Source organism: Jatropha curcas, chromosome 10 (assembly GCF_041381405.1).
Source record: "Jatropha curcas cultivar XTBG-Jc1 chromosome 10, XTBG_Jcur_1.0, whole genome shotgun sequence".
Lineage (NCBI taxonomy): Eukaryota > Viridiplantae > Streptophyta > Magnoliopsida > Malpighiales > Euphorbiaceae > Jatropha > Jatropha curcas.
Window position 1 is genome coordinate 13,365,777 of NC_143160.1, and position 72,089 is coordinate 13,437,865.

A 72,089-nucleotide genomic window follows, 5' to 3' on the forward strand; every position below is an offset into this window, starting at 1 on the left:
AAAGATAAAACTTAAAATTTTGAAATGAGTATTTATTTAAAAAATAGATTTTATGAATATATTTCATCAACTAATAAAATGTAATATTCTAATTGGCTATGACTAAAGTTATTTTTGCATATTCTAAATTTTATTAAGAACATCTCGTTATGTCCCTCTATTCCCAACTTTGTATTTAGTATAGATAAATAGATATAGATATAGATTATTCTTCAATACTGGGATTTTCGGTTTCATTATTTTTTTTATTTAAGCAACAATTGTCAGTAATTAAAAGATCAATTGAATTCAATATATAAAGTAAACTAACTATGAAAAAGCCTCTTATTCAATTATAAAAAAAAAAAAGAAAGAAAAGAAAAAGTGATAATACATGTGGCATTTTTTTTGAAAGTAAGGGAACAAAAATGACATACCCAGTTCATGTCCCTATCTATGAATCAAACCAATCAAATTAATGAATTTAGTATTTTTATTGAAATGATGTATTTTTGACTACATACTTGGAAAAAAAGAATAAAATCGGAATACTTTTTAGAAAAATTTGAATTTTATTTATTTGATCTATAGATGGGGATATGAACGGGTTCTAGACATATTTTTTTCAAATATTAAAAGTTTGCTATCTTTGAAAGTTCAACACAACAAAAATTTACTAAACAATGCTCTACCTACGAGAGTAGGCATGGCCACCAGTTCATTTTGAACCGGAACCAAACCGTTTTGTAGATGAACCAAAATCAAATCGGAACCGTTCGGTTCAAAATTTTGAACGAAATCGACGGTTCAAGGGTCGGTTAAGATTCATGTAAATGTTAAAATTTGAAAATGAATCAGCCTGAATCGGTGATTAACTAGCGGTTTCGATCAGGTTCAAACCGAAAATTTTGTATTTTTATTTTCAAAATGATAACCACTTACTCTAATTTATACATCTCTAAAAGTCTCAATAATATTTTACTTAAGATTTTTTTTTTAAATACACTTTACTTTAAAATTTAAAAATTTTAAAAGTAAAATAGTAAAAAAAGAGAGAAATATGTAGTCTAAACTTATATTATTTATAACTTTTTTTTTTACCCTTTTAAATTGTTTACTAAGTTTAAAATTACATTCTTTTAAAGAAATTTTCTTATAACTTATTTAATTAATAACATTTAAACAAAATAAAGTGATAATTTATTTGATTATTTTGTAAATTTAATTAATTTTATTCTTATATGAGTATGAGCATTCTAAAATTTGTTTAAAATAAAATTTACCAATATTTTTTAAACTCATATTAATATTTTCAAAAGAAAGATGTACATTAGAACCGATTTAAAAAAAAAAAAAACATATATCCTCAAAAACTGTGGTCAGAACTGTCGGTTCATCGGAATCGCACCTGAACCAAAACTGAATCGAAACTGACTGTTTAAGGGTTGATTCAAATTCAACATTTTAAAAATTTTGAACTAACCGAAGCCGGCATTTCAATAAATGCACCGGGCATGCCTATAGGAGAGCTTAACAAGTTCTTTCAAAGAAAGGAAAATAGCAAAAAAAATAAAATTTTGCTCTCGTTGGTAGTTGAACTCAAGACCTCCCAGTTACTAAACGGGTGCTCTAACCAACTGAGCTACGAGAGCGAACTGTTTTTTGTTGTATTAAGTTTAACAATTAAACAATAAAGTGGACAAGAAAACCAAAGCAACAAGATACCACTAAAAATTACTTTCGCGTTAATCGTCGAAACCTTCCGTTTTCTAACTATTTGCTTTAACCAACTGAACTACAAGAACCGATTCATTTATAAATTTGTTTCTATGTTTCTTTAAAATTAGAAATAGTCGGGATTTCATACCTGCATTTGTAAGTTGTAACTCGGTAACTCCATAGCCGAAATGAAATCCCTCAAACAAGTAAATCACCATCTTCAGTTCCTCTCAAACCCATCAAAACCCTTTGCAATCTACCCTTTCGCTCGACAATTCTGTGCATCATCTTCCTCAAGTGAAATAGAAAAATCAAAAAATTCAGAACTATCATTAACCCAACAAGAACTAACCAAAATTAACCTCTTAATACCTCGTCTATGTCTCTCAGACCATCTAACCACGGCAATCCACTTAACCACAACGTCCCTTCTCACAAACCCACCTCAAAAGTCCATTTCTTTTTCCATTCTCATTCACTTTCTCACTTCCCAACCTGACATGGCCAAATCCATGTCATTTCTCACCATTCTTAGGCACACCCCACAAGTCCATTGTCATCTTACACCTATCACTACAATGCTTATCACCTCTTATGTTAAAAAGAGGAGACCCAAAGAGGCTTTGAAAGTGTATCAATGGATGCAAAGGCCTGGGTCACCATGTAAAGTGGAAAGGATTGTGTATGAGGTTTTGGTTAACCGATTCTGTGGGTTTGGGTTGGTTCTTGAGGGTCTAAGGATTTTGAAGGATATGGTGGCTGTGGGTTTTGTGCCTAAGAATGGGCTGAGGAGAACGGTTTATAGGAGTTTGTTGAGGGAAGCTAGAGTAGGGAAGGCAGTGGAGTTGAACGAGGCTTTGTATGGTTGTTTTGAAGATGATAATGGTGAGGGTGTTAAGAAAGTGAGAGAATTGTTGGATTCTATTATTGGGAATTGGACAGAGTAAGAACAGGTAACTTAATTGATTTGTATCAACTTTCTGTTTATGCGAATATTATTTTTGTTTATCATTTGATTTGTTGAATATTTGATTTCTAGAATATATTATATGGTATTTACTAATTCTATATGCTCAAAACCGTCCCTTAATATTCAACGAGTAATGTTTTCTCTGTGATGATGAAGCTTTCATTTGGACTGAAACCTTGGCATGAACTAAAAAATAATAATATGGTATCCATTTCTCTGTTTCAGTAATTTAATTAATTATTTTTGTCCCCTTTGAGTTAGAAAGGAAGATTTTTAATAATGTGAAATCCTGGCCTAGTGGCCTGCTAATGTTTAAATGAGAAATACTGAAGTGTTTCTGGTTTTTTTTGTTAAATTAGACATCTTGATTTCAGAAACTCAACTATCAGTAAATTCGTTTTTTTCTCCCCCGGTCCTGTGATGCATGCCATTTCCTACCATAGAAAATTGGATAACGTTGTCTTCATTTATATTGAAAAGATTCTTATAGTTCTTTTGTTTTTGCTTCTTGGATATCTTAAGAGAACAGGTTATGGTTCGTTTTCCTTGAATTGAGCTGTTAATTGCATGGGAGGTCTGAATGTTGCCTATAGAAAAGACAACACAAGGAGCTATGCTCTGACAGTGTCATAAGTTCTTTGGTAAAACATCAAATAGCCGTTTAGGTTAATCCATTTGATGGTCAATAATAGGCTCATGAATAGGATAGCGTAACAATCCAGAAACTTGAGTATCATGTGGTAGAATAACAATTATAACCTGTGAGCTTGAACTGTCATCAGATTTGTATAATGTACTGAAAGTCTTGCTCATGCACCTGCAAATCTGGGCTATTCGTTTTTGTTTCTTCTTTGAAAAGATGATCCTTCTTAAGTTCATGTGCAAATGGCTAAAGCTACCTATCGTTACATTATAAATATTGACTATTTCTCTTTTTCTCCCCTCAACCTCCCCCCTCCACCCAATGGCTCCCTTTTCAACTCCATGTTTTGTTATTGAACTGTGAATTGTTGATTTTTCGTACCAATATCATGTTTCGTATCCACTAAAAGGTTGACTTTTTGTTTCTGTTGCAACTTTTGTATCAAATTCAAATGGGAAAAATGTTCATTTGCTACCTGTGGACATGAGATGGGTACAAATATGGCAGAGTTTCTTTATGTTTTATTAACTAAAGTATCGATTCATTTTCCTGGATAATGAAGAATTAAAAATGTCTATAGGCATTCTATTATATACAAAGTACATAGCCAAAATCTCATTTTGGCCAAACTGGCTTCAGCTTTTGGGAATCTGCTTAAACTCATTTTGGGCATCACTTGTGTGAGCCAAATTGACTCATTTGAATGTTCCAAACTACTTTCCTGCTCTTTTGAGTTGTATATTCTGTCAATTCTTGATAATAAGATTCGTCTCTCATTTGTTCTACATACTTCTGGGGCAATTTTCTCTCTTCCTGCAATTTGTATAATATTTTCATTCCTAGCTGCAAGTCATCATGCTTTGTTTCACCCCATTTTTTTTGGTCTTGACATTTTGTGCACTAATTTTGAAGCGAATATCGGTATCTATTTTAGAATTAGTTTTCTGCATTTTACAAACTCATAGTTTTTATTCACATTTTCTTCCTGCAGGTGATACAGTGAATTCTAGGACCTGCTACCCCTCCCTATTCTTCTTGCTTTTGGATTCTTCTCTTTGAACATCTTATATAGTGTCATCCAAGAATATTCACGTTTTAATTCCTGTGCTTTTGTAGAATATTTATCAAGTATCCAGTGTCCTTTTTTCTGACTTGTGCCTTCTTTGTCTTGGAGCTGTCAATAGGAAGCAATTTGCATGTTTCACAACTTGTATTGTGCTATAAAATTATAAGCATATGCCCTGTTGTATTTGATGGCTTTAATTTTCTGATTTGGTTGAGTTTGAAGTCCTATTTTTGCATATGTGGATGATCAATAGACAGATCCACTTAAGAGTAATATCCATATTAAATACATATAGGATATATCTTATCCTCAAACTCCAACTTGACCAATGTATATGAGGTATAGAAAGCAAAAAGAACTTAAACTGGGAAAATTGTTGATTATACACTGTTACATTTTTGCTGGTATTCTATCATTCTTGAATTATTTTTTGGCTGATTTTATTGGTTCCACATCATCGACGGTAAGATGGGCTTGACATTGTGGCTTTGTTTTCCCTTTTCATTTCCTGCTGTTGGGCTGTGATTTACATTTGGAATTTCCATCTTATTTCAAGGTGGTTCTGTTTGGGTGATGTATTAATGAAATCTACAGATAACTCTTTCCATTAATCTCTATGCTGAGAAGTGTTGAAGATGAATTATATGAAGATTGCTATTGGGTGAACTTATGGGCATAATTAAGCTCCAAAATGCCAAACATAGTCTGGGTTTGCAGCCTTTTTTTTTTTGGAAGACTGCATAATATCATTTATTTGTCACCTTGGGAGGGGAGTGCTGTAAATGAGTGGACCCAAGTGAACTTTGTTAAGCTCAAACTTGACTAAATAAAGGTATACTCCATCTCGATTTAAGCTTAGAAAACCAAACTCAAGCTCGGCTTGTTATTTATGGTAAAAAAAGAAATTTCCTTTTTAGAGGCTCAAACTCAAGTGGGACCTCCGGCTGCTTATTAAACAAAATTGATAAGCAGTCTTGAACTTGGCTTGTTAAGCTTATTCAACGAGTTGCTTTTTGAATCGAGCCTTAAACAGATCAAAGGTAGCATGCTCATTTATAGCAAAGGAAACAATAGGAAACAATTGGAAGAAGTATTTTCTTTCATTTTTTGCCATTTTCCTTGGTATTTATCTTCTTTCATTTCATTTCCTTCCCCCCTTTGGCATTTCGTTAATTTTTCCTGTAAATCATTCATGAATTATGTCTTAATAGAAATGGTAATGCAAATCCCTTGGGGGAAAAAAGAATAACTACATGTACTATAGCCATTAAGGTGTGAACTGCACTTGCCCTTAATGGTAATGCTGATGCATATTTAATTTGCGCAAAATCTGAAGTAGAATTCCATTTCCAATGCTACAAGAAAAGGAAAGAAGTGATTGATTTAGTTAAACTTATTTATGCACAGCATCAGAGTTAAATATAGGATTTAGATTTAATAAATATGCTGTTGGATTTAAAAGTATAAAGTTTATGGGGAGTCTAATTACTTTTATATAATGTTTAACAAATTTAATTTTAGTTACAATTGAATTTCACAATAGACTGAAAAATCACTGAAAAGATCAAAATACCCATAATTTTATATTGTAATTTAATTTATTCAATGAAAATATATGAAAAAAAGTTAATTTCTAATGACTTAATTGACTTCTATTTTGTTATATTACATTAGGGGCGAGTATTTGGTTTGATCAATTCGGTTAATTCGATTTCGATTAATTCGGTCAATTTGGTTCGGTGAATAAATGTTCGGTTAAAAGCTCAGTTAAAGAAAATTAAAATTTTGATGATCGGTTAAAAATTAATTTAACTGAATTAATTAAATTAATCGACTCTCAAAATTATTTCATTTTGATTAAGTAGATTATAAAATTAAAAATTAAAAATATTTCAGTTTTTATTTTGATTAAGTAGTAATTAAAAATTTCAGTTAATTTTCATTTTGATTAAGTCGATTAATCATAAATTTCAGTTGAATTCAGTCGGTTAATTAAAATTTTATTTTCTTTAACTTTGGTTCGATTAAGAATTAAAATTAATTCGGTCAAAAAGGTTCGGTTCATTTTGGTTAAAAAATTTTTTCGGTTAAGTAAAAAAATTTGATTAATTTATTTTGGTTAAAAATTTTACTCAAATTGACCGAGTTGACTGAATAATCATCCCTAAATTATATTTTTTTCGACTTACCTTCTTTTAATTTTTTAGTTTAAATAAATTTATAAATCTAAATGATCTTTAACGGTTTAATATAATGAATAATTTTTAGTTTAGATATTTCATTTGTAATAATGATGTGGTGGTGGTGGTGGTGGTAGTAGAGTGTTGTTTGAGGTGGTGGTGGTGGTGGTGGTGGTAGTGGTGATGGTGGTGTGACCAGTGGTGGTGACGGTGGTGGTGGTGGTGACGGTGGTGAAGGTGTGGTGACGGCGGTGCTGTAATTAGTGGTGGTAGTGTTTTAATTACATTACATTACATATTTAGAAACAAACATAAAAATGGAATGATGATTACATTTCATAAATTTTATCAATTATATTACCAAACATAGTAATGGAATCTTAATTACATTCCATTCCATTACAGCCACCACCTCAAATACCACTCCACCATCACCATATCATTATTAATACAAAAGAAATATATAAACCTAAAACTATTCATTATATTAAGCTATTAAAGACTATTTAGATTTATAAATTTATTTGAATAAAAAAATTAAAAGAAGGTAAACTAAAAAAAGTGTAATGTAATAAAAGTTAAAATCATTAGAAATTAATTTTTTCCATATATTTTCGTTGAATAAATTAAATTACAATATAATATTACGAGTATTTTAATCTTTTTAGTGATTTTTTTATTTTATTCTTCTCATTCCTACAATAAAATAAAAAAATAAAAAATAATTTTTATCATGTGATGGTAGTGGTGATGGTGGAGATGGTGGTAGAGGTGGTGGAGCAGTGGTCAAGCGGTGGTGGTAGTGGTGACGCTATGGTGGTGATAGAGTGGTTTAGGTGGTGGAGCGGTGGTGGAAGGGTGATGATGATTGTGGTGGTTGAGGTGGTAGTGTTAAATAGCCTGTAATGGTAAAGTTTTTATTTGGGTAGTTTGATGTAATTGATATTACATATGCTTGATGTAATAAACAATATATGTATTTAGATGTAATGAATATTACATCCATTTTGAGTAATGAAGATTACACATGTAATCTCAATTACATTACATTGTGCAAACAAAGTCTAACCAAATAATCTAATCATGTAATCTAATCCCCATTCCATTAGATGGTTAATCACATCATAGCAAACATGGCCTAAGATCATAAGAGCTAGTGTGCAACCTTATTACAATCTCTAGAAACATTAACACAATGAAATTGACTAAAATTATTAGCTAAGGAGACTAAATTCAAAAGCTTTGTCTCATAATCTATTTTCGAAAGATTTCAAGAAGTAAAGTGCTGGATTAAAATCAAAGAATTTGATTCTAGAACAACAAAATGGAATCCCAAGAGCTTTTGTAACCCCAAAAATGGCAATGTTAAGTTCTGCCTCTTAAGAAGAGAACAACAAACTGCAGAAACTAAATCCCAATCCCATCAGTTGCCTTCCTCATTTCCAATAACAAATCTAACACCAAAACCTTAGCCCTTCTTAATAGTTGTGTCCGTGTTAATCTTATACCAACATGATGATGGAGGGCTCCAAAACTAAGGTTCTCAGTCTCTCCGTTCCCTCTGCTTCCCATGATTGACATGTTAATATTTAAATAAATTGCCTAAAATCAAATTTATGATTTGCTCCGCTGATAAACTAATTTGCTGAAATTCAAGCAAATTTCTCACTCTCCATAATGCCCAAGATACCATTGAAAAAATTCTCTAATTGCTCTTTAAATAAGTCAGAGCAGATTATAGCAAAACCAATTCTTAAAGTTATCCACTCTTATTGCATCTACCTAAATTCTTAACGGAAAATGGATGCATACTGTTAATATACAATAATATATATCAGGAAATAAAATAAAAGGTTGTATTTTCCTAAATAAACTCTAACTAACAGATAAACTAGGATTTTCACTATCCTTATCCAACCATAATTATCTCTCCACCAATATAAACATTCTCAATTAATCCTACGAGGAGCTAATTCACAATTTATTCACTACTTAATTTCTGAGAGTTCAACAATTGGTGCGGTGAGCATGGAACGCACCTTCTAACCCTAAAAAATAAAAAAATCCTTTAACTTTTTTCCTTTTCGATATGATGGCTAACGATTCCACTAAGTATCTCAATCCAAAAGGCCAGGGCAACACCCACGGTGGAGTAACAGAGCAACCTATGCTAACCCCTCCATCAGCTACTGAACCCCAAGTATTGCCGCCTTGGCCCAAGCATATTCACAATTCACCACCGTCCTCAAATGCATCCTAGAGACCCCCCACCCTAATGGCGACTGGATACCGCCAAGCAAACCAATGAGTTCTCATCACCAAGAACATAGCATACCTCAAACATCACCTAAATCATGAAACCATCCATTATCTGAACAATACCATAAAGCGGAGTTGGAGACAAACCCCAATGTAACAGCTCCTTATAACCAAGACCCGTGCCATAACCAACCAGTTCTAAGTAGTGCTAATCTTCGTAATGTTGTCAAAGAGCTGGTTAGGAAATGTCGAGGGACAGGAGAAGCAGGGGATTATGGTCTCTGATAGGATTTATTGTTGTTAACTAATATTTTGGGTGTAGCCTTTTCCCCAAAATTCAAGATTCCTACCTTCCAACTGTATGACGGATCTATAGATCCCCAAAGTCATCCGACGACCTTCCAAACTATAATGTACCTTCAAACCAACTCGAAAGATCTTATGTGTAAGGTCTTCCAATTACCTTGAAAGGAGCAACTCAAGAATGAAACCAAACACTTGAAAACAAGATCAATCTAATCATTCTCGCAGTTGGTCACAACGCTTCGGGCTTGGATCATAACATGTGTGCCATCCAGAAAGATATCGTCTAACTTGGTAGACCTAAAAAGGAAGGAGCGAGAGACCCTAAGGCAATATGTCTCCAAGTTTCAACGGATGGCGATGCAAGTGGAAAACTTGAATGATGAAGTGGCTGTTAGTGCTATGGCAAAGAATTATAGATACAACAAATTGTTTGAAAGCCTAAGTATAGATCCTCCTCTGATTTTCGCCGAACTCATGGCGTGAGCCCATAAGTACACTAAACTGGACGAAGCCTATGAGGCTCAGCAATATAATCGCCCAAAGAGGAACGACCTAGGCATCAGAGACATGCCTCGCCAATAAGAAAAAGATCGCCCCTACGACTTTCGCGAACCAATTATGCTGTTAGAACACCCTATTCTAGAGATGAGAAATCTTAGTCAGTCCGAGAGTTCACTCCTTTGAATAGTTCTCGTTCGGAGGTATTGTCCTAGGCAAGGGGACGAACCGAACAGATGTAGCTTTATTATCCCAAGATGAAGGAAGATACCTTAGGTTACTGAGATAAGAGCAAGTATTGTGAGTTCTTGGGATGTTGGCCATGAAACTGAGACCTATTGGCAGTTAAAGAAGGAGATTGAGCACCTAGTGCAAATGGATGAGCTAAAAGAATCCGTGGAGAGCGCACAGAAAGAAAATGAGGAGAGGGATAAGCAGGGGAAGGAGTGTCACACCCTAGGTACAATCCACACCATCTTTGGGGGCTCGTCAGGAGGAGACATCAATTCAACTCGGAAAAGGAGAGCCAGGGAAATTTATTCCATCTTACCCCAGCAAAGACCAAACATAAGACCACCTCTCTCATTCTCCGAGGCCGACGGTGAACATGTACATACCCTCACAATGATGCTTTGATAATCGAGGGAATCTTGGAGAATTTCCTAGTAAAGAGAGTTTTGGTGGATAAAGGAATTGGGGTCAATCTATTGACTATGGACGCTTTAAAACTCTAAAATTAGATCAAGTGAAATTGAAGCCTGTTCGAACCCCATTGGTAGGCTTAGCAAGGAAGCTCATGCAGGTGTCTGGGTCCATAGACATAACATTGGAACTCGAAACTAAAGGAGCATTGAGATGACTCAATTCAGAATTCATGGTAGCAGAAATTCACTTCCCATACAATGTCATACTTGGCATACTAGCCTTGTATGAATTAGAAGCGGCTACATGTATTCGATACCTCACTATGAAATTTTATTTTGATAAGGGTGAAGTTATTGCTATGAGAGGAGATCAAAAAAATAGCTCGGGAAACATATATGGTAGCATTAAAAGGGTTGCGTTTCACCCTACCAATTATGTGGATGCTGGAAGAAGGACCATCCGCAGGAGCAACCGAATATCAACCATTTGACATACCCAAACATACTTCAGATTTTACCCTAAAACATGTGGGTGAACTGATCACATGGGAAGTAGAACCAGGGAAGTGTCTAACATTGGGAGCTAAACTATCAGAGGAGGTCCGGAATAATATTAAGACAGTTGTGAAAAATAATGTTAATAGCTTTGATAGACAGCTGAAGACATAGTTGGGATTAATCCTGATGTCATATCTCATAAACTCAGCATCGACCCAAATTATAAACTGATACAACAAAAGAAGTGGAATCATGGGCCCGAAAGGCAATGAGCTATAGTAGCTGAGGTAGATAAGCTATTGCAGGCAGGGTTCATACGGGAGATTAATTATCCTTAGTGGTTGGCGAATGTAGTCTTAGTGCCCAAGTTTAATGGGAAGTGTAGATTGTGTGTCGACTTTACCAATTTGAATAAGGAATGTCCTAAGGATCCATACCCCTTAACTAACATAGATTAGTTAGTGGACTCAATAGCCAATTATGAAGTATATAGCTTTGTAGATGCAGTAGCAGGATACCATCAGATAAGGATGAACGAGCTGGATGAGGAGAAAACGAGCTTCATCATAGATATGGAGATTTATTGTTATCAAGTCATGCCATTTAAGCTAAAAAATGCAGGTGCCACATACTAGAGATTGGTGAACAGTATGTTCCGACACCAAATAGGTCAAACTATTGAAGCATATGTGGATGACATGATCATCAAGAGCACCGAGGCTGTCAACCATCCGAGAGACTTACAGGAAGCTTTTGAAATTCTAAACAAGTCCAATATGAAGTTCAATCCAGACAAATGCACGTTTGGGATTAAAGCAGGTAAATTCTTAGGTTTCATCATATCACAAAGGGGGATTGAGGCGAACCCTGAGAATATCAAGGCGATCTTGGAGATGTAAACACCTACAAACATTCAAGAAGTTCAATAGTTGAACGGCCGAATCACAGCCGTGGGACGCTTTATCTCTTGCTCAGCCAATAGATGCATGCCTTTTTATCGAATCTTGAAACAATTGAGGGGTTTTTAATGGGATGAAAAGTGTTAGCTCGCGTTTAAAAAGAGTAAATAGTTCCTATCCTGAGCCCCTCTCCTAAGTAGACCGAAAAAAGATGAGCCTCTCTACCTATACCTAGCTGCCAGTGAAAACTCTGTTGCATCTACCTATACCAGGCTACATCATTATTTCCAATCTTAAACTATATTTGTTCGAACTAATCAACCTATTAAAAAGGTCCTTCACCGAGCTAAGACTTTTAGGAGATTGGTCGAGTGGTCAATCAGATTGGGAGAATTCGATATCAGGTACATACCCCTTACCGCGATGAAGGCATAAGTACTCGCAGATTTTGTGGCTGAGTTTTCTGGTGAACACGAAAAGGGTGAACTGGAAGCTAGACTACCGAGCCTTGACAATAACACTTGGCAGTTGCACACTGATGGGGCCTTAGGAAGCTCGGGGACGGCAGCAGGGATAGTTCTACAAGGTCAGGGAAGATAAAGTACAATACGCAGTGCGCCTGACCTTTGCAACAACTAACAATGGCATTGAATATGAGGGCTTAATCATAGGCCTCAAGCTGGCCCTCAAGGTACAAACTCCAAAGCTCTATATTTTCCTAGACTCACAACTTGTGGTCAACCAAATTACAGGAACATTCACCACCAAAGAGGCGAACCTAGTCATGTACCATTCTCTGGCTTTATATCTCTTGCACAAGCTAGAAGAAGAAGGTGGTGTTTGGAAGATGACCCAAATAGATCGGACGAACAATAAGGAAGTAGATTCCATAGCAAAAGCTGCAGTGCGAGAAGAAGATTTATCAAGGGAAGTGATGACCAAACGCCAAAGTCGTCTGAGCTGTGAACTGAATGAAGTCCTTATATCCCAGCATGACTGCAACTGGATGAGCCCGATCATTGATTTCATACAAAATGATGTTCGGCCTAGCAATTGATAAGAAATGGTCAAACTTTGCAGAAAAGCGGTGTACTATGCATTAGACAATGGTGAACTATTCAGAAGATCAAAATCGCATCCTTGGGAAAAGTGTTTAACTAAAGAGGAAGGTAATTACATAATATGGGAGACTAGTAAAGGTGTTTGTAGGGCCCATGAAGGTGTTTGTGGGGCACATGAGGGTTCGGATGCTATGCTCAGAAAAATATTGCTCCTAGGGTATTATTGTCCAACAATGAAAAAAGATATTCGCCACAATGTTTGCCATTGTAGTACTTGTCAAAAATATGATCGTGTGCCCAGAAAGCCCTCTTCAGAACTATAACCCTTATGTTCAGCCTGGCCTTTCGCTCAGTCGGGGATAGACATTCTAGGACCTTTTCTTGCAACAACTGGACAAAGAAAATTCTTGGCAGTTGCAATTGATCATTTCTCCAAATGGGTAGAAGCCAAAGCCCTCAGTACCATCACCCTAGCTTTGGTCATTAGCTTCTTTAGGAATAATGTGATATCCAGGTATGGCGTGCCTCACAAGATTGTCACTGATAATGGAAAGCAATTCGACTCGGGAGCCTTCAGATCTTTTTGTGAAGATGGCACATCGACCTCCATTTTACCTCGGTAGCTCACTCACAAAGTACCGAAGTCACCAATAGAATCATCTTATAGGGCTTAAAGAAGAGATTAGATGGAGAGAAAGTTAACTGGGCAGATGAACTAAACAACGTGTGTGCATCTATTTATGATTGATATGGAAAAACCACAGTGTGGCCTCCTGTTGGTAATGAAAAAGAAAGAGAGGGTTAGTCAAGTGAGGATTAGATCGGTCAGCCATATATGGACGATCGGCTCCCTGGTACATACGTTTGACAGGGCGGACCATGTGTGAGGACGGTTCGTCGGGGATTTCGGTGACACTACTGACCAATTTCCACTTGTTTAATTAATTGAAGATGTAATTATTTATGAGTGCTGATGTTGTACCATATGCTTGACTGGTTGTGTGTTCATTTTAATATTTTAAGAAGCATTTCGCTTGAATGCTTGTTTTATACATTATTTATTATTATTTATTAAGTTGCAAAACTCACCCTTCTTTTGTTTAACTTTTCAGTAAGTTGTGGTGTTTTTTGGCCAAAAACTAAAAAACTGGGCATTTTGAACCTTTGGCTCAAATTTAAGAGGCAAAATGAATCTTTTTTTACAATATATTATTATTTTTCATACGTGGCTTTGAAGTTAGACAATTTAATTGTTTTAATTAGCATTCTAGGACTTTGAGTTTAGATATAAAGAGGTCCAAAATTTAAAAAATCAATGGCCCTAATTTTAACAAGCCCAAATTTTTTAGAATTAAAATCCAAAATTTGAATCGAATCGATTTTTAACCAGTCTAGTTCATTAATTTTTTCAGCCAGTTTTCATTCAGTTTTTACCGGTTCACGCCATTTTTTAAGACAGATGATTTTCATTTAACCCTGACCGGATCACAGTTCGATTCCCAGTTGAACCGGTTAAATCGACTGATTCGATGTAGTGTTTAAAATCATACTAAATACTATTAAACAAATAATATTTAGCATATTTAACTATTTAAAAAGTTACGGTTCAACACATCCTAAATCAATCAAATTAGATCGGTTGAGTTTGTATGCTAATTGGCTTAATCCTTTTTTATCTCATAAATCTTAGTCTAGAGCAAACCCTTACATTTTTTTTTTTTTTTTTTTTTTAAATTTTCTTGTTCACTTCTAGGGGCAGGTGGATAACGTTTTTAAACTTCCTTTTAACATTCAGCAGTGAAGACCGGAAATGTTGTCTTGTGTCGCCACTTCAATGAGACTGTGATGATAGCAAGTTAGCAACTGAGCAATGGCCTCTTCTGTTGCCTTCCATCCGCTCACTCACTGCTTCTTCACTTCTCAGGTCCAATCTCTCTCTCGAATGTTTTGAATGTTTTTGCTAATACGAGAGTATCTTATAATTGGTTTTTATATTTGAAAGGAACAGTCGCCCAGATGGTCAGCAAGACCCGCATGCCCATTAACCAGAAACAGAGAAAACAGCAGCAACAATAATAATACTGTACGACCCATCAAAGCTTCTTCACTGGAAATACCTCCATTTCCTCTCTTTCAACCTCCTGTAGTAGAGGAATCTTCATCTGAGGTATGCTACCACAAGCATTTCACTCTTTTCTTCTTTCGTTTTATTTTTTATTTTTTTTCTGAATTTACTTTTTGGTTGCTGAGAAATTTAGTTTATGTGAACAGAACGCAAGTCATTTGGGGAATTTTTTTAAAGGGATTTCCGCGGTTTGGTTGATCAAATCCAAAATTTACAGTGGCATATTTTATTGTATAATTAATGAGGTTACTATTAACTTATATGTTGAAAACTGGCTATGGAATTGTATAATTAATAGGGAATGATGCTAGAGAACCAAATTACTATCCAACCAAGGATAATAGAAAGTTTTGGAATTTTAGCTTTCTTTTTCTTTCTAATATTAGAAACAAATATGGAATTATAAAATTTCTTTGCAACTTATTTTGGAAGCAGCATTCTTGCATTATGCTGCAAATTATTCTTATCCACTGTTACACCTTAAGGAGATTTATTCTTTTTTCTTTTTTGCACTTTTTTAAGTATTATGATATTGCTTTTTCCCCCTTCCTTCTAACAGTTGGAACCAGCAGATCCTGATTTCTATAAGATAGGCTATGTCCGAAGCATGCGAGCTTATGGAGTTGAATTTAAGGAAGGGCCTGATGGATTTGGAGTCTATGCTTCTAAAGATGTTCAACCACTTCGCCGTGCCAGAGTGAGTTGCATCCTTTCAGCAGTTTATTATATGTAATTGGCAGCGCTATATCTATCTTGCTTCATTGGTAGTGAGTGAGTGTTTACATGCTATTGTGCTATCAAACAATTTGTCTTCATTGTTCCATTGCTAATGTAATTTATCCCTTTTCATACTTGCATGAAATTGTAAAATGGACTCCCATTTGTTGTTTTTCTTACATTTTTGAGATTTTGAATTTGAATGAACAGATGATAATGGAAATCCCTATTGAATTAATGTTAACTATAAGCAAGAAGCTCCCATGGATGTTTTTTCCTGATATAATCCCGGTGGGTCATCCGATATTCGATATTATCAATTCGACTGATCCAGAGGTATTTTTCCCTCTATATTAGAGTTATATTTTCTGTTAACAATTAATTTATTTTGTCAATTCTGATTTATCTGTGTTTGCTATTTATTTGTCATCCCCTTTCTTTTTGTATCCTTTACTGGTTCAAGTTGGTTTATAGGAAAATACACTATATAATTTGGAATAATTCTTAATCCTTTTTGTTTTCTTTTTAAATATGGATATATTTCCTTATACTACTTTTCTCTCTGTGCCAGACAGATTGGGATCTGAGGTTGGCAAGCCTTCTTTTATTTTCTTTTGATTGTAAGGACAGCTTTTGGCAACTCTATGGAGACTTCTTACCTAGTGTGGATGAGTGCACTAGCTTGCTTCTAGCTACAGAGGTGCGTCCAAAATGTGTAACTGCAATGTTTTACTTGATACTGTTAAACTTGCCTTGTTCTAATTCTTATGCATTACCATTTATTTCATTTTCCAATTTTGAGTTGATAGAGTCACATTGGGTTCACAACTTCTGCTGTTATCTCTGAATCTCAAAGTTCTAGCTTGTGATTTAGTTTTATGCCTTAAAAGCCATGGCTCAGCTTTTAAGGAGGTGTAAGAAAAACTCTTGGTATCAACCTTAGGCTCATGCCTAAAATGTGCAAAGGGTTATGTGCTTGAAGCTTTCTTCTGTATTCCTTGCTTCAAGTTGATTACAAATACAAAGTAGTATTTCCACAAGCTATGTGTCACGGAATTTTGTAGTTGCCTGGTTGATTTGATTTTCTATTAAATGATATTGCTTTCTTTGAGCATATCTACAGGCTTAAAAGCTTTCCAGAATCTTCATTGCCTAGTGCAAAATTCTATGATGCTACTATATAACAATTACTTTGGTTCAATCACTTCTGGTCACACATGGTTTTTATTCTTCGGTATTCATCTTGTGTCAAGCTAACAATTGTAGACTTTTTTTCTTTCACCTCAGTTTTAGATCAGAAAAATAAGGGTATGAGGGATAAAAACTCATCATGTAAGCAAATGTTGCTTTGAAATCTTATTTCTCCTTCAGCTAAAAGCTATTATGTGCTATTACTGAGTTTTAAGATTCCATTTACTGTTAACCAATTCGTGGTTCTGGGCAGTATGGTAAAATTTGTCTGGGTTGATACATACACAAAATTTTGAAGTGAATACAATTCTCATCAAATTGAAATATATAGTTTTCCATACAATTCAATTCTTAGAAGCATTTTACAAATTTTCAATTGATTCATGTCCTGCTGAAATTTTAGTTGATAGCTTTTTGTCCATGGTGTATTTGTTTACAGCCTAGCTCCTCTCTTTAAGGGTGTGTTTAAGCATTCTAATCATATTTTTCTTTCCTGTTGTGTGATGTGTGTTATAGGAGGATCTTTTGGAGTTGCAGGATCAGAATCTTGCATCCACTATGAAAAAACAGCAACAACGAGCTTTGGAATTTTGGGAAAAGAATTGGGTAAAGTTTGAAGCATTCTTCTTGTCCTTATTCCAATAATGTTGCCCTCTGACAAACTTTTCATGTATGCAACATTACAGCACTCAGGTGTTCCCCTCAAAATAAAGCGACTTGCTCGTGATCCTGAGAGATTCATCTGGGCTGTTGGCATGGCACAATCACGATGTATTAACATGCAAATGAGAATTGGAGCTCTAGTTCAAGATGCAAACATGCTTGTTCCTTATGCTGGTAAGCTTGTATTTCTAATAGTATTCTATTTTGAAACCATAAACATAGATGCTTCTCAAAATCAAACATATCTTATGTTTGTGCTTCTTTCCATCAAAAATTTTATGTTACCATGTGCTGTATCATTTTGTTTTAATCAGCATATCATTTAAAGTGAATTATTTGATTACCTGTGTGCTTTATCTGCTATATAATTAGTGTCCATGATTTTCTTATATGACTTGGTGAAGCCTTTATTCCTGATGGCATTATAACATTTCTCTGTTGACTTATTTCCCGGAACGAGAATGAGTATTTCTATGCATAAAATAGTTTCTTCAGTAAAAATAGTTTCTTCCTCAATCTATTCTTCATTTTACTTTGAATGCTAGTCTATGGGTTTCATTCTTTATTTTTCAACACATATAACAAGAAATTTAACATGTTGCAGACATGCTAAACCATTCTTTCGAGCCCAACTGTTTTTTCCATTGGCGATTTAAGGATCGTATGCTCGAGGTGATGATAAATGCTGGTCAACAGATTAAGAAAGGAGAAGAGGTATTGTTTTGTGTGCCCTAAATTTTGATTTCGAGCCAGCTCCTCTATTGGTGAAGTATCTATAACATGGCAATACATTCTTAAATTTGCAAGTGACAACTGAAAAGTAGAGAACTCTCTATTCGGAATCATATTGATTAATCAGCAACAACTTAGATGACTGTCTTTGTGGTTTTTATGTTTATTATAATTGCTTTCTTCATTTTCCCCCTTTTATTTTCTGAATCTCTTAATTAAAACTGGTCATGAAAATGACTGAACTATGAGATTTTCTTTCTTGTGATCAAGTTGCAATAAATCATTGCAGCTTTTGAAAAGTCTGGCCTAATATTGTGGCTTGAGTCAATTTCTCATTTCATCCTCTGATATGAATTATCTGTTTCCCTTATGATATTATTTACCTTCCTGTAAACATTGTTCTTTAATTCATTATTGCTAGTTATGTTATAGCAACACATAATCTTCTAAAAATTGCTCCATGATGTGTCTGATATCGTTTGTTTTTTTTTCTGGCAGATGACTGTCAATTACATGAATGGACATAAGAATGACAAGTTCATGCAACGATATGGCTTTTCGTCATCTGTGGTAATTTGCACTCAGCATCACTTCATTCCAAAGTTAGAATTATTTTTATTGTTCATTCTTTTCCTTTTTCTCCAGAATTATGCTTGGATGGTACTTAACACCATAATACAATATAGTATAAGAACTTTTCTGCAAACAACCAGTTTATGTGAAGTATTTAGTTGGACATGGTATTTCCCTTGCATTAAATGGAAATGGAATATAATTTAGAAGCTGCATTTTCCCCTTTATTACGAATTGTATTCTTCACAAACTTGATTTCATCTTGCTAATTTTTGTCATAGATCGCATAATACTAGTTATTAGGCAGTTGAATTTGTTGCTCAACTTTTTCACTAGTATGTTTTTGCAATTTTTAAATTATTATCTCGTTATAACCAGTGTTGACCCTGAAAGTTGACGCATAATTTTTTCCAACTTAATATTACAGAATCCTTGGGATGTAATCCAGTTCTCTGGCAACACGCGCATTCATTTGGATTCTTTCTTGTCAGTCTTCAATATATCTGGTCTTCCTGAAGAGTACCATCATAACAGTATGGGTGATAAGATTTTTTGTGAATTTCTTCTCAGAACTTGTTCCTTTTGACATTGTAATGAAATTTTAGCATTTGAATTTTGGCAGAGTAACAAATGCAAATTTTATCACAGGTCAGCTAACTAGCAATGCAGATACTTTTGTTGATGGAGCAATTATAGCAGCAGCAAGAACATTGCCCACTTGGTCAGATGGGGATGTTCCTCCACTTCCAAGCAGAGAAAGGAAAGCTGTGAAGGAATTGCAAGAAGAATGCCAGCAGATGCTTTCAGAGTTTCCTACAACCTCTGAGGAAGACCAGAAACTGTTAGGTAAATCCTCGGTGCATTTTCTATCCTGTCCTTGATACATTGAGCTGGCATCATGTTTTGTATGGTTTTGACTTGTGCCTCAACTCCTGTTGGAGTGCTAATCATCTTGAAATGGTTAACATCAGCTGTCCTTGTTTTTATGAATTATTGGACTTCTTTCTTCCTGAAATGTACAGTTGAGTCATCTCAATGAACAGCTTTTTGGATATAGTCTGTTCATTTTGGAGTTCTTTCAATTTTTGAAAACGTAATACTGAAAAGATTGCATTCCCTAATCATCTGTTTACAAGGCATGGACATGTATATCTTGATATGACTATTTTTTAAAAGGTTAGGACACAACAACGGATTAATAAACGATATATTATTTAATAGTTATAATTGAAATATGAAATATGTAATCGTTTGAACTTAAGTTATAAAATGAAGTGGAAAATAAATTAATTTCACTCAGTATTATTTTAATTTATTCTCAATAATATCTATCACATTATTAATGTTCAAAATCTAGGATAATATAAATAGTACTAACAGATAATTCTTGTTGAAACTAATTTATTCATATTTCACTCATTTTAGTCTTATGAATTTAAAATTTCCAAGTTGAATTGTCTTGTCCTCCAAAATTATTTTACTCTTATGTCTTTTCATTGCTCTGTTCCTCACTTGTGTTTGCTATGTTCAAACTGTGTTCCAAAATTAGAAAATATCAAGAAAAATTCAAACACATGGAACTGTGTAAAGCATGTTAGAAAAACAGTCTCGCGTGCACTTTTCAGTTTCAGCAAAACAGAAGTATCGATGATTCGTAGCTCCGTGCTTATCCAACTTGATAGAGAATTATCTTTTTCTTCTTTTGTGCTGGTGATTCTAACATTTTCTTGGGTTCTACTACTAACAGATACCATGCAAGAAGCAAGGAGACCTCTAGAAGCTGCAATCAAGTATGTTCATTCATTCTATTCCCTAGTGAGATTTTGTATTTCAATATGTTTGTCATTTCAAGTTAACAACAATGGTGTATGCAGGTATAGATTGCACCGGAAAAAGTTTATCAAAAAGGTTGCGCAGGCTTTGGATATATATCAAGAACGACTACTCTTCTAAACATGGAGTTTTGCAGTTTACAGGATCAGTTACAATTTTGTTATAGGAGTTCATGCTTGTGTATTTAGGCAGTGTAGTTTGGCCATCTTATTTTAGAGGCTTTTTGGTAATCACAGCTATTCTTTGATCACATTAGTTAGCCAATCGCATGCTCTCTGTGGAAATCAAGTTTGACAAAAGTACTAAAAATATTAACTAGCAAAAGCGTTCTGAAAATATTAACCACTTCATAAAGATTGGTATACTTCTCTTTGTTTATCTTGTTCTTTTATTTTGGTGAATTTAATAAACAGTCTCTGAGATTTGTCTCCATTGGATTAATTAGCGCTTCCATTTTAAAATTGGACTTTTCATTGTTAGCCAAATGTAAAGTGGAGTCTGAAGAGGAAAGACAGATAAAGGACGAAAATAATCTTAATAACTACTTTAATGCCCAACCGTATATGAAAAAGTGAAATAAAAAAGAAAAGCTAACTTTGAGTACTTTAATTTTGGGTGGCCATAATCTGTTAATCTCAACATCTCTTGAGCATGTATTGATTGATCGCGATTGAGGGTGGATGGTAAAAGAGATACCTAAACTCGTATTGCAAAAGTGAAAAGATAGCAAGCACCCACATTTTAGAAATGAGCAAGAATAAGAACAAGTATTATTAAGTACATTTAGATTATCATATATATCCTGAAGGGAAGGGGTTATGTATCCTCTTTTCCTTCCTGTGTAAGGAAAAGATAATCACAGTAATTAAAGAGGAGCAATGGAATATCTCTTTGGAGAGACAACTAAAAGTTACTGTGATCTTATGCTTGAGATTACAAGCCCGATGGTTATTATTACATGTTCTTGTATCATGAACAAACAATAATAAGAGATACACTCGTCAAAGTGAGCGGCTACTAGAGTCGTCTACAATTAATTACGCACTCTAAAACCTAAGATTTTTTCTTGGCGGTTACCCTATGGAGAGCTATCGTAGAGAGAGTGGTTACTGAGAATAATTAATGTGTGAGAGATTGTGTGTTAATATTTTGTGCCTTTTAACTAGGGAATTATCTAATAAAACTTTAGAATAATCTCATTAGAATAAATATAGCAAACCCAATGTGATTGTAAATTGAGTTTTTAGGTCCACGAACAACATCTCCCGCTCAAAACATTTGTTACTACATATGCATCTAAAAATAAACTCTTTCACACATATCTCCAACCATATGGGAAATAGAGTGTGCAACTTGATGAGAAAGATAAAATTTGAGGAGCATTATATTAAGTCACTACCTAGCTAACATAACATTTCAACTCCATATGTCGCCATATATCCCAAATTGTATGTTTTCACTAGATCAAGCATTTCTGACCCCTCAAGAATAAAGATAGTAAAAAACATGCTATGATCTCTCATTATACAATGTACTCATGATTACATTAAACTTATTTTTGATATACTCGCTCAGGTTATAAGTCATAAATCATAGGTGAAACATCAATCATTTTTTCCTTAACCACTCATGGCAATCCAAATAGACTTGACTATTTTCCTAGACAGATTCCATCAGATGGAATGAATCATCTCCCTAGAATAGAACGCGAAAGTAGCGAACATCAAGTCTCCACTTCATGACTTAGTGCTAAGTTACCGAAATATATATGTGTGTGGATTTTATAAATTTTATGACTCACACAGTGATAAAGTAGTGATCCATTCAATCACTCCTATACCAACTGCTAAATAGCACATACAACACAAATTTGTATATTATGGTATAGCTTCCACTCAAGACATATCACGCTAAAACATCATACGAATTTATAATTAGTTACTCTGTGAGTTTTTAATCTAATAATTTTAAGATAAATATCCATATGATATTCTCTTAAAGATTCTAATTCTGCTACAAACAAGTTTCATGGAAGTGGATAAATTTCATGTTCGACTAATTTAATTTGTCTCATCTTAACCTCTTGTTAAGACGACATAAATATTCAATTCTTGTGCTTTTACATTATCAATAAGACATTAATCTGCACTCCAACTAAATGCTACATATTAAGGATATAGTCTCATCTCACTCCCTCACCTAGCGATAGGGCGATCACCCGTGTGAGAGGGTTGATCTCAAGAACCTGGTGATATGTATTCAAAAAAAAAAAAAAGACATATATACATATAAATAGTGCCATAAAATTATGCAAACAATAAAAAATATCCTTTATCATTATTAATTGCATAATATAAAGATGTCCAAACAACAAGTACGACAAATCCTAAATAATCCTAAACCTTTGACATGTTTCAAAAATAAGTCTATTATTGGTTTAGTAAAAGGATCTGCAAGCACACCATGAGTAGGAATATGCTTAAGGAATACTTGACCTTGCACAATAATGTCTCGAATAAAATGATATCTAGTGTCAATATGTTTTGACTTTCTATTATACTTTGGATCCTTAGCATAAGCTATTGCAGTCGTGTTGTTGTAATAAATTTGAATAGCATTATCAGCATGAGTTGTAACATTTAAGCTTACTAAGAATCGCCTCAACCAGATTGCTTCTTGAACTGCACTACTTCTACTACATCATTGATAAGGAGACACAAGCTTGCTTTTTGCTACTCCATGAAAGAGCACCTCCTCCCAAAACAAATGCATATCCAAAAGTGGATTTGCATTCATCTCGATTTGCGGACCCATCAGCATCAATATATCCAACTAGCTTAAGGCTCCCACCATGATAGTATAGAGTGAGGTTCTCATTACCTCTTAAATATTTTAAAATCCATTTGACTGCTTGTCAATGTGCGATTACAGGATTACTTTGATATCTACTTACTAATCCAATAGCAAAGCAAATGTCATGTTGAGTACACATCATAGCATATATCAAACTGCCAATTGCACTTGCATAAGGAACATTTTCCATCTGCATCTTTTCTTCTTTTGTCTTTGGACATTGTCCAATACTAAGAATTTGGCCCTTCTCAATTGGAGTATCAACAAGTTTGAAATTATGTGTTCTGAAGCGGATTTTCTTTATGTAAGTCTCTTGAGACAAACTTAAGGACTTCTTAGATTGATCCCTTTAGGATCTTCACTCCTAATACATAATTAGCCTAACCTAAGTCCATCTCAAAAGCAGAGGATAACCACTTATGAGTGACTTTAATCAACTCAAAATCATTTCCAGCTAAAAGAATATCGTTGATATATATTGATAAGATGAGAATATTTTCTCGTCCCTTTGACATACACATAATGATCTTTTTTCATCATAATAAAGCAATAGAGATAATTGCTTTATGAACTGATGATACCATTGCCTAGATGATTGCTTAAGACCATAAATGGAATGTTTAAGGTGACACACTTTGTGCTCTTAACTTTCAGCCACAAAATCGATTGGTTGTTCCATATATATCTCTTCATCTAGTTCTCCACTGAGAAATGCTGTCTTCGCATCTATTTGGAATAATTCCCAATCAAGATGTGCGATGATAGCTAGAATTAAGCATATTGAGACAAATCTTACCATTGGGGAGAATGCCTCATCATAGTCTATTCTCTCTTTTTAGGTATAGCCTTTTGCTACTAGATGGGCGTTATACTTATCAATTGATCCATCTGCTTAGCGCTTGATTTTGAAAATTCCTTTGTTTCCAATAGTCTTACGCCCTGATGGAAGATCAACTAATTTCCACGCACTATTCTTAGCCATTGAATGCATTTCCTCCTCATTGCATCAATCCATTATTGTGAAGCATGTGAAATTATAGCCATTTCATAAGAAATAGGCTCAACTTTATCCATAACAGCACACATGAAGGATTCTCCTTCGACCTCAAAATGTCAATGAGGAATCAGTCCATGTTTGCTTCTACGTAGTTATAGATCTTGAGACTCTATCTCAAGTGGTTCTCTCCTACTATCTCCAACATCCATAAAAGAAGAATGCATTTTTTCATCCTAATTATGAGATACTGAGACATCATCTTGCAACTAATATAGTTGAAGAGCTTTTTTAACTTCACCAGTGCTTGGAAAATCCTCTTGTAGAAAATCCACAGCGCAGGATTCTATTTATGTTATCCCCCTATCAGGATGTTCACCATACATCACAAAACCCTTAGAATTCTCAGGATATCTAATAAAAATACTTTTATTACCTCTAAGGCCTAATTTTCCATGTTTGTGAGGTATATTGTGAACATATCTTGTTGATCCCTATGGACATAGGCTATATAAGTTAGGTTTATCGTCATTCCACATTTCATAGGGAGTAGAGGGAATGGATTTATAGGGCACTTGGTTAAGTACATAAGCAGCTATTAGAAGTGCATCCTCCCAAAACTGATTGGACGGTTAACTTGTGCCTTAGACCTAACTATCTCTAAAAGTGTACGATTCCTTCTTTCTGCTACACCATTTTATTAGGGACTATAAGGAATAGTCAATTGCCTATATATCCCCTTTTTTCTCACAAAACATTTTAAATTGATTAGACAAATATTCTTGGCCTCTATAAGTTCAAAGAGCCTTTATGCTCTTTTCTTTATGATTATCAACCTTAGCCACAAAGCATTTGAAGCAATCTAAAGCTTCTGATAGGTGAGATAACAAAAAGATTGAACCACACTATGAATAATCATAAATAAATATGAGAAAATAAGATGCCATGGCGAGTCCTCACATTAATAGGTCCGCATATGTCAGAATGGATTAACTCCAACAAGGAAGAGGCCCTCTTGGCCTTTCCAAAAGGCTTTCTATAGGCTTTACCTGCTAAGCACGGTTCACACATAGATAGGCTTGTTTTATTAAATTACCCCAAAATGCCTTCTTTGGCTAATCTAGTCATTCTATTTTGTCCTATATGTCCCAATCTCGTATGTCATTTAATTGAATTTGAAGCAATATTTGTAGAAGCAATAACAAAAGAAGCAGAATTATTATTTATATCAGAAACTAAATCCAACATAAAATATTTATTCCTTATGAAACCAAAGCCACAAAGGTCTGGACTTAAATAAATCTCTAATTAAGTTCCTTCAAAATGGAAAGAATATCTTAGTTTAATATTGTTAAAACTGAAAATAGATTACATCAAACACTGGATGCATACAACACATCATGTAATATTAAATCATGTCCAATCCGCATCTTTAATAGATAGAAACCAGTTCTAAGGACTTTTTCCTCAGTAATATTTCCCATAGTTATATAATAGTTGCATGTCGGTGCTCGACGATAAAATCTATATATCCCCTTAATCTCTCGCTATGGTTTATTGCTTCTGTGTCTATAATCCAACCAGAGAGAACATGAGCAACAAATATTTTTGAGCAAACTAAAATGCTGAGAAAGTAAGAATAGGGAAATACCTTCTTTGGCTCAGTGCAATCACGAGCGAAGTATCCCATGTTTTGATAGTTGTAGCACTTGATTTGCTAATATTTTGCTTTCCACATCTACCTTTGTGCTTTCCAACCTTTCCATCCTTTGATGGAGGGATCCTTGCCTTATTTTGTACAGCCTTTTGCTGTCCATAACGCTTATTCTTATTTGAGCGCTTATACAACCAATGTTATGCTATAGTTCGACACTCTGCGCTCTGCCTCAAGCAAAAGATGGCATGAAAGATCATCACAGTTCTTGATGTTTTCATTATATGTTAACACCAATTTGACATGTTCCCAAGAAGAATCAGGTAAAGACCTAAAAATGAGCAAAATTTGTTGCTCATCGTTGAGATCTACTCCACCTGCTTTTAGTTCTTTGCTCATCATAGACATAGTTCTAAGATGCTCTTGCACGCTATGTTTTGGATCAATAACATATTCATTGAATTTGAGAGTTAGGGCCCTCAGCCTCACTGTTGTAGTGCAACTAAATTTAAGTTTAAGTTGCTCCCACATATTTAGCAATTGGAAAAATTCTCAAACTCTTTAATAAGAATTATCATGCATGCAGCTCAATATTGTATGACGTGCGCTGTGATCCTAATTTTGCCATTTCTCATAATTGCCAACTCTAGCAAGGACTGCATTCTCAGGTGGTGGCTATATGGTTGTTGTCAAGTTATTAAGTACTTCCTTCTCATTAAGGAGATACTGAATTTTTCTATGCCGCATATCATAATTGTCACCGTTCAATTTGTCTTGGTTTGCCAACTCATGGACTAAATTCTCAGAAGCCATGTTCACTATAATCATTGTGTAAAACTAAAAAATTAGGCATAAATATGTATGTATTTCTTTAATTTTATTTTATACATAATAAAATCATATATGAAATTCAAATAAGCACAATAAAATCGAAAATTTCACCCTTGTGAGACTAGTAATCATCTCTTACTACAAAAATTAAAATAATATATCCAATTTAATTTATGTATACAATACGACTGTTCCTCTTATCCACACAATGAAAATCATATAATTGTATAAATAAATTATGTATTGGACTTAATATTTTGGTGCAACATGCCAAGATACATTTTAGATAGAATAGTTGTGCTCACATAACACAAAAGAATAATTATTTCTCCATAAATAAAATTACAATGGAAAAAAATATAGAGTATAAACTATACACATTCAAAATATGCATATAACTGCTAGCTAAAAATTTTAAAAATAAAAAATTTTATGCACCAAAAATTAAATCAAGCCCCAATTTTACAATTAATGGCCTTTGCTATTAAAAATTATTTTTTATTCTTAAAACAGTGGCCTTATGCCATTAAAAAAATATATATTTTTTTAGTTTGGAAACAATGGCCGTTTGCCAAAAAAATTTTGCTTACTTTGCCACTGTATAAAACAATAAAAGGAGTTCATTTTGCTATGAGTGACCATCTATCACTTTACAAAGAAAGTGTGCATATATATATATACACAGTTTGAGAACAATGGCATTTTTCCAATAGAAAAAATAATTTTTTATGCTCTAGGAACACTGTACCTTTTACCACTTAAAAAATTTATTTTCTTTTCAGTTAATAGTGGAATTTTGCCAAAACAAACAAAACTTTAAAAGAATTTAAAAAGAAAATGTCTTTACAGTGGCATTAGGCCACTTTACAAAACAATAAAAATTTTTTTTTTCTTTGTTAATAGCTCGTTGCCACTGTATAAAGAAAACAATAAAATTTTTATTTTCTTTTTGTTTTTATTTTTATTCTGTCAGTGGCCATATGCCACCATATAAAAATAATCCTTTTTTTATGGTTCATTAATGGTGACCTGTTGCCACTTTCAACAACAACAAAACCTCTCCTTTGCAATCACATATTAGTTATATTTTTAAACAATAAAACAATTTATGTTGTCTTTCTCATATAAAATAAAGTAATGGAAGCATTAATTAACTTTGTGATTTACAATCAGTAAACAACTAGCCAATTAATTTTTTTAATTGTGGTTTTAATGGTAGCCTTTTGCAACTAAAAATCAAATTTGTTCAATATCATCAATTATTCTTATGAATCAAAACATATTCAAGTTTTTATGGCAAAATATCAAAAATTAATTTTATCAAGAATATATACATAGACCCAAAAAAAATATCTAACAACATAATCTCATAGGAATGAACCATTCATAAATGAAAAAATAAGCATGAGAGGCTCTGATACCACTATAGGAAAAAGATAATCATAGTAATTAAAGAGGAGTAATGAAACACCTCTTTGAAGAGACAATCAAAAGTTATCGCGATCTTATGCTTGAGATTACAAGCCCGATAATTATTCCTACGAGTTCTTGTATCACGAACAAACAATAACAAGAGATTCACTCATCAACATAAGCAGCTATTAGAGTTGTCTACAGTTAATTACATGCTCCAAAACTTAATGTTTTTTCTTGGTGGTTATCCTATGAAGAGCTATTGCAGAGAGAGTAGTTCCAGAGAATAATTAACGTGAGAGAGATCATGCGTTAATATTGTTTGTGCCTTTTAACTAGGGAACTAACTAATAATACCTTGGTATAATCTGATTAGAATGAATATAGCAAACCCAATGTGGTTGTAATTTGGGCTTTAGGCCCACAAATAATACTATGATTGTAATATGGTCTTATCCATCACTAGACACCTTTTCCATAATGGCATTATTGCCAACATTAGACAGTCCAATCATCACTATTATTTTCTTCATATTCTAGATCTAAATGAATAATTTCTTTCTTCATTCCCATCTTCTGTAGAGTTAATGAACTGGTAATTAACATCATTATTGTCACCATTATCACCTTCATCGTTTGCCAACTAGTTGTTACCTATTACCATCTTATTAAGTCTAAAATTATACCTCTTATTGGCAATGATTTGCCTTTATCTTTAACTTAAGTCAGTGTCACCTCTTGAGCCTTACCTTAAGTCTTGCTCTACAGCACCTAAATTTGTACTAGTAATACAAGCACTTGATTACTTAAGTGAATTAGTTAAATGTGGAGGTCTGCTTCGACACATCCCCTCACATATTTAGCTTTCTCTATGAAACTAGTAGAACTATTAAAGCCAGTAAAACCTCTATCACTCACCATATTATTACTCTGCCTACACTTATTTAAGTTGCTTATTCTCAACCCCTTGCCTATGGAAAGACTAATCCTCATTTTGCCCCTGCCTCTATTGATAGACATATATGCAAAATTTTCATTACCCAAAATACACAAACTAAAGCTCCAACAACAAATTCTCTTCTCCTATTACCACTTCCACTACCCATATTCATGTTTACCCCAATACAATCAACATCACTTGCCTATCTCTATTTGCCATAAAGCTCTAACACGATCATTCTGCCTAATACCTTCGGCTCTTGAGTTATCCCCCACATCTCCTACTCTTATACTAAAATCACTATGACACCGTTAGATGTTCACCAATATTTTCATTCAAAGTAGCCCCGTCAACATATATGACTCAACTTCAACACCCATATCTGTAGCCCTATTTTCAATTAATAGTAAGTCCTTCAGGATAATGTTATTTTTTGTGTTTAAATTTTGAATCTTTATTCGGTGCCTGAACAAAAAATGCTACTAATCGATTGTTTAGACTTTTTAAAAATTTACAATTTGGTGCCTCACTCCTAATAAAGTGCTTACAATTTGGTGTCTGAATCTATAAAATCTTCCATTTTAAAGGAGAAATTAGCAAATTTAGTGTTTATTTTTGTTCGATCATCGGGATTCACAAACAATCTTTTAAAGCATTTTGCCCTTTTCTTGGAGATTTCAATATTATCATGTGGAGCAACTCTAGTTGAATTTTCTTGAAGCCATGTATCGCAATAGTACCTTAAAAATATAAATAATATCAAGTTACAATAATTGTAAGCTTACAGAATTCAACTTTACAAATTATAGATTTAATATTATCTTGGGTTTCATGAATGAGCTAAACAATGAAGATTTTGAGTATTATTTTTAGTCCAATGGTCAGTGAGTACATTATACACCACATTATAAAATATAGATGACTCTTCCAATTACATACCTTTCTCTCAATATATTACCATCTTTACTTTTTCAATCATTGAGTCCCACATCTCATAAACCAAATAAAGGCAGGTTTATCAGTATCTCTAGCTTTAATCATATCATATATAGACCCAAATAAAAGAAAGAATATAATCAATTTTTTCACTTAAAAAATCATCTAATAACTTTTCCTCCACAAATCTAGCCCTACGAAAATTATCCTCTTTGTAAGATCATTGTTCACGGATAACCATTCTTTGAAGGTCACGCTTAATAAGTTTAAATCTCTTAAGCATCACAACAACAGACGTAGTTCGTATTTCTGCAACTACAAGCAATTTTAAAGAGGCAAACTTATTATCAATTGCTAATCTCATTGTGTGATTCATAATGAAGTTCGTAATTTGCATAACATCTCCATAAATTTTTGTAATCCAGGTACATTCTTCATAGGTTTATTGATTACTTTTAACATTTTTTTGCAGCATAAATATTCTTTAAAGCTAGATTAAGAGTATGAACAATACACAGTGTACAATAAATATGTGAAAATATATTCAATTAATTCACCTACACCCTTACAGTTTTTTGCATTATTAGCAATAACTTGAACCATATTTTCATGCTCAACCTCATCCATGACCACTTTTATGAAATTAGCAATAATATATTTATCATTTACATCATTTAAGTAACCTAAAACTTTAATAAATATAGGACGACTCTTGTTAATAACAATAAAGTTAATTAATGGCCTTCATTGTGAATCACTCCATCCATCACATATAATAGCAACACCCTTCTCTGCCCAACAGCTTTTGATAGGCTCAAGTAATCTCTCAACAATAGCTTTCTCTTGTTGGAGTAAAGTAATTCTCAATAACCACTTAATCCAGAATTAGCAGCAAAAGTATAAGAACTAATAAAGTACGGATTTTTAGCTAGATTAAAGGGGGTAAACATGTTGTATAGACCATTATAGTAATCTCAGCATGTAACCTATCATGAGCTTGCATGTTAAAAGCTTCAAAAATAGGGTTCGAACTCCTTTTTGCCTTTCTTTTCTTTGAATTTGAAGTTTCTTGTATTCTCATGTTTTCACATTATGAGGTGATGGCACATTCTTTGGTGCAAAATTTTAGGGGATAATTATAGCTTTAGTGTCTGAACTTTACGTTTTTTTTTTCTATTTTAGTGTCATGAATAGAAAACACAAACATTGAATATATGAATGTCCTAAAATTTGTGAATAAGTGTGAATAAGTGTCTCCAGATGATGTGGCAAGCCGAAAATGTGACTGTGCCATGAAACCCACTTTTACACTACTTGTGGTTGACATAAACATATAGAAAAGTAGTTGGCCAAAACTCACTTAAATTTTAAAAAATTAGACATTATTGTCCTTCATTTGAGTAAACTCGCCCACTCTTCTCGATTCTCATCAATCAACTCTCTTCTAATGCATTTTTCCTCTAATTCCTAACCCACCACTTTCTAAACAAAAACTAGGTCTTAAAAACTTCCTCATCATCCTAAACTGCATTCCCCACCATAACTACGATATTGATATAAAACTATCATCTCACTACACCAATTAATCATTAATAGATCTTTAAATCTTACCATACAAATTTCACTTTTATTTTCTTAGTCCTTTATCAACCTCAAATGAGCAACAATGGAAAAATAGGAGAAAAAAGTAAATTATTTATAATTTATAAAATAAAAAATGAAAACTGACAATCCAATACAAAAATATATATTTTTTAATTTATAAAATCTATGTTTCTCTATTTCATCGTCTATCCTTTTATCTGATAATTTAAACTTGAACTTAACACCAGTGTAAGCATTCAAAGTAGCAATCTTTTGAATATATATCAGACCATCAAACTTTTAAATCCAAATCACACTACCAAAGCAATACTTAATTTTAATTAAAAATTATATCTCATTTATACAAAGGCAAAAATTGATTTGACGCATATTGTCACTATACAGAGGCAAAAATGAAAAATTAATAAGAAAATTCCAAAATTGAACAATATTTACTCATGTTTGGCTCAAGATGTAAAGAGATCTGAGCATAAACTTCATGTATCTCTTGCTTTGCCTATAAATTGAAAGAAACAAAAATGGAAAAAAGAAAAATTAAAAGAGCATCTTAATCAAAATAGGAAAAGGAAAATTGCAAATAAAATAAGCAAAAAGCACAAATCTGTAGTTGAATGTGAACAACTTGGCAAATGATATTAGAAGGAAGATTAAACCGTGAGATCTCATAAGTTAGCTCCTATTTCTTGATGCTTCTAGCTGTAGATAACCAAACCACATAACTAGAGGGGAGGTGAAAGAGAAGCATAACTGGAGAGGGCTGAAAGAGGATTACAAACTATTATGGTTCAAAGTCGTTGCCATTGCTAGTTCAAGGTTACTGGCGGTGGTGGGTGGATAAGGAGGAGGAGATGGAAATAACAAGCGAAAGGAAGAAGACAAATTGGTCTTGTGTTGGTTCATCTAACACATTTAATAAAGGTCAAAAATGGGATTTCCATAGCATATCTCTGTGGAATCCACGTGTCTCACTGATGTGGTTGCATCTCAATCCACATTGGCTACCAACATTGTAAACCTATTTTGACACAGTCAAAATTTCGATTGTCCAAATCAATTTGAGACACCCAGTTGCAATTTTTTAAAAAAATTGAACACTCAATCTTTCAATTTTTCCGTTCAGACATCAAAATAGAAAAAAAACGTAAAATTCAGATATCAAAGATATAATCATCCCAAAATTTTAGGCTTTCTTTTTTTACCTTTTTCTCCATTTTTGCATTTTAGCTATGTCAGAAGATTTCACCTTTTTACAAACACAAATTCCTTTATTGGAAATTTTAAGTAAAATGAGCTCTAACTCTTATATAAATATCATATTTTTCTTCATGACAAAAATTCCATTGTCACTTGATATTCTCTTCTCCTCCTATTTTTTGACCTATAGTAACATACTTCTAGAGAGGATTATTATCATCTTTAGTAGATGTAGCGACTTATTATTGGTACTATCTGAATATGCCATATGAACAACCCTTATAAAAAAATTTAATCATTAAAATACAATATTATGATTAACAAAAAAAAACATTAATAATAAACAAACAAAGATATTAGTAAAATAAGTAAATAATACATATTCTATAATAAATATAAAAATTAAATTAAAGCATATGAAGTCAATTATAAAAACATTTCAATCCACGAGACCATGTTTGACAGATGCAAATATGAAGCATTAATTGTTAACATACTTAGTTCCTCGAAAGTATTATCTAGGAGAAAAAGCCATGACTATTATTTTAATTCATGTATCGTCAATGATTATTAATTTGCAATTCTCAAATGGCAATAGATGTTGAATATGGATATTCTAAAAAAAGAAAGTATTCGAGATGAACATGATTATGGCTTGATAAATAGATATAAATAAAGTAAAAAAAATTGCATAAAAGACAAAAGAGTAAGATCATACCGATTGTTTCAGCTTTGTGAACTCTTGAATAATTGAATTTCAAATCAATAGGTAAACCAATTTTCGAATTTGGCAATAAAATTATAAACCCTACATAATGATTTAGGTTTTTCTTTTTATATATGTTTTAATTTTTTATTTTAAGTATATATAGTTATCAAATTTATATTTATGATCCCAATTTAAAATTTTTGTTAATAAATTTATCTAAAAATTTTATAAAATTTTTAAAAGTGTTCCTAAAGTGCCTAAGAAGTTTTAAAGTGTTTGAAGTTAATAAAATTAAAAAATAATTGAACACATTTTTAAAGTATCCGACATGTGTCTTGGAGTGTTCGAAGAGTGTCAGTGTTTGCCATAGTATGACACGATGTGCTAGATCTTTTAAAGTACCTGTGCAACCTAGACGACAATAATTGAATGTTTAATTTTCTAAACTTTATATTTTAGTGTTACAAATGATGTGGCATGCCAAAAAATCTAATTGTGCATTTATAGGTTCCATTTTTAGTTACGTGGCAATTGATGTGCCTTCCCAGAATTGAAAATATTGCCAAGTAAGCAGAGGTTGATGTGGAAATGGTTGGAAATTGCATTTTGACCTTCATATAATGCTCTCTACCTACATCCTTCTCTATTTTCAACCATATCGATGAACTCCAATAAAACTCTATGAATATTAATTAAAAATTTCATTTCACTCTCTCATCCTGCAAAACTAAAAAATTTAATATCACTTTATTCATCAACTAACAAGCATACACAATCATGAATCAACTCAATAATACCTCTCTAGTTTTACTTATAGTGTTTAACATTATTTTGTTAGAAGGGCTTGAACCTAAATCCATATTTCTTCTAGTATGTCGCCAATAACTTTCAATAATTTGACTTATTTATCTAGTAGTAGTGAATGCAAAAACTCGTTTGAATGTGTTCATTGTCAATACTCCCAAAATAAGCCTAAAATGGGCAGTGAATTTCCCAACAGAAATTACAGAATCAGTACTGCTCTTCGTTAAGGGTGTTATTTCAGACTCAACCAACAATTAAATTGGCATATCAACAGTGTTTTCTAGGTCCAAAAAACTTCTCCTTATTAAAATTTTCTTTTGCATTGTCACTCAATAGTTTAAACTAGGCTTTTGACGAATAATGCCTGCTAAACTAGAATCGGCCTCACATTGATGTTTTCCTTTTCTTGATGGCTATTTTAACTTCTTTCCACTGAGTTAGATTTTCTATTGGCTTCAACACATAATCAACATATAGACTCGTACTTCTAGCATTTTGATTAGACCCATTCGCCTTTCTAGATGAAGGGAAATAGATACTCCTCCATCTTCTACTTTCTTTTCACTTCTTTGTTTTTTTTTTTTTTTTATTAATACAATACAATACAATCTTAATTCTCAAGAAAAAAAATAGAAATGGCAGGCACAATGGGAAGAAACCTCCATCTTTGCTTTACCAAGATCAAACAACCTTTAGACTCTCTATCTCCGTCTACTTCTCTATCTTCACACAATCATAGCCATCCACTTATTATAAAAAAAAAAACTATAACTCTCTTTGTGATGACACCTTAGACTCCTCTACTTCAAAATTCCCATCTTACTCCTCTTTTACTATCATTACTGCCATTTCCTTCTCTCTAAACCTAATTTCACCACCTTATGTACCTTCTGACGGTTTTTTTTCTCTTCCCCAAGTCACTCCAACTCCATAACCGAATCTACACTTCGATTGTTACTCCTATAAAATCATTTGACTCGTGGATTAGCAGATGAAACGCTTTCAGACAGTAGTAGTACCATGAACCAATCAACAAAGTAACAGTGGACTTGAAGTTTTTAGGGATTTGATTGATATGGTTGAAAATAGAGGAGGTAGATGGAAAGCATTAAATGAAGGTCAAAAGTGGAATTTCCAATCATTTCCACATCAGCCTCTGCTTACTTGATAATATTTTCAAATCTATGAAGCCACATCAGCCGCCACAAAATTGAAAAGTGGGATCCATAAATGCACAATCAGATTTCCAGCATGCCACGTCATTCGAAAACACCAAGATAGAAATTTTAGAAAATTAAAGTACTCAATCGTTATCATCTTTCGATGAAACACCAAAATAACAAAAAAAAAAAAAAAACAAATAGGTCAGACACTAAAGATATAATTATTTCATTAATACATGACCCATTTAAGTAAAAAATATTGTGGCACCCTCAACTTTATTTTAAACTATTAAACACTTCAAGTTATAAAATTATACCAATTAAATACTTCAACTTGCAAAAATTATTTTACTAAATAATCAAACTTCTAAAATTACATTAATTAAACACTTATTAGATAATTGAAAAATGTGAAAATTATTATTCCAATAATAACCAAACATTAAGTGAATATCTTGCACATAAATGCCAAAAACACCAAAAAGATATTTGCTGGATATATAAACTTACCCTGTGCTTTTCACAAAAAATCTTGTGGCACTCTCAACTTTTGTTTTAATCCATTGAACACTTCAACTTATAAAATTGTATATGATAAATACTTTATTTGACCTATTAGACACTTAACTTATAAAATTGGATCGATTAAACATTTATTGAAAAATTGAAAAAATGTAAAATCATTGTTCCAAAAGCTACATTAACCACGTATCAAATCAATATTTTGTATATAAAAGCCAAAAAATCTTAAAATTTATTGTTTTTAGTATAAGGAAGTGTGAAATTATTAAAAATGAAGTTCAAAATGCCATAAAGTTTTTTTTTTTGTTAAAGTTCAGGAGTTAAATAATGTATTCGGTAAAAAAAATATTATTGTTAAAATAGAGAGGGATACAATATTAGCAAAATTCATAACTTCAGGATATAATAAGCCACTTCCAAAATTTAGAGTGCCACAAAGTTTTTTCGACAAAGTACAATTGTGTATTTATCTCTTTGGTGATTAATATATTGACAATCTTCAAATTTATAACAACTCTATGAACCGTTCATTTGTGATACAAAAAAAAAAAAAAAAGGCCAATTTTAAGGAAATTTTTCCTTAAACACAATTTCCATAGGAAACATGTTGAAATTTATTTATTTTTATAATTTTCTAAGAAAATATAATTATCCAAATTTCAAATTTTACGAAGGAATTGAATTTTTGAAGATCAGGTTTATTAGCTATACATTTTCCATTTTTCCTTGAAAATGTGACACAAAGATAAAATATTATTTTGCAGGATTTATTTATTTTTTTTAAGAAAGTTTTTAATATTATTAGTTAATATTTATTGAAATATCTAAATTTTTCAATTTTAAAAATTTTCAATTAAAAATAAATCAAAAATAAGATGTTATAATAGAAAATCTATAAATTAAAGTTTTAACAAATATAATTTAGCTAAGTTATTTAAACCAAGAGTTTTAAATTAGAACCAAAGTTAAAACCCATTAAAACTAATCCAAAATCCTTCAAGCTAAGCCCAACCCAAAGAAAACTATAGAGAAATCAAGAAAATCAATTAACAATGGAACCAAACCATTAAACCGAACCAAGAATCAATTACAACTATTTGAGAGAGCTGAATCGGACCCTAAAAAACCCAAACCTTCTCCTTCTTCCTTCTACAGCAGCGATCTCCGATCACCTTATCTCCACGCCAGCCCTCCCTTCGCCAATTTCAGGCCGATCAACAGCCAAAAACCGCCACTCCACGCCGTCTAACGTCCATTTCCGGTCTCCTCTTTAAGCCGCAGTTCGAGTTCCTTCATCTTTGCTGCATTTTGAGAGAGAGAGATTGACAGCCTCCTCTCCGATCACATTAGGCCATTTCTGGCAAGTTCCTCCGCGAAATAAGGTATAAAATCATCTATTATCATCTTTTCATGCGAATCATTTGATCAATTTAAGGAATTTTTGTGAGATTGCTAGAAATTGCTTTTTTAGGTTTTGAAATTTGGGGTTTTTGTCAATTAGCTTAGAGATTGTTAGCGTTTCATTAATTTGACGCCAGAATTCAGCTCTCATTGGGTTTAGAAAATTTTGACTGTAACTAGGCTGGCTGTAGATTCCGGCGACTGTAAATATTATAGTTGGAATGCCACATTTTGTGCGTAGATCATGAATATAGATTTTTTTTTTTTTTTTTTTGGTGAATCAACGTCAGTTTGATACTCAAATTAGCAATTGATGCAATTAGGTAACTAGGCTTTGAAGCCGAAATGTTGCAGAAATCAATAGTAAATTAGTTACTTTGAAGTCATGAATGCTTGATTTTCGTTTGAAATTAATTAAAATCGATTAGTTGCATATAAAGATCGGAAAATGAGAATTTACTGAATTCAATTTATTTATTAATTAGCTAAGGTTTAGCAAATTATTAGTTATTGGATGAGAATGATTGTACATTTAATAATCAAATTGATTGAATTGTTAAAATAATTGGAAAATGAATATATTGGTCCTATAATCGAATAGGATTTTTAAATTGCAACTTATGCACCTAATGTGTAAGTACTAGTTAATTATCAAATAATGCTTGTAAGTATGTGTAAGGCAATGGGTTGATGGAGAGGAATTAGTTTGCGAATGATAAAGTAAGATGATGAGGTTAACTAATGTATTTCATATATGTTTAAGATGTAATTATATGTATTAGTTGAGTCGAATTGAGAATTTAGCTGGTGATGGGTTGTGATGATGGTGGATGGAACTTAGTTGATGTGAATTGCTTGATGGATGGACTTTGTGAATTGCTTATTGACTATTGATTTTGTAGTACTTAAACGGTTGGTAAACTCGAGTTAGTTAGGATTAGTAACTTTTACACTATGTTGGAAAAGATGAATTATGTATCTAGAATTCATTTGTAAATGAATTTCTTAGTAGAATTCATTTGTAAATGAATTCTCATATTTAGTATGCTATAATTTAAAATAAGAAATTCAATAAAATTCCACAAAATTATGTTTGGAATAAATTTTTAGATGAAAATTCATTTGTCTTTATTTCCTAAAATATCTTTGACATAATAATTTAATAAAAACAAATAACAAAACCAATTATATTTATTAATAACTTGTAAAATAAAATTTTATTTTTCTAGTTTTTATTATACGAAAAACTATAACTTACAGTTCAAAAAATATATAAAGAAAATTGTCATCAAAAAGGAAAAAACTGAATTATCAAGCTTAAAATACATATAAATAAAACCGTTGCTGGAATAATATATTTTTATTACTTTTTTCCTTTTTAAATGCACTATTTTTTCAATGTTTTGATAGAAAATAAAATAAAATATAAGTAAAGATAATTTAATTCAATAAAAAAATGAGTAGATGAGGTTAATCATAATAGAAAAACTGTTGAGCAGTACCTACAGTTAATGATAACTTTTTTCAGCTTGTAGGCCATAAGGTGGTGGCTATGGGTAGGAAGAGAGCTAACGAGGAACTTAAAGTGGCATTTAATGGTGGTGGCAGTCAGAAATAGTAGTGGTAGTGGCTGTAGTCGCGGTGGTGATTTTTGAAGTGATTGAGATCGGAAGTGAAAAATAGCAAATTAAGATGAGATAATAGGGAAATAGGAAGAGGATAGATTTCTCAATAAAATTTGAGTTGTTGAGTTTTGTGGAATTCATTTGGAAATTCCACCTATTTTTATAGAATTTGGTCTAGTTATGCTCAATTCTATAGAATTGAATTCGTGGAATTGAATCTACATTTTTTTTTCATTACAAACACAAAAATTTAGATTTCAAAATGAATTGCTCACAAATTTTGTGAAATTCATTTGTTCCAAACAAATGTTTATAGTTATAAATGTATATATAGGTAATATTCTGTTATTGATATATGTTTCTTTACATTATTCCAATTCCTTCAAATAGATCGTCTAGGTTTGTCTACTGTTGGGAATCAAAGTCAGAGTTAGGAATTTGCTTACTTCTCCAATCACTGAGTTGTAATATATAGCACATTACCAAATTCATGCACTGTATAAAATATTCGTTATTTATCAATAATCATTAACTTTAACCTTATTTATATTAAATTGTTAACTTTAATTATATTTAAATTGTTTGCTAAGCTTAATTTGTTGAGATGCATACTTGTTGATTAAAATGAATGTTGATTATCTGTGCTTGTGGTGATATTGGGATGAGGTGGATCACCTCGTTTCTATAGGTGGGTCGACCTTCCATTGCATTAACTGGTAGAATATGTTGATTATAAGGTCCTTTTTTTTTTATATATATTTCGGCTAAATGGTGTCGTATTGATTTGTTTAATGCAAGCCTAGAGTTTTCTTCGATTAAAAGACTTAGTTTTGGAGACAAGATGATGTTGATTCTTGGTAGCTTATGTTTCCCTTTCCCAATTTCCCATTAATTATTCATGGGAAAAAAAAAAGGAAATAGAAAATGACCCGAATTGTATAATTAGATCCAAAATCCTGAATCCAGTTCCACTAAAGCATTAGATTTATAAGTCTTTCATTAGGTAGTATGGTAGTCATTTGTTAGCTTCTTGCTCAAAGTTAATATGCTCTCCTCCTCTTAATTCAAAAGCCCGAGTTCAAATCCTTTTTTATGGTTTTGCATTTAGATAGAGACAGAAAATTCACTCACCAGATTTAAACCAAGCTGGTTTTGGTTGCTATTATCACGATAATTCACCTGCGCAACAATTGTTTGTTTAAATATAGCAAAGAAAAAATATTAAGCTACTTGGAGCTGCCTCTTTCTGTAATTATTTCTATACTTGATTTGGCAATCATAAGAAATTGATACTGATTTTTTCTTTTTTATTGAATTAGGGAAGTAAAATTTGAGGATGAGTGGTGGCGGGCTAAAGGGAATTTTGGCGGCAGCGGTAACTAAAGGAGTGACTGAGGCAAGGGCAAGGATATTTGGGCATGTGCTTAACCCAACAGGGTTGAGATCTCCTCACAAGATTTTACGTAAGAAACTCATTGGTGAGAAAGTGGCACAATGGTACCCTCATGACGTCACGAGAGACGACCCACTTGTCATGGCTCGCCAAGAACAAGAGTAATACCTAAGTTTCCTCTCTCTCTCTTTTATTTATTTATTTTTTTATCTCCATTGAATTTTTCTTTCTAAAAAATGAATAAGGTCTGTCGAAAATGGTGTTAGTAAGCATTACAATTTGTGGATGAGATTGCAGCTATATCACCTTGACCTTCCTCTTCTCCTTGCTTGCAAATAAGCAGCTATCTGTGCCTCACCTTGCCTTGCCCCTGTGACCCTTTAACCACCTGAACTAAGGCTGTGTGGCTTTTATGGTGCAGAAACATTGATCAGATGCAGATCTATTAATCAAATTCAGACTAGGCTGTCCGCTTCTAACACAGCCGCTCTTGTAGTAATTACAGTTGATCATATGCAACTGTTCATAGTGTATTATCTCTCCAATATTAAATAAATCGAGGACTTGCATGAAATTTTTAATTAAAAATATGTTGAAATTGACTAAAATTTTTCAGTGGAACCACAGCCCTTTGGCAAGAACATATTTTTGCTATAGACGTTATTACAGATATGTGTTGAATTGAAGTTAATCAAGGAAGAAAACATTGGCAGATGCAATGTTTAGATTAAGCAGTGAAATTTGGATTAGATTACCCTTAGGGAAACTTTTACTTATTAGTTAGAATTCTTTACTGATGAGGAGCCATCATTCTTTATGAAGCGAATGCAGCCTTTCTGTGGTTTACTGAATTTGTTGTCTCCTTATATCAAGTTATCAACTATATTTCAAGGAATAGGTCACTGAAATAAATAAAGTTTGCTTTTTTTTTTTTTTTTTTTTTTTTTTTTTTTTTTTTTTTGGTGTCTTCCTTCGCTTTATGCTTCCCTTTGACCAGCGTTCAATTAAGGCTACTTTTCATTTTATTGGATGCTTGAATAAAGTTTATGAATGCTATAATGCATCTATTAACAGTTTAAACTATTTACACAAATTAACTGTCTTGTCTTGTATCATGCTTTCACAGGCGCTTGACGAAGCTTGAAATGTTGAAGCGTCGTGGAAAAGGGGCACCCAAGAAGGGCCAAGGAAAGGGTGCCATAAAGCGTAACAAAGGAAAATGATCTTTCCATTATTGTTCTTCAAACCAGTGCTTGGCTAGTTTTTTCCAATAACAGTTTAGCGGTAGTTTTATTTTAGTACCAACTTTTGGAATTAATGCAGTTATATGATATTGATTTATTTTCCAGTCGTTGGGAAACAGTTCTTTATGAATGAGCAGTGATATGATGTTGACTATGAATTTGCTCAATTTATGTTTGTTGCGGTTTATGCAGATGAAAACCCTAAACTAACAAACATTGTACTCAATTTCCTGCCATGCTAACTAACTTGTAAAAGGCAAGCTAGTAATGGCTGTACTTTTAAGAAAGTAACCAAGTTAGAACTTAAGAAGACAGGTTGAGACTACTATTGAGAATTATGCCGTCTATTGACATATCATTTCTGCCCCTATTTTAATGTAATATTAGCATGATAACTTTCAATGAATTGTTTGCTGCATAAAAGTTTCCATTAGTTTAGTGGGTGGCTCTGTGGAGTTTGGTGATATTTTATAAAGCTTGTGAAACCTGAGAGCTGGAGCACCGTCTTTGTTGAAGAAATATTGTGCAACCAAGCTTATGGCTTTGAATCCATTTGGTGGCAAATTTTTGGATCAACTTATATAGCATAAACTTTTATTACGAATGCCGAAGATATCCTGATGAACAAACTCTCATGAGAAAAGATATTATACATATGAGAAGCAGCAGAAAGGTCATCTTAATTGTTGATTAGATGTATTGGCACATATTAAGCTTTTGCAGAATTTGGTGGTGCTTTCAAGTCCAGAGGGGCCTTCATATGCTTGCTTCCATAGGAAAGTATTTAGAAAAGGTCATAGTTCTCAACATGTGTAGAAAAGTTCAGTCCATGTCAAATAATGCAAAATTTTGACCTCTAGCAAGACTATCTTAGATTGAAAGAAGAAAGAATTGAACACTGCACAGGCTTTTGCATTGTATGATTTCTTCTCAAATTGTATTATCTTTATCCTTTCTCTACCTGAAGCTTCAAAGCATTGTGGAAATACAATGTAGTTTACTTACAACAAATATTAGGTTAAGGAAACAAATTTTTAGTGACACTGTACGGTCCAGGCGTCTCAATCAACATCTGTCACTTGCCAGTGAAGAACTTGATTTTCACCAATAATCCCCACAAGAACATGTACCATTCTTGAAGTGATGGAACCTCCTTACATCTCTAAGGATGATTTCCCTGTCCATTAACTTCGAGATAAACTTAGCTGCAGCATGGCAGTCATTACAAACTCTAAGATTCTTGGCGACTCTAATAGTAGTTCCAGGCGGACTGTTCAGTATGCCGAAAGCTATTGCTAATTTCTCACTGTGGCCACAAAGTAAAGCTTCTTTCTCATCCTCCTCGACATTATGAAGTACACAAGAAGTATCAGGCACGTATCCTTCCTTTTTCATCCTTTCTGACAGGGTATCAAGAAAATCATGGAGTTCCTCACTTTGCGGGTGCATTAAATCCCCAGCTAGAAACTTGTGCATTTCATCACCATGCACGATCCAACTACAGCCAGGTTCTTTCTTTACTCCTATTTCCTTCATCTTCCTCCTAACATCTGTTGCTCTATCCCAAAGTCCAGCAGAAGAATATATATTAGACAGTAAAACATAGTGGCTGGCAACATTTGGTTGTAACTTGATTAGGTGTTGAGCAGCAATTTCCCCTATTTTCACATTTTGGTGTAGTCGACATGCTCCGAGCAAGCTACTCCAGGCCCCAATATTGTCAAAACAAGAAGGTGTTGTATTGATGAATTCATACGCTCGTTCCACTTGGCCAGCTCTACCAAGTAAGTCCACTACACAAGCATAGTGATCTGGGCCAGGTTCAATATCATGTTCCTCTTTCATGCTCTGGAACAGATGTAGTCCCTCATCAACCATTCCTGAATGACTACAAGCAGCAAAAATTGCTATGAAAGTAACATCAGTAGGCTTTACTTCTCCCCCAGCCACCATATCTTTGAACAGCTGTAAGGCCTCCTCCCCATTCCCATGCATCCCATAAGCCATGATAATCACATTCCAGGTAATAACATTTCTAATGGGCATTTGATTGAATACTTTTCTAGATAAGTTTAAGCAGCCACATTTTGCATACATGTCAACTAATGCACTTCCTACAGTGACTTCTGATGCCAATGAATTTCTGATAGCATAAGCATGAATTTCTTTACCCTTTGCCAATGCTGCCAGTGAAGCGCAACCAGGAAGGACAGTCATGAGGGTTATTGAATTAGGAATAAAACGAACTCGTTTTTCATGATCATGTTTGTTATTTCCTTCATCTGCTTGTCGCATCTCATGGAGGAGCAAAAGTGCATCCCCATAGCATCCAGAAATTACATAACCAGTTATCATTGTGTTCCATGAAACTATATCTCTTACCTCCATGCTACTAAAAATCGTCTTTGAAACATCTATCTTCCCCATCCTAGAGTACATATCAATAAGTGCATTTTGCACATATATATCCCTTTCTAAACCCCTCTTTATCACATACCCATGTATGGCTTCTTTATTAGAAAAGGTTGCACAGCGTACACAAGCAGGCACAATAACTGCCATTGTGGTTGAATTGGGATGAAGCCCTGCAAAGGCTTCCATTTCAATAAAAAGCATCAACGCCTTCTCATCCTGCTCGTTTTGTGCATAACCAGCAATCATAGCATTCCAAACCCCTATTTTCCTGTTCAAGATACCATCAAAAACTTGACGAGCACTTTCAGCCTTTCCACAATTGCAATACATATCAACTAAAGCACTACCAACAAAAGAATTCTCAACCAGATAACCATTTCTCAATGCATGGGCATGAATTTCCTTCCCAGTACCTAACATCTCCAAGTGGGAGCAAGCAGGAAGAACACTTGCAACTGTGACCCCGTCAGGTTTAACTCCTTCAAGAACCATCAGCCTAAAGAACAACAGTGCTTCAATAAATCTGTCATTTTGAGAGAAGGAACTTATGATAGTGTTCCAAGAAACCAAATTACGATCCTCAAACATATCAAAAAGACTTTTTGCATCACCTATTCTACCTAGATTAGCATACATACTCATCAAAGAATTGTTAGTGAATGTTGCCCAATGACCTTTTCTTAAACTATACCCATGAACTTGCTTCCCAAGCCGCAAGCCGTCATGCTTACCTAAATTAGAGCAAGCCAACGTCAAGCTTACCAAAGTAAATGAACTGGGTTCCAAATTCTCAGCCAACATGTATCCAAATGCCTCTAACGCAAACTCCCACTCTTCAAAACGACAAAATGCAGAAATTAATGAATTCCAAGAAACTATATCTCTCTCAGAAATTCTATCAAACATCTTATACACATCACTTATTTCTCCACATTTACCATAGAAATGTACAAGCGAATTAGCTACAGGCACAGAAGATATCTCATACCCAAATTTGACAACATGAGCATGGATCTGTCTTCCCAAATTCAAGTCCCCAAGGCCAGTCACGGCCTTCAGAACTGCTGGGAAGGCAAAATTATCAGGCGAAACACCAGAAAGAATCATTTCAATGTAAGTGGAAATGGATTCACGGAATAAATTAGAACGAGTACTAAAGCGAAGGGATTCAATCCATGAAGCCTGAGAGCGAGATTGGGAAATGGGTTTTGGAGAAGAAGTGAAGAGGACGGCATGAGGAGAGTGTTTGTGATGTGTTTTCGTGTGCTGGTGGTGGGTTTGTGAAGAAGAGAGGGAATGTGGAGAGAAAGGGAGAGAGATTGGAGGAAGAGACTGTACAGTGTAGTGGGAGCACATTGGTAGTTATTTCAGTTGAAAGATTTTGAGCTTTCAATATAATAAACAATTGCATTAAATAAGCAGCAGCCGGCAGGGAAAGGAAGGACGGGGTCTGAATGAAATTGAAGGATTAGATTTTGGACTTTTTTGGGTACGTGCGAAGTTTGTTTCTGTTCCATATATGAAATTTTTTCAGTAAGTTGGGGTTATGTTTGATGGGGAGTAAATAAACTAGAGAAGCTTGACATTTGAAAGAGTGAATAAAGTGTTTATATTTGATTTGCATTATTAATTTTACTTCATGTGAAGTAAATTATCCAACTTTCTTCACATTAAGAAAATAACTTCTTAAGATATTGTTAGGAAAGTTGTGAAAATACAATAAATTTATCATTTTTTGCTATTATATGAACAAAACATATATTTGGTCTAAGTTGAGCTTGACTAAACTAGAATCTTGATGGATGGAATGTCCACAGTGATCTTAATAATTTTTCATTTAGTTATATGAGAGATACTGAATTTAAATTTGAAACTTGCACTCTCTTTTTTACTTAATGATGAGAATATGACAAAACTTCATGCTCAACTTAAAGTGTTTTAATATAGTTTGGACAAATACTCTCCCTTCACTTAGATGCCTAACCCCCAAAATATTTTGAAGCCATAATACCGCATATGGGATGGAAGTGGAAGCAAAAAATATTTTGTCAGCAAAAAAAGAGCCCGTGAGATGCAAATACTGCATATTATGGGGCATTACTGTTAGTCAAAGTTGGCATTCATGGTTGGCCAACAACCAAAGAAAATGCATGCATGGTTGGCCAACAACCAAAGAAAATGAAGGCGATAGTTGGCCAACCACCAAATTTTGCATCTATAAATAGAGCATTTTTATGAGTGTTTTTTGTATCAACGCAGAGAGAAATCCATTAGCTAGTTCAGAGAGAAAAGCTTTGGTGAGAGAAAATAGAGAGTAATTTTTCTTGACTGAATTTATGAGTTGTGGGTTATACTCGTGTATAATTTTTCTCCTTAAAAGATCTGCAGCAGCACCGGAGACGTAGGCAGAATTGGCCGAACTCCGTTATCAAATTTGTGTGTGTGTTATTATTCCGCTTTTATTTGGCATTCTCACTAATCTGGATTTATAGAAAATTTTGCATAATTTCCCAACAACTGGTATCAGAGCCGAAGGTTTTGGCAGGTCCAGCCGGTTAGATAGCGGTACCGGATTCGTGGATATATTTCAAAAATAAATATATCACGACGACGAGAAAATTACGACGAGTTTATTGGTGTTGTCCGCTCGGAGAGTCGTTGCAGAATCGACTTAGTGGTGAATAGTAAAACAGTAACTTAAAAGTTGGTGGTGAACAGTACTATTGGAGTTACTGTTGCTGAGTCCGTTAAGCCTAAGTACTATTCACGTATAGTACTATTCATGTATACGATTACTATTTACGTATAGTACTATTCACGTATACGATTACTATTCACGTATAGTACTATTTACGTATACGGTTACTATTCACGTATACTAACCATCAAGGCGGAGTTAGACTCAAGTGGGAGCAATGGCTGCAGATGAAGGAAAGTGGAAAATTGAAAAATTCGATGGTGCAGATTTTGGCTTTTGGAAAATGCAGATAGAGGATTATCTGTATCAGAAAGGTCTTTTCCAACCTCTCTCCGGAAAGAAGCCAGAGGCTATGAAGGAAGAAGATTGGAATCTTCTAGATAGACAAGCACTCGGGGTTATTCGTTTAACCCTCTCCCGCAATGTTGCCTTCAATATAGCAAAAGAAAAGACCACGGCGGGTCTTATGGCAGCTCTTTCCAATATGTACGAAAAGCCATCGGCCGCAAATAAAGTTCACTTGATGAGGCGGTTATTCAATCTACGACTGACGGAAAGTGCATCGGTGGCCCAACATCTCAATGAACTCAATACAGTGACAACCCAATTGAGTTCAGTTGAAATTGAATTTGATGAAGAGGTACGAGCATTGATACTTTTGTCTTCCCTACCAGAAAGTTGGAATGCTACTGTCACAGCTGTGAGTAGCTCGTCCGGAAGCAAGAAGTTAAAATTTGATGATGTTCGTGACTTAGTTCTCAGTGAAGAGATCCGACGGAGAGAGTCAAGTGAACCTTCAACTTCTTCAGTCTTGCATACAGAATCGAGATGAAGAAATTCAACCAGAGGGAATGGACGCGGTAGATCGAACTACCGAGGCAAGTCAAAGGACAGGAGGTCCAAATCCAGGAATCCTAGCAATTTCAATAGAACAAAGACCATCGAATGTTGGAATTGTGGAAAAACTGGTCACTACCAAAATCAGTGCAAGAATGCACCTAAGCACCAGGAGGGGAAGTTAGAGGCACATGTTGCATCCACCTCAGGAGAAGATGATGCACTTATATGCTCTTTGGAAAGCAAGCAGCAGTCTTGGGTTTTAGACTCCGGTGCATCATTTCATGCAACTTCACAAAAAGAACTCCTTGAAAGGTATGTCCCCGGAAACTTTGGAAAAGTATACCTTGGTAATGACCAACCATGTAATATTGTTGGTAAAGGAGTAGTGAAGATTAAGTTGAATGGGTCTACATGGGAGTTGAAGGATGTCAGACATATTCCTGACCTGAAAAAGAACTTAATCTCAGTAGGTCAGTTGGCCAGTAACGGCTACACAATAACCTTCCACGGCGATAATTGGAAGATTACAAAGGGTGCAATGATGGTTGCTCGTGGCAATAAGAGTGGTACTCTTTACAGCACAGGAGGAGCAAGCTATTCCATTGTTGTTGCAGTAGATAGCGAAATTTCCAATCTATGGCATCAGAGGCTTGGCCATATGAGTATGAAGGGAATGAAGGTTCTACATTCACAGGGAAAACTACCAGGTCTTCAGTCAATTGAAATTGACATGTGTGAAGACTGCATATTTGGAAAGCAGAAAAGAGTCAGCTTTCAGACAAATAGAAGAACCCCAAAGAAGGAGAAACTTGAGCTTGTTCACTCCGATGTGTGGGGACCAACTACTGTCTCATCCATTGGTGGGAAACACTACTTTGTGACTTTTATTGATGATCACTCTCGGAAGGTATGGGTTTACTTTCTAAAATATAAGTCAGAAGTATTTGATGCTTTCAAAATTTGGAAAGCTATGGTTGAAAATGAGACGGGATTGAAGATCAAAAAGCTCAGAATCGACAATAGTGGTGAATATGAAGACACCAGATTCAAGAAGTTCTGCTATGAGCATGGAATCAAGATGGAGAGAACCGTGCCAGGGATGCCTCAACACAATGGTGTAGCTGAGCGCATGAATCGAACGTTGACAGAAAGAGCCAGAAGCTTACGTGTACAATCAGGCTTACCAAAGCAGTTTTGGGCAGAAGCAGTCAACACAGTAGCTTACTTGATCAACCGAGGTCCATCGGTACCATTGGAGCACAAAATACCAGAAGAGGTATGGAGTGGAAAAGAAGTAAAACTCTCACATCTAAAAGTTTTCGGTTGTGTAGCATATGTGCATATTAGTGATCAAGGCAGGAATAAGCTTGATCCCAAATCTAAGAAATGCACTTTCATCGGTTATGGTGGAGATGAGTTTGGCTACCGCATTTGGGATAACGAAAACAAAAAGGTGATCCGCAGCAGAGATGTGATTTTTAATGAAAATTTGATGTACAAAGACATGCATAAAAGGGAGGCTAGCAACTCAGAGCAGAGTGAGCCAGTATTTGTAGATGCAGATGATGTCTCAGATGGTCCTGTAATGGAACCAATAGTGGCAAATCCTCAACCAGAGGAAACTGTTGGACAAAGTAGTATGCCGCAGTCCGACATACCACAATCTCTTACTCCAGCTCCTGCATTAAGAAGGTCCTCTCGGCCTCATGTGCCTAATAAGAGATACATGAACTATTTATTGTTGACAGATGGAGGGGAGCCTGAATGCTACGATGAAGCTTGTCAGACTGGAGATGCTAGCAAGTGGGAACTTGCCATGAAAGATGAGATGCAATCTTTGATCTCCAACCAGACATGGGAACTAGTTGAGTTACCCGTGGGGAAGAAGGCTCTTCACAACAAATGGGTGTACCGGGTGAAAGAGGAGCATGATGGTTCCAAAAGATATAAAGCCCGACTAGTTGTCAAAGGATTCCAACAGAAGGAAGGAATTGACTACACCGACATTTTTGCTCCTGTTGTGAAGCTCAATACTATCAGATCAGTATTGAGTATTGTTGCCATTGAAGATCTTTATCTTGAACAATTGGATGTAAAGACTGCATTTCTTCACGGAGACTTAGATGAAGAGATATACATGCAACAACCAGAAGGTTTTTCAGAAAATAAAAAGAAGAACATGGTGTGCAAACTTAAGAAAAGTTTGTATGGACTGAAACAAGCTCCAAGACAGTGGTACAAAAAGTTCGACAGTTTCATGCACAATGAAGGCTTCCAGAAGTGCAATGCCGACCACTGTTGCTTCTTCAAAAGATACAAGTCCAGCTATATCATTTTACTGCTTTATGTTGATGATATGTTAGTAGCAGGTTCAAATATGGATGATATCAGAAGATTGAAGCAGCAATTGTCAAAAGAGTTTGATATGAAGGACTTGGGTCCAGCTAAGAAAATCCTTGGAATGCAAATCACGAGAGATAGGCAAAGAGGAATTTTGCAATTATCTCAGGCAGAATACATCAACCGTGTTTTGCAAAGATTCAATATGGGTGACGCCAAGCCAGTCAGCACACCCTTGGCAAGTCACTTTCGCTTATCCAAGGATCAATCTCCTCAGACGGAGGAAGAGAAAGACTTCATGGCTAAGGTCCCTTATGCCTCAGCTATTGGAAGTTTGATGTATGCGATGGTCTGTACGAGACCAGACATTGGCTATGCAGTGGGAGTTGTTAGCAGGTTTATGTCCAACCCAGGAAAAACTCATTGGGAAGCAGTCAAGTGGATTTTGAGGTATCTGCGAGGCACCACAGAAAAGTGTTTGTACTTTGATAAGGGAGAGTTGAGAGTACAAGGCTATGTGGACGCAGACTTTGGAGGTGAAGTCGATCACCGAAGAAGCACTACCGGTTATATATTCACTATCGGATCTACAGCTATTAGTTGGATGTCACAGGTGCAGAAGATCGTCACTTTATCCACTACAGAGGCTGAGTATGTAGCAATGACTGAAGCTAGTAAAGAGATGATATGGCTTCAAGGTTTGTTAACTGAGTTGGGATTCAAACAGGAGAAGAATGTTTTACACAGTGATAGTCAAAGTGTCATACACTTGGCAAAGAATTCAGCATTTCATTCTAGAACCAAGCATATTGGACTTCGTTATCACTTCATCAGATCTCTATTAGAAGATGATGTGTTAATACTGGAGAAGATCCAAGGAAGTAAGAATCCGGCAGATATGTTAACAAAGATAGTGACTATCGATAAGCTGAAGTTGTGTTCAGCTTCAGTTGGCCTGCTAAAGTAACAAAACGAAAAGCTGCTGTATTGATCAAATTGTGAAGACAGATTGAAATCAGTCTTCAAGTGGGAGATTGTTAGTCAAAGTTGGCATTCATGGTTGGCCAACAACCAAAGAAAATGCATGCATGGTTGGCCAACAACCAAAGAAAATGAAGGCGATAGTTGGCCAACCACCAAATTTTGCATCTATAAATAGAGCATTTTTATGAGTGTTTTTTGTATCAACGCAGAGAGAAATCGATTAGCTAGTTCAGAGAGAAAAGCTTTGGTGAGAGAAAATAGAGAGTAATTTTTCTTGAGTGAATTTATGAGTTGTGGGTTATAAGTGTTGTAAACTCGTGTATAATTTTTCTCCTTAAAAGATCTGCAGCAGCACCGGAGACGTAGGCAGAATTGGCCGAACTCCGTTATCAAATTTGTGTGTGTGTTATTATTCCGCTTTTATTTGGCATTCTCACTAATCTGGGTTTATAGGAAATTTTGCATAATTTCCCAACAATTACAAGCAGAGTATCAGTCCAGAAGGAGAAGCTCGGTTGCAGAAGGAGACTCTGTCCCTCTTACTTGGTGAGAGCGAGCCACCATCAGTTTCCAAATGGTGACCTCTGGCACTGGACCTAAAATGGAGGCTATTCACGGTTAGATTTAAATGACTCCCTTGTATTAAACTTGATGCAAGAGGAAAGTGAGAAATAAATTTCATCAGTTTAAATTCTTTTTCAAAAAAAAAAAAAAAAAGTTTCATCAAAAATATTTCCAAAGCTCTTTCTCTCCCCCTTACTTGCATGGACGATCCCCTCCTGAAATTTCTTGCCATTTTCGCTCAAGTCTCTCTCATCCCTCTTTGTTGATGGTGGTGATGCTGCTTCTCTGTTTCTTTCTATCAAGACAAAAGAAAGAAATTTTTTGGAAAAGAGAAAAGCTTTTGATCTTTCCTCCTTCATGAGTTCATGTCCATGGACGACCATGTCCATCCTACCTCTCTTCTTTGCTTTCCAGTCCTCAAGTAACCAGAATAACAATAATAAAATCTAAGCTTCATAATTTGTGAGTGAAATATGATATAAGATTTCTTTTTTTTTTTTTTTTTTTTTTTTTTTTTTTTTGAAAATGAGTTTTGATGAAGAATTTTATCTATAGGCCCATTACATGGAGTCTTCGTATACCCGCTAGCTTCACAATGGGTAACTAAGTAAATTTAGAAGCACAAATTCTAATTGTGTCTGGTACATGTTTGGACATTTAGCATTGACTTGTCTAAATATATTAAAATTTATATTATGATTATTATTGTAATATTTGTAGTTTGAAAGCAATTTACTTCAATGAATATACTTATCGAAAAATAGATCATTTTGAATCAGAGGAGATTCACTGATGATATCAGATTGGAAAAATATTTGTGTCCTCTAACTAATTTTGAGTTAAGCTACCAAGAATCTGCAAAAATAATCCAATACATAAGATTTTATGTTTAAAGTTGCTCTCTAGTTGCTATTTGCTCATACTCCTCGTTCATCTTTTTAAAAAAAAAAAAATCTTATGGTTGCAATTTTCTCATATTCTTCGGTCATTTGCTTGGTGATAGTAGCATGACTGGTTCTAGAACCGTCAGTTTCGATTTCAAGACCTCCGATTCCGGTTATAAAAAGGATGGAACCGGAACCGAATCACTTTTAGACGATTTCTAAGACGGTTTTGAAATCGCCGGTTTTAATTTTATTTCAGTTTTGAATCGAAATAAAATAATATAATTTAAACTTTTAAAATACCTATTTAGATTTGTAGCTTTAATACATAATACTAATAAATATTACTATTAAAAAAGAGGAAAAAAAAACACCTCCCTAAATTAGAGTGAAATTAACACATGGACTCTCTTTATGTCTAGACATTAACTTAAGCCTCACTAAATTTTCTCTGTTACATAATCACCTCCTTCCATTCAAAATTTTTCCAAGTTTTCCGATAGCCTACCTCATAAATTGAGGTCATAGGAGAAAGAAAAAAATAAAAGACATTTTCATCCTTCACTCTCTTTTGCTTCCATAGAATCCTTAGTATTAATTCCTTAGTTCAATGTTATATGGCCAAGATGAAATTTTTGTTAAAAGAAAGCTGCAGTTTGAGGGTGTAGATACTGTGGGTTGGGAACGACATAATGTTTTTTATTTTTTATTTTTCTTTTTTATTTGGTTTTACGTTGTTTGTGTCTCTCCATCTATCTCTATTACTTGGTCAAATCCCAGTTGGCCTCTGTTTAGCAGTAATGGCATCTCACATAAATTTCATCCTATAAACTAAACATCTTTCAGCCTTTTTCAATCTCCTCTTATGCTACCATGAAATGGGGAAGAAAAAAGACTCATGAAAGGACAAACAAACTTGAAGACAAGCACAATAACATGAACCAAAGGAAAGAAAGAATGCTACCATGAAATGGGGAAGAAAAAAGACTCATGAAAGGACAAACAAACTTGAAGACAAGCACAATAACATGAACCAAAGGAAAGAAAGAGGTGCAGTAGAAGATTTTCAGAAACCAAATCAAGGAAAATATTTGATGGGAAATCTTGGTACAAGCACAATAACTCAATCTTGTTTGACATACAGATATTGGATTGTCGTCTAGCAAATGCATAATGGCGTAATAGACAGATGATGAAATGTAAAAAAAACAAAAAAAAAAAAAAGGATAGATCTTCGGATAGACCGTTCTCCAGTCGAGAGAGAGTGTGTGTGTGTGTGTGCGCTCTTGTCTTATAGAGAGAGTTAGAAAGTGCAGATCATGTGGGCATGAAAGAGAGAGATGGATCTGTGGAGGATTCAAGGAGAGAGATGGAGGCAGAAAAGTAACTAATTGTAAAGGAAATTTTGTAAATTCTAAAGGTTAGTATCGTCATTTTATTTGCCATCTGACGGAAATTGGAGTAAGTTTGCGAAGGAGATAATTTTGCGACGGAATGAAAATTTATACAAGAAAAGGAGGCATGTGTTAATTTCACTATAAATCAGAAAGATGATTTTTTTTCAGGGTAAAAAAACTAAATTAATTTAATAAAAATACTCAAAAACTACTTTACAAATTAAAAAAAAAACAAAAAAATAATTTGGGGAGTTTATTTAAGAATATATTTTTCACGGTTTCAAATTGGAACTGCTGGTTTTAAACTAAAACCGTAGGTGGCAATTTTAAAAAATGAAGAACATGAACCGAACCTTAAGTGCATGGTTTCGATTACGGTTTGGAACCAGAACCGTTGACTACGGTTTAATATTAGTTTTGACCGATTTGATTTTGATTCGGTTTCAATTTCAAACCAAACCGTAATCATCCCTAAGTGATAGGTTCGGCTTAGGGATGACAAGTTTATTCGACCCGATGGTACCCCATCCAATCCAATTCAATTTTGGCGGGCTCAAGTAGTGAATGAATTGGTTTGGAACGAGTTTGGGTAGTACTTTTACTATCCTTATCGGGTTTTGATTGTACTTTTATCGGGTTCAAAAATTCAGAAATCCGCTACTTGTTATCCATTTAATTAAAAAAATATTTAAAATAATTATTTTTTTCAATTAAAATTTTATATATAAACCTTTTTTATTATAATCATTTAATATTGATAGATATTTTATGTTTTATAAGTTAAAATTTTATAATTTTTACATACTTTTTATTTTTAAAAAATAAAAATTAAAAAATATTTTAATACTGAAGCGGTATTTAAACGAGCTAGGATATTTAAACGGATAATTATAATAAGGCTCGAGACATGTTCTGGTGGCTATATCATTAAAAAATTCTAAATTTTGCAGGTAGTTTTAATTGTATCATAAATCTAATTTTTTTTGTCCTAATACCTTGAACTTCAACTTTAGTTATAATAGCATCATAGTTTCACTTGTATCCAATTTAATGAATAAAATATTATTTTTATGGAATTCAATTTAACCTTTTTCCTCAAATCAAACTCCTTTCCACTACTACTGCCCCTAAATAAATAAATATTTTTATTTATTTATATAAATATTAAATAAAAAATAATCTATTCATCTTAAAAATAAAAATATTTTATATAATATTGACAATAAGTAATGATTTTCTACAAATAAAATAATGTTATAATAAATGGAATCTATTTTTATAATGTATCTAACTAAATAGCAAAAATAAACCTAAACTAATATCTTATGTTTATAATTAATTAAAATTAATTATTTTATTTGACTTTTTATGAATTTAAATTCCTAACTAATATTAGTTAGGGTGTTGTTAAACGGTGAATTTTTAGTTAACTTAACCATAAGAGAGAGTATAGGTCCAACGAAAATAATATTTTATTCGGTAAGAGAAGAAATTTAGATTTAGAGTATAAATCCGCATAGTTTGGCTTTTGTTCAATAATTTAACATGTTCTAGTACTAAAAATAAATTTTTAAACAGATTTGGAATAAATTCGAGTTTGGATAATGTATTTTAAGTGGATATCCGACCATTGCCATCCATAGTTCAACTTCTCAAAACGGGTGCTTGCCAGACTGTGCAAGGGTGCTTCAGCTACAGAAGCTTACACGGGTTACCACATGAGGAAGCAAGTGGCAAGCAACAGGAAAAACATGGGCACTCTCATACAAGCATTTGGGGACACACTTCGAGAGGTAACCCTTTTTCTCTTCTTTTATATTATGACTTATGTGTTGAAATGATTCATGACCTAGTTAGCTTATCATTCACAAATACGATAAACAATAGTTTCTTTATTGGACAAAAAAATTGTGAGGAATTCCCAAACCGGATTAGACGGTCCCTCATAATAGAGTCCGGACACCGGTAACTTAAAAAAAAAACACATTCAATAATTTATCGTATCTCAGCATTTCCTAAATTCATATAGAAATACAAATAACTCAATCAGAACACAATTGTTGACTTACAAGTATGAATGCCTTTGGTTTGTCAGAAAGATGGGCATATGGGTATTGCCAAAACTATTTCCCCATTTTTATATGGGTATTGCTTTAGATTACAGCTTGTGATCTTAAGCAACCTGGAAGTGTCCAAGAAAAATGGACATTTAATTATATTTTATAAAAATAAAATAAATTTTGAACCTTTATTATTATTATTATTATTATTATTATTATTATATCCTATCTTCAATTATATTATATAAAGGATATTTGACTCTCTGTAATATATAAATTTATGTTATTATTATTATTATATAAATTTGTATGGAATTCTATTAAAGAAATTTATATTATTATCTTATTATACCCTATCTTCAATTATATTATATAAATGGACAAATTTATTTGTTTTATGCTTAGGAGACAAAACAAGAACAAGTTAGGTAGCAATTCCCTTATTATTTTATACCTTTAAATCATTGATATCAGTATGCAATGTGAACATTTCCTCCATAAATAATACACTCCAAACCAAATACAATTATTTGGAGTATGGAGACCAATTTTTTCCTTCTTCACTTTCTACTCATTTTGTGCTTGTTCTCTTCACAGATAAAGATCATTAAGGTTTGTTTTGGCAATGAAGTTACATGCATAGACAAAGAGAGAGAAGCACTTGTTGTATTTAAACAAGGCCTCACTGATCCTTCTGGCAGACTTTCCTCTTGGGAGGGAAAAGATTGCTGCAAATGGAATGGAATCAAATGCAATAATCAAACTGGTCATGTCATCAATCTCGACCTTCGAAATCCTTATACATTAATCAATGGAGGAGTTGGTGACCAAGAAACTTATGAGAGGTCTTGTTTGGGTGGTAAGATTAGTCCTTCTTTCCTTGAGTTGCAATATTTAAGCTATTTAGATATAAGCTTTAATAATTTTGAAGGAACTCAAATTCCTGAATTCTTGGGTGAACTAAAAAATTTGAGATATCTTAACCTCTCTTTCTCATCATTTTCTGGATTTATTCCATCTCAACTTGGAAATCTGTCTCGATTGCACTATCTTGACCTTTATGCAAGATCACATAGCAATGCAGGCGCGTGGGAGCTACGCGCTGATAATCTGCATTGGCTTTCAGGTCTATCTTCTTTAAAGTACCTGAACATGGGTTATGTTAAACTCCAAGATGTAGGGCATGATTGGCTTCAAGCTATTAATATGCTTCCTTCTCTGTTAGAGTTAAACTTGCAATACTGTGAACTTGATAGTATTCCACTTTCACTTCCTTCCATTAACTTCACTTCTCTTTCTGTTCTTGATTTATCAGAAAACTCTTTCAATTCTGCAATTCCTCAATGGTTATTCAATCTTACTAGCCTTACAAGACTTTATCTTGTATGGAACTTTTTCAACGGTCCTATTCCTTGTGAATTTGCTAGACTAAAATCTTTGGAAGTTCTTGATTTATCCAATAATTTGAATATTGGGGGTCAAATTCCTAGTCTTTTAGGAAACCTCACTAAGTTAAAGATCTTGGATCTTTCTGCTAATAATTTAACTGGTCAAATTGATGAGTTTTTGTTTGGTTTCAAGGAAAATCTGAATAACAGCTTAGTCTCATTGAATTTAAACTCCAATTCACTAACAGGAGAATTACCTGAATCATTAGGAGTTCTTAAGAATTTGCAGAAACTTCAACTTTCTGGAAACTCATTTTGGGGTTCACTTCCAAAACCCATAGGAAAGTTATCTTTTCTAAAGGAATTATACCTCTCCAGTAACCGAATGAATGGGACAATTCCAGAGAGTTTTGGCCAACTCTCAAATCTAGTGAATTTAGACCTTGAAGATAATTCCTGGGAAGGAGTTCTAGATGAAACCCATTTGATGAATCTTACAAGTCTAGAGAACATCCATCTGACAACAGATTCAACAAGGTTATTAGTGTTCAATGTGTCTTATGATTGGATTCCTCCTTTTACGCTTAAATATATCCAACTAGTGAATTGTAAAGTTGGCCCTTTCTTTCCCAAATGGCTTGAAGTTCAAACTCAACTCATTCAAGTAAGACTCAATAATGTAGGAATTTCTGATACCATTCCTGAAGAATGGTTTTCCAAGTTATCTTCACAACTAGTGTTCTTAGATTTATCTAATAACCACATTAAAGGGAAACTTCCTCAAAAGTTGGAGTCTCCAAATTTACAATTCATTGATTTGAGCTATAATGCATTAGAAGGCCTAATTCCACTTTGGACAACAAATGCAACAGAGCTATACCTTCAGAGCAACTCATTTTCTGGGCCTATACCTGAAAATATTGCTGTCCTAATGCCAAGACTGCAAAATTTGCATCTCTCTGACAATCATCTAAACGGTACTATACCATCATCCATATGTAAATTGGAAGAGTTAAGAGTTTTTGCTGTCAGGAACAATGGATTTCGCGGAGAATTGATTGATTGTTGGAGTAATTTGCAATCCTTGTTTATTGTGGAAGCATCAAATAACTCTCTATCAGGAAGCATACCTAAATCATTAGGTTATGCAAAATCACTTACATTGTTGTCATTAAGCAATAACGATCTAGACGGTGAAATTCCATTTTCATTGCAAAATTGTTCATCGCTGTCAAGCATCGATCTTGGAGGTAATAGACTATCAGGAAATATTCCTTCTTGGATAGGACTAAATTTATCAAACATTTTAGTCCTTCGCCTTCGGTCGAACTTGCTAGATGGTCAAATTCCAGAAGAAATTTGCTATCTTCCATATCTTCATTTTTTAGATATTTCCAATAACAAGTTGTCAGGTATCATTCCAAGCTGTTTGGGCAATCTGACTGCTTTTGTCTATGGAAATAGCACTCACAGTGAATATCAGAATGCCGTGCGACGTCTGGCGTACTTTAAGGAACAAATATCAGTTATAACAAAAGGAAGAGAATATGAATTTAGCAGTAACATTGCATTACTGAATGCTATTCACTTGTCAGAGAATAATTTGAGAGGTAAAATTCCCGAAGAAATAACAAGCCTCAAGGCATTGCAAGTCTTGAATTTATCAAGAAACCATATTAGTGGAAGCATTCCAGAGAAGATAGGGAATCTGAATTTGTTGGAAACATTTGATCTGTCACATAACAATCTTTCTGGGATAGTTCCTCCGAGCTTGTCCAAATTAACATTTATGAGTCATTTGGACTTGTCTTACAACAACTTGTCAGGAAAAATTCCTACAGGAAACCAGCTTCAAACACTGAATGCTTCTTCTATTTATGAGGGTAATCCTTTTCTATGTGGATTTCCTCTACAAGCTCAATGCCATGGAGATGAAATAGCAAAGACAGTACCCCTTAGTTCTAAAGATGAAAATGAGTCAATATTGGCAGGTTTCTATGTTACTATCGGACCTGGTTTTTTTGTAGGCTTTTGTGGTGTACTTTATGTAACTTTTAGGAGAAAATAACTTTTGGAGACTTGTATAAATTGCAATTTCCTTTTGCCTTTTTTTTAAAAAAAAAAAAGTTGATTCTTAGAACGGTATGTTTTTTAAAAAATTTGAACTTGGAATTTGGATTTTGTCATTGCAGCAAATACAAGAAGATGTTGGTGTAGGTTTTGTTACCATTACATTTTCTTTTTCTATGTTAAGGTGCTAAGAATACCATTAAATATTTTTTTATACCCTTCAATTTTATCATATATAGTATCCTCCAAATTTGTCAAGAAAAAATATGAAACAACCCTTCCAATTCAAAGGGAATAGCTTAAAAGCTTATTATTTGAATTTGTGTAATGTTTTCATTGAAATGAATGATTTTTTTTATATGCTTTTAGTTTAAATTTTGTGAATGAATGTTAACAAAGTCTTTAATTGGTTAAAATTAGGCTAACCTATTTAACTACTCCCTGAATTTTTCAATCAGACAAATAATTTTTAAATTTTGCAATAATTGAATCCAGACCTATTATAATAAAATTGAATACTATAAAATGTAATATTTAAATCTCATTTCATTCTTAAAATTTTATCATTTTTTTTAAAAATTGCCTAGATTTTTATAAAGATTTTTCTTTTCAATTTTTAATCTGAAAGCATTCTGATTCCAACTTATCCTGGTTTGGACCGGGTTAGAGATGCTCAATTGCTCAAGGCTAACTACTCCTGTGGTCCAACATGAGAATTTATTATCTTTGCTAAGAAGTGTATGGATATTTTTTTTTTCTTTGGTGGATGGAATATGCACTTTTGGCTTTGAACAAGAATATCCCTCCTAAAAAAGTAAAAGAAGAAGAATATCTTTAAATAGAAGATTTTTTTTCATAAGTTGGAAATGGACATTGATCTATTTATTATCTAGACTTAAGTCAATCGAAGTAGGTCTGGAACCATCGATTTTGAGAATTAAATCAAAATTAGTGGTTCACAGAAGATTAAAATCAATTTTGCTTTAAAAAAACCAAAATTGACTTTCGATATGGTTCAATTTTATTTACTTGAATTCATTACATACCAAAAAGTTATTGATTTTAGGCTTTGACGATGCATGTTTCTATTTTTTTTGTTTTTAAAAAAAAAACTTACCTAAATCCAGTGTATAGCCTCACTTATGAACCAAACAAATGAAACTAATTATTCTTTAAAAAGTATTCCGACTTTATCCTTTTTTCCAAGTGTAATGTCAGAAATACCCTCGTTTCAATAAGAATCATTGGTTTCATTGATTTAGTCCATAAGTGAGGCTATGGACCTGGTATAGGTAGGTTTTTCCTTTTTTTTTTTTATTTTAATGCTTAAGAACTTTACTTTTTCAATTTAAATTAAAAAAATTATTTGTAATTTTCTATATTTAATAAATTAATGAAATTTAAAATTTAAAATTACAATCTCTTTATAATTAAATATTTATACTTTTTAAATATGAAATGTTAACAAAATTCTTTTCCCTTTCTGAGTTTTTTCTAACAATTTATTTATTAGTAATTTATAGTTTAAAATCACAAGTGATTTGATTATTTGTATCTATTTGCAACATTGATGATTTTTTTTTTTCTTGTAGGAGCATTCTAAAAATTATTGAAAATAAAATTTAAAAACTTTTCTCAAATTAAGATGAAATGATTTTTTCGTAAAAAAATTATGTATAATGTCATAATCGAATTCTTTTCAAGAAAAAAAAAATGTAAATAATACCGGAATCGTGGCTAAAAGCATGAATTGCCAAAATCAGACAAATGATTTGAAATTGAAAAATCGATTCGGAACTGGCAATTTAAGAACCGATTCAAATTTAATATTTGGGAAAAACTTAAACCGTTGGTTAATCGAACTCTACATCTGCTAATTATCTTTCCAGATATTATCAATAATATGGAAGTGTGTTTAAAACAAAATTTGGCTTAGGATTATGAACTTGAATCTCAAAAGAAATCAATTAATTAAATATAAACTTTTCTAAAATAAAAAGTTAAACATAGACCCTTTAAAAAATGATTATTTCATTTTTATTTGAATAAAGGCTAAAAGTTTAAAACTTTATATAACTTATAAAAATTTTTAGGATAGACTAAGAAAATTAATTTAATGCTAATTTTATTAATATAAAAAAGGCATTCTGTGTCTACATGAGAGGGGACTTGTTGTTGTACCTACTGATCTGGTAACTTTGATCTCCCTTTTCTACTGTTCTTGAAGTCTGTTAATGCATCTCCAGCATCTTAAAGTTCTTCATCATCACAGGACATCTGTTAATTTAATGTTGATCTTAGTTTTTCATTGTTAGTTTTCATTTCATTTTAATTAAGGATTCATTAGCTAAGTGTTTTGAGTCAACATTCAAAGAGGTGTAAAAGTTTTCACTTTATATATTTTTTAAAAAAAAATGAGGAATTTCCCATCCATCCAATTCAATTTCGCGCAGGACAAATATGAATTCGGGTATATAAATATCTTGATAGATCTGATACAGATTTTTATTCCAATTCAAATCTGATCCATGATCAAGTCTACTTTCCATTTAATTCCTTTCTTCAACTCTTAATCCAACGTGTATTAAGTGGTAATTTGAACTTTTTATCAGATGCTCTTAAAGAGAAATTCTAGTTTAGTGGTTAGTTGAAAGTGGAGAGTTAAAAGTAAGAATATAACGCAATCCAATTAAAATGACTGACTCGATTCAACCCAATTTGGTATATTCAAAAATATAATGTATTAGATTGGGTCAATTATATATTCAAAATTTACAGATTTGGTGGATTAAGGGTTCATTGAGAAACCCATAGATTCGGTTCAACATGTGAATTGTAATATTAATGTTTATATATCTACAATAGGGACATAGACCGTGTTTAAATTTATTGATATTGTTTTGATATGATTTTTTTTTTTTTTTTTTTAAAGAAATTCCACTGCTAGTTTTGTGATTTTGGTACTGGTACATGATAAACTCATTGTATGATTAGTTTACTAAGGATAATTAGTTTTATTAGCTTAGTTTAAATAAATTAGTCTTTTTTATGACGTACGTTGCAAGTTGATTATACTCGTTATATACTCAGTTTAAATACATTAGTCTTTATTATTTAAATTTAAATAATAAAATATAAAGATTTTCAAATGTATCGTTATCATATATGTTTATTAAAAATAAATTTTAAATTGGTTAATTATCTATATTTATTTATTTAAAAAATAATTTTTATAAATTATATCAATCAAATAATAAAGTATAGTTTTCTAATTGGTTATGATAAAAGTTATTTTAGAATATTTAAATTTTATTAAAGATGCTACTGAAAATCTCAATATTCCATCCCTATTCCCACTTATATATATTATAGATAGATTATAGATTTTTTTTTTTTTTTCTAAATCATCATTGGCACATTTTATTCATGCATCCATATCCATCTTTATTTTTATAGTTCAAAATGTAAAAATCTAAATCTTCTTTCCCTTTCTTTATATTTGAAGTTAATTAAACAGTTGAGCTTTTAATTGCTGTTTTCTTAAGTTAATGTGAATATGTATGATATGTTGTTTGTGCTTATTAATATTTAATTGTGATTAAAATTTTTCATATATATTTCTAAATTTTATTTTTTAAATATATTTTAAGGCTATTAATAGAAGTATCTTCACACTAAGGTTATCAATAGAAGTATTCTATAATATTAAGGATGTTTGAAGAATATGTACATTTTATTATTTTATTAAAAGTACAAAGCAATAAAATAAATAAATAAATAAAATGTAATAAAATAAAGTGAAAATAAGATATTACATAAGAAAATTTTCTCAAAATAAGGATTAGTTTGACTTGGTTTTTATCAATTTTGTTGTTTTATATTATAAAAAAGGTATTTTATTTTAATTTTTGAAACTTATTGATTAATGATTAATAAAAAAATATATCAGTGACAAATCAAGCACTTGTAAAATTTTTTTTTTAAAAAAACCAAAATTATAAACAACATTTAGAAAAAAAAAACAATGGTTAATATATTAATTATCATATAGCTAATACTAATTTTCACATTCTAGCAAAGAAGAATGTGGGTTGTACATCGTTATTCGGTCATATATATACTCGTGTAAAAAAAAATTATAATTTAACTTTTTCCTAATTTTCTCTATTAAATTCTTAATTGTGTTCAAATATTAATTCTTTATTATCATAAAAAAATATTATTCCATAGAGTTCAAATATTAATTGTTATATATCAATCTTTTTTCTCATATATTAATTATAATTAGAAGGTAGTAAGTGCCTAATTAAGATTAAAATAGCATATGGATCCAGTACTCTTAAACTATTGGTCTGATAATAAAAAAAAAAAAAAAACTTTTTAATATATCTTAATAATGCTAGGGTCCTTTTATTATTTTAAGGATTAAAATAAAAATTAAAATCTCTATTCAATTATTAATCTATTCCAATTTCAATTAGTGGAGATTTCTTTATTTTTTTCCGACTAATAAAGTTAAAATGTGTAGTCAATTAAAAGATCTTATTTTCTTTACCCTTACTCTGTGAGATTGTGTCTAAGTTTTTATATTATTTTCTTCACTTTCACTTCAATTTTTCTTTGTATTAATAATAATAGTATTAGTACCCGCGTAACGCGCGGAGCAGCATTAAAAGATAAAATAACATTTTATAACATCATTTGAAAATAATAAAATGATCGTCGAAATGCATTATAAATATTTAAACCTGTTTAAATATCCGATTAGAAATTAGGTACCCGAACCCACTTAGAAATTCATCTTTAATAACCGAATCCGTTCTGAATCCGATTATAATTACATGTTTAAATACTTGTTTACATTAAAAATATTTTTTATATTTTTTAAAAATAAAAATAAGTAAAAAATTATAAAATTATTATTTTAATTTAATAAAAAATATAATACAAATATTTTATATATATATATATATATATATATATATATATATATATATATATATATATATATTTGCTTTTAGAAAAATAACTAGTTTTTTAGGTTACGCGCGATGCTGTGGGTATTTTTTTTACAGCGAATTGATTTGTGTTATAAATAATTTTATGCATTCGCAATAAATTTAGAACAATTTATATATATGTATTTACATTAAACTTATGATATTTTACAAAGTATTTCTGTATTTATATTATCATTAAGTAACTAATTATACAAGATAAGTAAAAACAAATTTTGGTCATATTTATCTTCATAAGGTTCTCTTTCTCCTCCTCTTTGCATCTTCTAAAAATAATTTTATAAACTCACATGAAATTTTTAATAGTTTATAAGTGCATTTTTTCTGTGAATTTATAATAGTTTACAAAGTAGTTGTAAAGTACATTCACAAAATAATTTTCATTATACTAACTTTACAATAATTTCTTAATTTACAATAACATATATATAATTAAAAAATAATCAAATATTTATTAAAAATAGAATCAAAATAGAATAGAATCATAATAAAATTAAAATAGAATCAAGTATTTAAAAATATATATAAAAATTTTTAAATCTCTTATTATCATATATATATTTATTAAAAATAAATTTAAAAAAGACAAGAGTTAAAATTTTGAAATTCTTAATTATCTATATACATTTATTTAAAAATAATTTTTATAAATCATATCCAATCAATTAATAAAATATAATTTTCTAATTGGTTATGACTAAGATTATGTTAGGATATTTCAAATTTCATACATATATAGTGAAACAACCCGAATTTCTAATTTCAAAACATTTTCCAATTGAATTTTATGTACCGACAGCCTGGAAATTAATATAAATATTTTAGTATGAATACTGTGAGAAACCGAACCGAAAACTGATTGTAAAGCCGTGAACCAATCACAAAATCGAAGATTTGGGCCGAACCGAACCGAATCGAACCGGTTCGACCCAAACCATCTAGAATTTTCCTTTCTTTCTATTTCTAGCGCACCTCACTCCCCTTCCCCACATTTTCTTTCTGCGCTTCCCGATCTCCGGCAACACCATCTCCGCCACCTTCTCCTCCTTTTCTTTCTTCTTCTTCTTCTCCTTCTTTTCCTTTTTTTTCTTTCTTTCTTTCTTTCCCCTTTCTTCTTCCCTGCACCTGCATTCGCACCACTGTCCAGCAGCTCCAGCGGCTCCAGTTGAGCGCCACTGCCATTCTCACTGCCGCTCGTCACCGGAGCACCTCTGTTGCTCGTTCCGCCTTGTCCTAGCTCACGCAACGCCACAGATCGCGCAGTCAGGCCCTCTGTCAGGTCTGGCGCGCCCACAGCAGCAGCTCCAGCTGCGAGTCTCGCTGCCAGCCGCCTCTCTTCGCCTCTCTCCGCCTCTCTCAGCCACTGCCAGTCAAGTTCGATCACCGGCAGTCACTGCTTCCTTACTTGACTCGCGTAAGAAATTTGATCTAGCATAATTAATTAACGTTAATAGTGTTAAGGTTATTTAGTTAATTTAGTTAGTTGGGTTAGTTAATGTTGTTAGTAGTTAATTAATTAACATTAATTGTGTTAATGTTAATGTTATTTAGATATGAAATAATAGCTAATTAAATTAATTAAGTTAATATTAGTTAATTAAACTTAATTAAATTAACTAATATTAGGTAATGAAATCAATTTTATTATTTGTAATTAATTAATCTAGCTAAGTTAATGGTAGAAATGTTAGTTAATTAAATTAACCCTATTATTTGTGGTTAATTAATGTAGTTAATTTAATTTGGTAGATGTGAGTAGTTAATAGCTTTATAATTTTATTGTTAATTTAATTAAGATATAATGTTATTGTAATGTATAAAATGGATTGTGTGGTGATGTTGAGATTAAGGAGGATGGGAAAATGTTGTTTGATTAATTGCCCGACGGATGGGCCGTATGGATTGAATATTTGTGAGACTGTTGATATTTTAACAGGTAGATAGTCCAATTTTTAGGGGAGATGCTGCCGAAATTTCAGTAGAACTTAGATTAGTTTTAATTAACAATATAATTAATAAGTTTATTTAAATAAATTCTATAAATAAAGTACTCTGATTAATTATTTATTATCATTGTTATTCATTTAAGTATTCGAATATTTATTTATTCATTTTCATTGTTATTGTTTATCATTATTATTATTTGTTGATTTATTATTGTTTGTTGTTAACACTATTACTTATTTATTTGCATTTGATTTTGGATGCCTAATTGTGCATTGCGTTACGATGTTTAATTGATTAATATGTTTGCATTTAATTGCAATACTTGATTAATTGCGTTGTGATATGTTGTGCTTTGTTTGTGTGGAATTGGGATGAAGTGGACCACCATGGGTTTGTGAGGACGGTCTGTGATATGGATCCGGTTATGATATGATACTTGACCGTCGGCCGGGAAAATGGGAGATCGGCGCCCCCTTGTGCACCTGATGATATACATTATATGGAAATTCACAGGATGGCTTCTTGTAGTTGCGCACCTGATAATCTAGATTTGATTGTAGCCCGCAGGGTGGCCTCCTGTTGTGAGCACTTGATGATCTAGATTGGATGGAGACCACCGAGTTGCCTCCTGTTAATATGGAAAAGAGAAGAGAGAATGGAAAAATAATGAGAGGACTGGTCAGTGAGGATTAGACCAGTTGGCCGTATGGGGGATCGGCTCCCTGGTGCACATGTATGAGAGGGCGAGCCATGTGTGAGGACGGCTCGTTGGGGTTTCAGGTGGCGCCACTGACTAATTTCCACTTGCTTGTTTAATTGAAGGTGACATTACTTGTGAGTGCTGGTGATATGCCATTTGTGTGATTGGTCGCGTGAGCACATAACTAGTCGGATGACTAGATTGATATATTTATACATTTGTGTGAATGCATGTGTTGTGCAATAAGTATTACTTCTTAGAAAACTCACATGTCTTGTTTATTTTTTTTTCAGGAAGTAAGTTTTTTCTTTAATCCAGTTTAGGCTATGTTTCTTCGGCGCAGGGCAATAGGAAAATTTTCCTGGTTCTATAATTATTTCACTATGTAATTATGCGTATAAAAAGCTATGTATACCAAAGAATTAGTGACTCCGCAGTTGTAGAATTTACATATATTTAGCTGTAAATTAACATAGACAAAATAATTCTGTAAGCCCATATTAGAATGTGATGTATTGTAAATTCGGCTCGAACTATAGAATGCTGTAGAAGATAAACTTGGGCCGAGAAATAATAAAATATTGAGGTTTATCTTTCATAATAATATGGGCTGAATGTTTAAAATTATATTGAGATAATAAATTTTTAGTGTTTCAGGCTTACTACGGGTCTCGGGGGCCTTAAGCTTACCTGGGCCCTAGTGCCGGTCCGGCCCATGGAATCGGGTCGTGACAAAGTTGGTATCAGAGCTTAGGTTAGGGTTTTAGGACACAACTGCGGAGTATAGGAAATTTCTTTATGTTGGGATCGGCCGTAACCAACATAAGGAAGGAAATTTTGTGATTTCCCTCTCTAGGGATGGTGGACGCACCAGACCCTATGAGGTGGGAAAACCCACACTTATTGTGAAGATCCGTAAACTATAGAAGAACTAATTGAGGATTTGAGTGAAAGTAGTGGATAATAGGATGAACCCATCGCAATACCTATAGGGGCTAGAGTTGGTGTCAACCCTTAGGCTAGGGAATAGAGTAATACTTGTTGGTAGTGGATTGGCCTGATCACCCAGTACACTACTTTTCATGTGATCTCTATTCCTACAGTAAATAGGATAGTGTGGAAAATAAATAGGTTTTTCATTTGTATGGCGGATTGGTGAACTTTGGGTGATTAGGAATTGGTAGTTTAGTATTCAGTTCGGCTACTGAATTTCTTTAGAATTTCTTTCTATTGTTTTATTTACTTGATATTGATATTTAAATTTAAAACCCCATTTTTATTTTGAATTTAAATTATGTTATGACAAATAATCCGAAATTGATTAATTATGTTATTTTCGTAAGTTGTCTATTTATATCACGGGGCCAGTTAGATGAAATAACAAGGTGAGTTGATCATGAGTGTGGTTAGAACTTAAAAAGAATGTTTTGGGAAGAACAAGATAAAAGGTAGTAATGAGAAAATGGTAATGTTAAGAATAAGTAAGTGGACAATTAGTAGTTGAATTAAGGACACAAACGTTGGAAAGGTTTGAGGAGACAACTTTAGTTTAGAAGCTAGGTTGCGAAATAAATAGAAGGGATAACATTAGGAATGGACTTGAATGGTTTAAGGGTATAGAAATGGTATATATAGCAAAGTATAATATATGTTAGGAGCAAGTGGTAGACAAATGAGAGTAATTTATAAATATCTTACTCGACTTGAATAAAAGGATATTGATTGATTAAGGACAAATGAGATAGGTAAGTTAAATATTAAGTTGACTCAAGTTAGTGATAGGTAGACGTATGGCTAATTAAGACCTTTTAATAAATGTTTAAGGCTATAGTTTAGAAAATTCTAGTCCATGAGATTGATTTGATGTGAGAAATGAAAAGTTATTAAAAATATAAGAGCTAAGAAAGATGAAAGGTGTTATTATGAAAGTCCATTAGACGATAAGTATTAGGGTAACTTGAGAGATTAAGTTAAAACAAAAGTGATGGTCGAGTTGAAAGCATTAAAATCTTTGTAGGGGCATGATAACTGGTAGTACAGCGAGATCATTAGTTCAGGAGCTATTTAATAGTTGCACCAGTCTATAGTAAGAATATTATAGGGGAAGTAAGACCTATATAGGTAAGAACCAATAGAGTGAGCTCAAGTCGCCCTGTGATACTAATAGACAATGAAAGTTACAAGACGATTTTTCTTAAAGTTTTGAATTAAAAAAAAATAAAAAATAAAAAATAAATAATAATAATAGTTTTCGAACTTTTGATTAAGCAAAGATGTAGTAATAACATATGTAAACTAAATGAGTTAATCCTTATTATAAGTCAATCAAATTTCAGTTATTTTTAGTTTTCGTAAGCTCTGTATTTAATCCTTACCAATATATTTTGCTTTCATAGAATATGTGTTTTGCTTAGATTGATGGAAAAGCCTTTTGACATTACCATTGTGCATTTTCAACTTTATCGGAACATGGTTTTCATGGACAAATATGTATTATTAATTATTATTATTATTATTATTCTGCATGTTACTGCTAAACTCAGTTTTATTAAACTACTTTCTAAAGATTTCAGTAGCTGACTGATAATAGAAATTGGAGGTTATAGTAATAGACTTAAGTTTCCTGTGAGTTTTAATCAAGTGACAATAGATGTAACGGATGGTTGAACGAATACATTTTGAGTGCGATGGAACCTTGTTTGCTAGTTTAAGGGGTGTGATTTATAATGAAACCTTCCATTCATTTATTCTTGGATGTCAATCAAATGATAATTTGTTTGTTAAATATCCTTACATGCTTTCTTTTCTAGTTGCATTCCTATTTCTTGCTCATCTCGAAAATTCGAGGACGAATTTTTATAAGGGGGGGAGACTGAAACAACCCGAATTTCTAATTTCAAAACATTTTCCAATTGAATTTTATGTACCGACAGCCTGGAAATTAATATAAATATTTTAGTATGAATACTGTGAGAAACCGAACCGAAAACTGATTGTAAAGCCGTGAACCAATCACAAAATCGAAGATTTGGGCCGAACCGAACCGAATCGAACCGGTTCGACCCAAACCATCTAGAATTTTCCTTTCTTTCTATTTCTAGCGCACCTCACTCCCCTTCCCCACATTTTCTTTCTGCGCTTCCCGATCTCCGGCAACACCATCTCCGCCACCTTCTCCTCCTTTTCTTTCTTCTTCTTCTTCTCCTTCTTTTCCTTTTTTTTCTTTCTTTCTTTCTTTCCCCTTTCTTCTTCCCTGCACCTGCATTCGCACCACTGTCCAGCAGCTCCAGCGGCTCCAGTTGAGCGCCACTGCCATTCTCACTGCCGCTCGTCACCGGAGCACCTCTGTTGCTCGTTCCGCCTTGTCCTAGCTCACGCAGCGCCACAGATCGCGCAGTCAGGCCCTCTGTCAGGTCTGGCGCGCCCACAGCAGCAGCTCCAGCTGCGAGTCTCGCTGCCAGCCGCCTCTCTTCGCCTCTCTCCGCCTCTCTCAGCCACTGCCAGTCAAGTTCGATCACCGGCAGTCACTGCTTCCTTACTTGACTCGCGTAAGAAATTTGATCTAGCATAATTAATTAACGTTAATAGTGTTAAGGTTATTTAGTTAATTTAGTTAGTTGGGTTAGTTAATGTTGTTAGTAGTTAATTAATTAACATTAATTGTGTTAATGTTAATGTTATTTAGATATGAAATAATAGCTAATTAAATTAATTAAGTTAATATTAGTTAATTAAACTTAATTAAATTAACTAATATTAGGTAATGAAATCAATTTTATTATTTGTAATTAATTAATCTAGCTAAGTTAATGGTAGAAATGTTAGTTAATTAAATTAACCCTATTATTTGTGGTTAATTAATGTAGTTAATTTAATTTGGTAGATGTGAGTAGTTAATAGCTTTATAATTTTATTGTTAATTTAATTAAGATATAATGTTATTGTAATGTATAAAATGGATTGTGTGGTGATGTTGAGATTAAGGAGGATGGGAAAATGTTGTTTGATTAATTGCCCGACGGATGGGCCGTATGGATTGAATATTTGTGAGACTGTTGATATTTTAACAGGTAGATAGTCCAATTTTTAGGGGAGATGCTGCCGAAATTTCGGTAGAACTTAGATTAGTTTTAATTAACAATATAATTAATAAGTTTATTTAAATAAATTCTATAAATAAAGTACTCTGATTAATTATTTATTATCATTGTTATTCATTTAAGTATTCGAATATTTATTTATTCATTTTCATTGTTATTGTTTATCATTATTATTATTTGTTGATTTATTATTGTTTGTTGTTAACACTATTACTTATTTATTTGCATTTGATTTTGGATGCCTAATTGTGCATTGCGTTACGATGTTTAATTGATTAATATGTTTGCATTTAATTGCAATACTTGATTAATTGCGTTGTGATATGTTGTGCTTTGTTTGTGTGGAATTGGGATGAAGTGGACCACCATGGGTTTGTGAGGACGGTCTGTGATATGGATCCGGTTATGATATGATACTTGACCGTCGGCCGGGAAAATGGGAGATCGGCGCCCCCTTGTGCACCTGATGATATACATTATATGGAAATTCACAGGATGGCTTCTTGTAGTTGCGCACCTGATAATCTAGATTTGATTGTAGCCCGCAGGGTGGCCTCCTGTTGTGAGCACTTGATGATCTAGATTGGATGGAGACCACCGAGTTGCCTCCTGTTAATATGGAAAAGAGAAGAGAGAATGGAAAAATAATGAGAGGACTGGTCAGTGAGGATTAGACCAGTTGGCCGTATGGGGGATCGGCTCCCTGGTGCACATGTATGAGAGGGCGAGCCATGTGTGAGGACGGCTCGTTGGGGTTTCAGGTGGCGCCACTGACTAATTTCCACTTGCTTGTTTAATTGAAGGTGACATTACTTGTGAGTGCTGGTGATATGCCATTTGTGTGATT

The 72,089-nt window shown here is 33.1% G+C and overlaps 5 protein-coding genes, 2 long non-coding RNA genes and 1 pseudogene across 10 annotated transcripts in view; 6 read left to right on the top strand and 2 right to left on the bottom strand.

Moving 5' to 3' along the window:
- The first annotated feature begins 1,772 nt into the window (after window positions 1-1,772).
- On the top strand, window positions 1,773-4,598 carry LOC105629068 (uncharacterized). The gene is made up of 2 exons (XM_012210583.4): window positions 1,773-2,651; window positions 4,303-4,598. Exon 1 carries the CDS (start codon window positions 1,887-1,889, stop codon window positions 2,643-2,645), a length of 759 nt encoding a protein of 252 aa, XP_012065973.1. The 5' UTR covers window positions 1,773-1,886; the 3' UTR covers window positions 2,646-2,651; window positions 4,303-4,598.
- A 9,887-nt stretch (window positions 4,599-14,485) lies between these two features.
- Window positions 14,486-20,934, top strand: PTAC14 (plastid transcriptionally active 14). 4 transcript variants are annotated; one of them, XM_089726525.1, is made up of 13 exons: window positions 14,486-14,646; window positions 14,731-14,889; window positions 15,407-15,544; window positions 15,775-15,900; window positions 16,136-16,264; window positions 17,272-17,361; window positions 17,442-17,592; window positions 18,023-18,132; window positions 18,649-18,720; window positions 19,151-19,262; window positions 19,372-19,569; window positions 20,471-20,513; window positions 20,598-20,934. In XM_089726525.1, the coding sequence occupies exons 1-13, from the start codon at window positions 14,593-14,595 to the stop codon at window positions 20,674-20,676; spliced, it is 1,461 nt and encodes a 486-aa protein (XP_089582651.1). In that variant the 5' UTR covers window positions 14,486-14,592; the 3' UTR covers window positions 20,677-20,934. The 4 variants fall into 4 exon arrangements, with proteins under 4 accessions (XP_089582651.1, XP_089582652.1, XP_089582649.1 ...); XM_089726526.1 differs by having other exon boundaries at window positions 19,151-19,256; XM_089726523.1 differs by having other exon boundaries at window positions 14,490-14,646; window positions 14,725-14,889.
- A 5,309-nt stretch (window positions 20,935-26,243) lies between these two features.
- Window positions 26,244-31,296, bottom strand: LOC149493131 (uncharacterized; annotated as a pseudogene).
- A 5,972-nt stretch (window positions 31,297-37,268) lies between these two features.
- Window positions 37,269-41,995, top strand: LOC105629070 (37S ribosomal protein S27). Its single transcript, XM_089715505.1, has 3 exons — window positions 37,269-37,556; window positions 40,520-40,754; window positions 41,720-41,995. Exons 2-3 carry the CDS (start codon window positions 40,537-40,539, stop codon window positions 41,814-41,816), a joined length of 315 nt encoding a protein of 104 aa, XP_089571631.1. The 5' UTR covers window positions 37,269-37,556; window positions 40,520-40,536; the 3' UTR covers window positions 41,817-41,995.
- Window positions 41,996-42,692: 697 nt separating this feature from the next.
- Window positions 42,693-45,780, bottom strand: OTP84 (Tetratricopeptide repeat (TPR)-like superfamily protein). The gene has a single exon (XM_089715503.1). The coding sequence runs from the start codon at window positions 45,606-45,608 to the stop codon at window positions 42,939-42,941; it is 2,670 nt and encodes an 889-aa protein (XP_089571629.1). The 5' UTR covers window positions 45,609-45,780; the 3' UTR covers window positions 42,693-42,938.
- A 10,701-nt stretch (window positions 45,781-56,481) lies between these two features.
- Window positions 56,482-59,547, top strand: LOC105629079 (receptor-like protein EIX2). Its single transcript, XM_089726618.1, has one exon. It carries the CDS (start codon window positions 56,557-56,559, stop codon window positions 59,473-59,475), a length of 2,919 nt encoding a protein of 972 aa, XP_089582744.1. The 5' UTR covers window positions 56,482-56,556; the 3' UTR covers window positions 59,476-59,547.
- Window positions 59,548-65,748: 6,201 nt separating this feature from the next.
- Window positions 65,749-67,804, top strand: LOC149493133 (uncharacterized). Its single transcript, XR_016318513.1, has 2 exons — window positions 65,749-65,909; window positions 67,436-67,804. It is a non-coding gene; the product is annotated as an uncharacterized LOC149493133 (long non-coding RNA).
- Window positions 67,805-70,297: 2,493 nt separating this feature from the next.
- Window positions 70,298-72,089, top strand: part of LOC149493134 (uncharacterized) — a 2,288-nt gene continuing 496 nt past the window's right edge. The window contains exon 1 of the long non-coding RNA XR_016318508.1: window positions 70,298-70,690. This is a non-coding gene — a long non-coding RNA (uncharacterized LOC149493134). The remainder of the gene's footprint in view (window positions 70,691-72,089) is intronic.

Bases quoted from the DNA above. Each gene is read 5' to 3' on its own strand.
- LOC105629068 (XM_012210583.4), top strand. From the start codon at position 1,887: ATGAAATCCCTCAAACAAGTAAATCACCATCTTCAGTTCCTCTCAAAC.
- LOC105629079 (XM_089726618.1), top strand. From the start codon at position 56,557: ATGGAGACCAATTTTTTCCTTCTTCACTTTCTACTCATTTTGTGCTTG.
- LOC105629070 (XM_089715505.1), top strand. From the start codon at position 40,537: ATGAGTGGTGGCGGGCTAAAGGGAATTTTGGCGGCAGCGGTAACTAAA. The intron at 40,755-41,719 runs GTAATACCTAAG...ATGCTTTCACAG, and splicing joins ATGGCTCGCCAAGAACAAGA to GCGCTTGACGAAGCTTGAAA.
- OTP84 (XM_089715503.1), bottom strand. From the start codon at position 45,608: ATGTGCTCCCACTACACTGTACAGTCTCTTCCTCCAATCTCTCTCCCT.
- PTAC14 (XM_089726523.1), top strand. From the start codon at position 14,593: ATGGCCTCTTCTGTTGCCTTCCATCCGCTCACTCACTGCTTCTTCACT. The intron at 14,647-14,724 runs GTCCAATCTCTC...TATATTTGAAAG, and splicing joins ACTGCTTCTTCACTTCTCAG to GAACAGTCGCCCAGATGGTC. The intron at 16,265-17,271 runs GTGCGTCCAAAA...TGTGTGTTATAG, and splicing joins GCTTGCTTCTAGCTACAGAG to GAGGATCTTTTGGAGTTGCA.